This window comes from Neopsephotus bourkii, unplaced genomic scaffold, assembly GCF_033783945.1.
Source record: "Neopsephotus bourkii isolate Nb327-2 ecotype Australia unplaced genomic scaffold, CSIRO-AGI_Nbou_v1 NB_107, whole genome shotgun sequence".
NCBI lineage: Eukaryota > Metazoa > Chordata > Aves > Psittaciformes > Psittacidae > Neopsephotus > Neopsephotus bourkii.
The window spans coordinates 9576534-9648622 of record NW_026900624.1 but is presented as its reverse complement, the minus strand read 5'-3'; the positions used below and the strand labels follow the sequence as shown (position 1 = coordinate 9648622).

Genomic DNA, 72089 nt, shown 5'->3' with positions numbered 1-72089 from the left:
AAGGCAACTGCTTTACAATTAACTCCTTGAGAGTCAAGGTTCAGACCAAAACCAATTCCTTTATAGCAATTATAAAGCAATTCCTTTAATACAGAAGGATTGCACTACTTATGATGATTTGTAAATACAAATAACTTCTCTTTGCAAAATTGAAGTTTATGGCTCTTTCAGAAGAAAGAATAACCTTTTGGTTTAGATGTTTAGTGTCCCATGAAACAACTTTTTGGAAACATGGCAGAAGAAGATGAGTAAAATATTTCTTTAGCAGGCAGTGACTAAGGGTTTGACTAGGGATGAAACAGTCAAAGTTACCTTTCAGAGCCATAACCACTGGTATTTGACTCATTCACTTTTCTGTACATCTGAAGCCAGCTCTTCTTGCTGTTACTAAAGATAAGTTGCGAAATATATTCACTAATGCTGTCTAGATTCAAAATATCCAGCTGTTTATTCTATAAAATAATGTATATTGTACTAGGAAATGTTAATTTCTAGTTAAGCATTAAACAACAAAAAAAAATAGTTGCTTATCTAAAAAAAACCAAAACAAAGCAAAAAAACAACTACCTGTTACTACCTATTAAAAAAGCTAAACCATCATCAAGGGGGGAAAGAAGAGATTAAAAAACAGGGGGAAGGCACTAATGTAAAGACCCTGAAACACTTCCTGGGCCTCCAGATTTTCAAGCCAGCCATGGGGCAGAGCTCCTAGCAGCCTTCAGGGACAAAGCCAAGGCGTGGATGCCATCTAGTGGGTTCTGCTCACTGGGGACAGGGACAAGAGTCCCACATTTCAAGGTGATGCTTTGATTCTGAATGAGCTTATTTTCACTTAGCCCTCCCAGCTGCCATCTGACTTAAAGGCACCGTGTTTCTGTGTGTGCACGGTATTAGTAAAGCTACATCGCGTCTTGGATCTGCCATACCTTTGGAAAAAAATAAAAGCAAACCACCCAACAGTACCTCCTTGAAAGCTTTTGCTAGAATTTAGTAGTATTTGGACTGGTTTATTTACCCTTCCCTTGGGAAGGCTCTGATAAGAGCAGGACAGTGCCTTTTGGTTGCACAAAGTATTCCAGAACAACTGAGGAAACTCACTTTTGGAGCTGCATGGAAATGTTGCAGTCTCCACTGCAGAGAGGGAGATCCCCAAAGTACCTGGAGAAGACAGTAACTGAAGCACTATGACTCATCTGAGTTATGTGGGTGCAGGCAAGAGGGAAAGGGGTAGAGAGGTTTATCTCACCAGCAAAAGATAAATAAAGAATAATTGCAGGAGTTAAATTTCTCCCTCCCTGCACCTTAAGACAGCCCATGCTTAGTGGACCAAGAATCAACTCCTGACCTTTCTTTTGTGTGTGTAGTCAAGTGCAGTGAGTGAAGCTGCTGGTAATATTCCAAGGTACTGATTTTATGTGTCCCTAGGAAGGTTTGGGTCCTAGTTCTTAATCAAGGGGCTCTTAAGCCACTATTACTCCTTTCTTACGAGGAACTTGCATTAATTGCTCAAGAAAGTACTGTTCCTTTCAGAATTTATATCCTTCTTCCAAACCACTTTGGGTCTGTGAAATTCTAGTCAGGCCAGAGGCAAAATGCCAAATTTTGGTTTGGAAGCCAGCCTCTTACCCCAACTTTTGTGTTACTTAAGGGAGACGGTCGACAACCAAGAGGTTAATTCAAAGGGTATAAAGAAATGTCACCCTCTTTACAGAAAACATCTGCCGCCCTCTTCTAAGTGATATCTCTGAAAGGATGATGTTGGCACCTCTAGATTGTCTGAAGAGATGAGGCCAAGAGGCATGTGCATGTCAAAAAACATCCTTGCTAGTGATGTGCCTATCAGTCGCAACCTAAAGATGGGAGCCTGATACTCTCCTCCTGGGAGCAAGAAATAAAAGAATAGAATGAAGCTGTTTGATTTACAAAGAGTGCTGGCATCTGCCAGCGTTTTGATCAGAAACGTTATCTGAAGTGATTTCTTGCTGAAGTGCTAAGTAATTATGTCACTAAGCTGTGATGCCACTAGAGGGCACAGAAGGACTGTTTTGAATAATTTTGAGCTTTGCCAAAAGGAGGAAATGGTATGTCATTAAGGAGCTATAGTATCACGGAATAGTTTCCTTTGGAAGGAACCTTAAAGCTCATCTGGTTTCAGCTCCCTGCCATGAGCAGGGACACCTTCCACTAGATCAAGTTGCTCAAAGCCCTATCTGCCTTTTCAATTCTTTTGGCACAGCAATGATCTCAAAGCATAAATATTGTGCTTTTTTATATCAGGTATGAATAAAAACCCATCAAAGTGAGTTTCACCAAGTGAAAATCCTAGGTCAAACAGGACATTCTGATAACTCCTGAGCCTAGAAAATAGCCCTGCCCAAAGTATAAAGAGCAGAAGACAGCCTCCCAGGATGAAGTATGGGACAAAGATGAGGGAGCAAAGTGTGGAGCCTGCATTTTCATAGATGCAACATCACAACATCATCATAACATCGTGATCATCACAACAGTGTGATCTTTCCCTCAGTTATCTGCAGGTTAGCTTTGTATAGTTTACTCTTTATGCTGCAATAAAATTCAGCAGTGATGGTTGAGCCAAAGAACAAGAATGCTTTTATGGAGATGTATAGGCACACTGCTAGGATCGCTCCTTTTCCTATGCAGCCAGACAAAAAAAATTTCATCAAGTCCTTTGCATGGGAAAACTTGTTTTCCATACTTTTTTGCAAGTCTGTGGGGTTTTTTTAAACTGTTAATTGAAAATCGCTAACCTTAAAAATCTGAGTCGTGTGGGTGTTTGGTTTTATAATGGAAACATTTGCAGAGTCTGTGCTAAATTCAGACCAGGAACTTTGTGTTGGATGACAACAAACTTCAGCCAGCTCTGTCTCATTCCCTAAGCTTGTAATCAAGGGACAGGCCATTCTAGGCATTGGGTTAGAGTTTCTTATGATAGAAAAAACATACAATCATTTTTATCATTTCCCTCTGCTCTTCAGACTGGCCCATACCCAAATTTTAATGGCCTCTGAACTTATTTTCTTATGGGTTAAGATTTTGTTAAGTAGAGGTCATGGGTTCTAACTGCCAAATGTGCACAAGGTTGCTCATTTGCAATCATCTGTGCTGGTTCTCATGCTTTGGCAAAACTTCTTGGCTGGTCTTGGTAATCCTTCACTTGGTTTATGAGTGGGGGAGAAATGAAGTTGACTCTTGTAAATATGACAAAAGAGGTTTCATAGATGTTCTAATGAAAGATTAGGCTGAAACTAATGACTTTTTTATTTATGCTTTTTTTGGTCAGAAGTTATTTGAGCAAAGTTGTGAAAGTTATAAACTTAGACATGGACGTCAATCAGTCCCAATGGCCACCTATGGTCATCTTCAGATTATGTCAACCTTTTATTTCATCTGGGTTTGGATGTATCATTATTCAATACATAGCCTTGCATGGTCAGTTTTTCTCCAAAGAGTTACGATGTTTTTTTCTTAAAATGCTGCCTTTTTTTCTACATAAACTTATATATATAAGCAAAACTTCAATGGTCAGTATGCATCTCCAAGGATTTTAGTGTTCTGTAAAATGGATTCTGTAATGTTGCATGAGTTACTGCAGTTTAAAAAAAAAGAGTTATCTTGTCTGAAGATCTGAATACCAGAAAATGAAGTGTAGTTACATGTTCAAACCCAAATCATGTCTGTAAAGCAGTGCTGACTGGTTGGCATCTGTTATGATAAAGGCAACTACTATGATTAAGAAAGCTGCTTCTAGAAATAGAAGTGTTTTGTGTGAAATAGCTCTTAAAGATGCAGAGAAATCTTGGAACATGCTCACTAATTCTTGGGAAGTCTACATAGAAGTAAGAAAATATAAACTATGTACTGATAGTGGTGGAACACTTGCTGGGAGAGATCCTGGTGCAACCCCAGCACTGCATTAATAGAATACTGGCTTAAAAGTTTCATTGGCTGCAAAGTTTAATTGTTCTTTGCTTGAGATTTGTACCTCTGGTGGGACCTGCTCTGCTCAGCTGCAGGACCCATTGAGAACAGGACTCCCTTGGTTACCCCTAGGGATTTCTCTGGAGTGACTCCTCACTTCAGCTGGATCACTGCAGGAACAGACAAGGACCATCTAAGAAAAAGGTATTCAGATGGTCAATTGGCAGTTCTCCCTAAGTTGCAAGGCAAAATCTTGTGCAGGACAGCATATACCAGGCAGCTGACACCTTAAAGGTATACTTGGTTGTGAACAAACCGGGCTTTGATGGTTGAAATCGCTGGTATACTTGCATGTGTACAAACTGGGGTTTGGTGGTTGGAATCTTCGTGATTCATGTTTATGTGATTGTTCTTTGCATAGTTTTAGGGATCGTAATTGTTCATATGATCATACATTTTTGTTGTTATAAGACTTGGATATCTGTCCTGGTTTGGTGTGAATGATTGAGATGCACCATTGGTACAAAGCGACTGCTGAGTCCAGTTCCAATGTTCTGTTATCCTATGAGGGGAAACAACCAGAGACGGGAGAAGCGAAATAAAAGTACATTAATTATTCTGAGGTTAGGGTTTTTTTGTTTCATCTTGGGAATGAATGAAATGAAGCCACTTTTCATTTTAAGTTGTCTCCTGTGTGCCAAATTACAGCAGGGACTTTAATTGGAGGAGTAGATCTATATATCCCTGCCACAGATCAGGGGTGGGATCCAAATGATGATGGTGACTATCAGTGATTTAAAAGATATCAAGATAGGATTAAATTTGGGTTAGATAATGAAATTCCTAAAGTTGTTAACTGGTCAGCATTGTATTCTGTAAAACAAGGGCAAAAAAAACCCCACAGAATTCATGGCTAGATTAAGTGAAGCAATGCATAAATATACCACCCTGACTCATTGTCCAATGTGGGACAGCAGCAGTTAGTCTCATTATTCCTAGGGCAATCTATGCAGGATATTTGGAAGAAGTTACAGAAACTTAAAGAGACTGAAGTGTGAGACTTATAGAGTTGATTGAGGGAGCTTGGAGCGTATATAGAAAGAGGGGAAATAGTGATATATGGAAATCAGGAAGGACAATAGCAACTTCTACAATTGCAGCTACTCAGCAGGACCAGAGGAGCTTTAAGTCCCCAGGAAGTGGCACAGGAGGAATGTGAGGTCATGGATGACAAGGAGTAGGATTTAGATCTGAACTGAAGGATAACCAATGTGCATATTGCAAAAAATTTGGACATTGGAAGAGAGAATATCCACAGCAAAGATAAGGGTTCGAGGGACCAAATGTCCTAGCAAAACTTGACTGATGAGGACCTGGGGAGTCTACCCTAGTGGACCTGCTGGTTAAAGTGAAGCTAGGGAATAATGGTAAAGAAGTTGAATTCTTAGTAGGCACAGGTGCCTCATACTCTGTTTTAAATCCAGAACTAATACATGTTGATACAAACATTGTAACTGTTGTGGGAGCTGCTGGCCAACAAGGAAAGGCTCATTTCTTGAAACCAATCCAATTTCAACTAGGAAAACAAATGGACTTTTATAAATTTTTGTATTTCCCTGGATCTCTGTCCTGGGTTCAGCAGTAGCAGTTGTTTTTCTCCTTCTTAGTAGCTGGTGCAGTGCTCTGATTTTGACTTTCAGTCTGAGAACAGCACTGATAACACTGATGCTTTTAGTTGCTGCTCAGTTGTGCTTACTCTGACCAAGGACTTTTTAAGTCTCATGCTTTGCCAGGGAGGAGGGGAAGCCAGGAGGAAGCAGAGACAGGACACCTGACCCAAACTAGCCAAATGGGCATTCCATACCACAGCACATCATGCCCAGTATAGAAACGGGGGGCAGTTAACCAAAAGGGCTAGATCACTGCTTGGACTGGGCTGGGTACTGGTTGGTGGATGGTGAGTAGTTGTATTCTCTTCCCTTGTTATTTCCCTTATTATTATTATTGGTGGTAGCAGCAGTGGCTTGTGTTATGCCTTAGTTACTGGACTGTTCTTATCTCAACCCATGGGAATTACATTCTTTTGATTCTTCTCCCCATCCCTCTGGGAGTGGTGGGAGGAAGAAGATGTTGGGGGGGGGGGGAGAGTGAGAGAGCGGCTGTTTAGTTCTGAGTTACCAGCTGGGCTTAAACCATGACAATCTAACAATTAGGAGCAGAAATATCTTTCAGAAAAGGGGAAATGGAATTAAAAGTTAAGGAGAGAGAGTTCATTGGAATATCTAGCCTACCTATGATACAAACTGAGAATAAGAACAAAATAACTCCTGAAATTGAGGAAATCTTCAAGTTTATCCAGGAGTATGGGTATCAGAAATTCCTGGTAAAGCTGAAAATGTAGCTCCCACTAGGACTGAGTTAAAGGTAGGAGCCAGTCCAGTTAGAATTAAACAATACCCTATGAAATTAGAAGATAGAAAAGGAATTAAGGGAATAATAACTTTTTGAAATTTGTATTATTAATAGAATGTGAGTCTGAATATAATACTCCAATCCTGCCAGTGAAAAAGATAGATGGTAAGAGTCACCATCTAGTACAGGACTTGAGAGCCATCAAGAGAATTGTAGAGGATGTACATCCAGTAGTAGCAAATCATATAATCATAGAATAGTTAGGGTTAGAAAGAACCTTAAGATCATCAAGTTCCAACCCCCCTGCCATGGGCAGGGATACCTCACACTAAACCATGTCACCCAAGGCCTCGTCCAACCTGGCCTTGAACACTGCCAGGGATGGAGCATTCACAACCTCCCTGGACAACCTATTCCAGTGCCTCACCACCCTAACAGGAAAGAATTTCCTCCTTATATCCAGTCTAAACTTCCCCTGTTTAAGTTTTAACCTGTTACCCCTTGTCCTATCACTACAGACCCTAATTAAGAGTCCCTCCCCAGGATCCCTATATGCCCCCTTCAGATACTGAAAGGCTGCTATGAGGTTTCCAAGCAGCCTTCTCTTCTCCAGGCTGTATCTTGTTAACAAAATTAAGTAACAATCAAGTATGATTTACTGTTCTGGATTTAAAGAATACTTTTTCTGTTTACCTCTGGCCAAAGAAACCCAAAATTTGTTTGCCTTTGAATGGGAGAATCCAGATGCACGAAGAAAAACTCAGCCTCGACAGTGTTACCTCAAGAATTTTAGATCAGTCCAACCCTTTTTTGAAATCAGTTAATGAAAGAACTCAAGATTTGGTAATCACCACCAGGTAAAGAAACTTTGTTACAATATGCTGATGATTTGTTAATAGCTACTGCAACTGAGGAGGAAGGTATGCAATAGACAATAAACTCGTTAAATTTTCTGGGACTAAGTGGGTATTGAGTCTCCCAACAGAAAGCTCAGCTGATACAGCACCAAGTGATGTACTTGGGATTTGAAATATTCAGAAGACAACGTGAATTTGGGACAGAAAGAAAAGAAGGCATCTGCCGGACACCTGAACCTGCAACAGTAAAAGAACTCTGAACATTCCTTGGAATGACAGGTTGGTGCAGATTATGGATGTATAATTATGGACTGTTGGTAGAACTGTTGTATGAGCTGTTGAAAAACAACTCCTTCCAACTAAACTGAACAGGGAAAGCTAGAAGAGCCTTTGTACAATTGAAGAAAGAATTTACAAAAGCCCCTGCTCTGTGCCTTACTGATGTTTCAGAACTATTTTGGTTATTTTCACATGAAAGATAAGGCGTTGCCTTAGGTGTCCTTCCTCAGCAATTAGGACCCTATAAAAGAACTGTGGCTTACTTCTCCAAGCAATTGGATGAAGTAAGTAAAGGTTGGCCTGGATGCTTAAGAGCTGTGGCAGCTGTTGTCCTAACATACAGGAGGGCTGTAAGTTTACTATGGGTCAGAAAATGACTGTATTAGTGTCTCTCACAGTCACAGCCGTTTTGGAACAAAAGGGTTGTCAACTTCTAGATATCTAAAATACCAAGCTATGTTGGTGAAGCAAGATGACGTGAACATTATAACCACTAATGATGTGAACCCAGCCTCTTTTCTCAGTGGGAAAACCTCAAATCCTGTGGTGTGTGATTGCTTGGAGACCACGGAAGCTATTTATTTAGTAGACCAGATTCAAAAGAAGAGCCACCTTAGATCTGAAACAGGAACATATCAAATATTCTAGGAATAATAATCACCTAGTTGAAGACCTTAAATGTAAGATGCAGATGGATGGATGGGCCTACATACCTGATGGATGTCTAGTAATACCTCCCAGCATGTTATGGAAATTAGCCTTAGAAGAGCACAACTCACTGGGGCATAGATGCTTTTTATGAATACTTAAATAAGAAAATGGTGGGTCACAATTTGTATACCATTATTAAGCAAAATACTCAGAATTTTGTTTAAAGAACAATCCAATTGAAATTTGTTAAAACAATCCAAATACTAGAACTAAGGTAATATTCCTGGACAACAATGGCAGATAAATTTCTTCAAAACTTCCAAGAAAAGGGGGATATCAATACCTACTGGCATTAACAGATACTTTTTTGAGCTGATCAGAAGCCTTTCCATGTAGAACTAACAAGGCAAGAGAAGTGACAAAAGCATTATTGAATGAAACAATACCACAATTTGAAGTACCTGAGGTTATATCTTCAGATAGACACTCACATTTTTGTGCACAAATAGTACAACAAGCTAGAAAAATCTTGGGCATTAACTGTCAGTTACACACTTCATATCGACCTCAAGCAACTGGACAAGTAGAGAAGAACAACCATTTAATAAAACAACAAATAACACTTTGCCAGGAATCTAATCTATATTGGTATCAAGCCACTCCCTCTTGCCTTGTTGAGAATTAGTCAAGCCAAGGTCTAAAGAAAATCTAAGTCCTTTTAAGATATTACATGGCAGGCCATATTTATATCAATACGACGGGGAAGGCTTAAATCAAATTGGCAAAAGCACCCTACAAGAATATGTAATAGCCTTAGGAAAACAGTTAAACAAACTCCACCAAATTGTGTTAAGTACTAGAAAGAGGGTTTTGGACCAGCCAATACATTCCTTTAAACCAGGATATTGGCTATATGTTAGAACTGTTTCAGGACAACCAGTGGAAGAAAAGTGGAATGAACCTCATGAGGTACTTGTCACAACCTCTACTGCAATCAAGACTGGAGAACAACTGACTTGGATACACTGTTCCCGAGTAAAGAAAGCACCTGAAGGACCATGGACAACAAAACCAGTGTGACCAACAAAGATAAAATTCTGCCATTCATAACTTGGAGCTTTTGCACCGCGTGGAGTTGCCTGGGAAATAAATGTATGTGTAACATTGTTCCAAAATATTACTCGTACTTTAAACATTCCAAATTCTTGGATTTTTGCAGAGGCTTGGAAAAGAAATAGTCAAGCATCAAATCAAAACGGGAAAATACTTTAGGAACTGTGCCTTTCAACAGGGAGGGATGTTACATGGTTGCAAAAGGAAACTGCAAGTTTATACAAAAGTTTAATATTTTTCCACTGAAACTGCTAAACTGTGTAAATGTCAAATTAATTTGTTGTTCACATCTCTAATGTAGCCCAAGGAAGGCCTGCAAAATGTAACCACAGGGCTAAAATAGGATGTAACCACACTGCAAAATAGGACTGCAAGGCTCGCAAAATGGAACAGTGTTGCTAAAATAGCATAGATGTAGCCCTATAATAAAATTAACTCTGTGTCCCTATGAAACAACAGCAAGGAATGTTGAAGCTAGTACAGAGAATTTATATAGTAAGAAAGGAATAGTCTCATGCTTAAGCTAAAATGTAATTAAAGAGCGAACCATGAAGACCAAAACATCACCTGAGGAACTAAACCATGAGAGGGACTGAAATTCCAGTAGTAGTGCAGTAGATGGAAGCACAGACTGTGAAATAACGAATATCATGCCTGTATCACCAGTTCCTGGGAAGGACATACTAAATAATTCTCATAAAAATCTAAGTATATGTATGAAGTAAGAAAACATAAACTAAGTACTGACAGGCTTAGTACTGCAGAGCAAATACAAGAATAAAACCTGGTACAACCCATGCACTGCAATCAAAGAACACCTGTTTAACAGCGTCATTGACTGCGAAGGATGACTGACTCTTTGCTTCACTTAGCTTCTGAGATGCGACGAGCTCGGGCCTTCTCAGTGCTGCTGTGGGGGAAGCAGTATGCTCCTAAGTCTGCCTCCCCGCTCCACACTGGCGCTAGAAGCCAAGTGGCCCACAGCACCAGCAGAATTCTGATGCACACACGCCCTGTGGCGATCTCAGCCCCACAGAGCCCCACACAGACATGGCCCCAACAGGGACCGGGACAGCATCCCACTGTTGTTCTTTCTCCTTTCTGCACTGTAGTGGCTCCTTAGAGGGACACCCAGAAGCAACGACAGGATATGGTCAATGGAACACAAGCTTGCTGAGCAATCTGCAACACTGTAAGGTCATGGTCAACAAACATTGAGGACAAAACTAAGATCCCATCAACCCCAACAGTAATGGGTGGCTTCTTCATTGCCTAAACTGGACTCCAGCATCCCATTAAGCCTTCCTGCACAAAGTCCGTTTAGTCCAGGCTTCGGAAGCAACTCTAAGCTCTTAGCTTGTACAGGAACTAAACAATAGTTCAAAACTTGGAATGAACCAAATGACTGCTTGCACTTAATACTTCCTCCCAGCAAGCCTGTTCTTGCTTCAAGATAGTTTCATCCTCTCCTGTCCCTTACCCTTCAGAAAGTCACTTGACAACGGAATCCCCCACCCTGAAGTTCCTCACTAAGAGTCCTGCAGTATCATTCAGCATGCACTCCTACTTGTTTCCTTCTCTCTTCCCTGTGTGGTTAAGAAGTATTCAAAAGAAAATAAGCTTCAGCTCCTAAACCCACCAGCCTCTCAATGTAGAGAGATACTCAGTCTTCAGTTTCTGAATGGTCTGAGTAGGAAAAATAATGAGTTAGTGTACTGTCATTCCATATTAATTCCACATTTAACAATCTATCCACTGGGTTTTCTCCAAAGTTTTGAAACATTTATGATTTCCAGGCCACTCAGAAGTAAAATATAGCAAGCTCACAACAAATGTTTCCTCTTAATTTACAAATCAGATCCCTGAAAGCATGGTACCTGCTAAGGAGAGATGCTAAACCTAAGAACCGACACAGACCACAGTTTACATAGAATCCCAGACTTCTTTGGGTTGGAAGGAACCTTAAAGCTCACACAGTTTCGACCCCCTGCCACAGGCAGGGACACTTTCCACTAGACCAGGTTGCTCCAAACTGCATCCGTGGGAGGGAAAACTCAGATTCCCCACCAGTTTGCTAGGAGCAATGCCTTGCTTTTATGGCTAGGTTAAAAAAAAAAATAAAATAAAAATAAAAAAGCAAACCAAAACACTAAAATTCACCTTTTAGAAGAAGGATATTTATATATTAGAAAGCAAGGTGTACATTCAGTAGGTGATGCTTAAGGAAGTGGATCTCCATTATCTTTTCACTCTTCATTGCAGAAATCACACCACTGTCAGGTCACGAGGAAGTTAAGCTTCCTCTTAAACTTGCACAAAGACAACACAGTTCTTGTCCTTTTAATAGGGAGACTGGCATCACTATTCTATCTAAGGGCGATGAGGCACTGGAATGGGCTGCCCAAGGAAGTTGTGAATGCTCCAACCCTGGCAGTGTTCAAGGCCAGGTTGGACAGAGCCTTGGGTGATATGGTTTAGTATGAGGTGTCCCTGTCCATGGCAGGGGGGTTGGAACTGGATGATCTTAAGGTCCTTTCCAACCCTAACTATTCTATGATTCTATTCTTCACATAAAGGAATGTCATATCTAATCTAGTGGAGCCAAAGGAGGCCTGGTAATCTGCAGTATACAGTAAGGGGAAGCTTCTTAGTCAAATCTCTGTAGAATCCACACAGAAAAATAGACCAGTTGCTCTCTATGCTAAAGTATGTTTGTAAGAGATTAAGATTGAAAAACATGAGTCTTAAGTATTTGAGAGATGTGATGTTTATAAGCATTCTGCCAACTCTTAGAAACTAAACCATCATTCATTGGTCTTTCTAGATTTATAATTGTAATTTAATTCAAAGTATGACCAAAAGACTAATGCAGATAAGTGAGAAAGATCAAAGACAGAAAGCAAATCCTTACTTTAGAAAACTTCTTCTCCTGTGATTATCGGTGGTGAATGACTCAGTTTGGCATCTGGCACACCTCAGCCCTTTTGTATATTTGTAAGAACTAATGCCTGTCCTGCCCTTGACAAGCCTAGTGGCTGTTGGGGAATGTTGTACATGTGTTGTATGTTGTGTTTGTTCTTAAGTGGACCTTCAGGAATGCTTACATCCTACATAAGGAGGTTGAAAACTCTGCAAAGAAATAGAGAAGAGGGCTGTGGGACAGGCATTTGTCAAAAATTTGACTTTGCTCATTATTTGCATGATTCTTACCTTACTTTTCTCCTCAGCAAAGTAGCATTGTGAGTGCAAAGGAATGTTTTTTACTATCAACAAGTGCCTTCCTTGCCTCAAAGTGCCAGAATGTTTAGCAGCAATTCTGGAGTGCATGAGCCCCTGGGCCATCTGGAGGCCAAATCTTGCCATTCATTTGAGCGCGCTAGTTTGCAGTGAAGCAATGGCAAAATTTGGTGCTGCATTAAAACAGTTTGGTCTGGAGGACCTCCAGACTTTTCCTCTTGTCACTGATCTGTTGTCTTTTTTAAAGATCCAATACAGTAAAAGTTAAATTTCTGTTGTTTCACATACATTTTTTTCCAAATTGCTGTTGTCTTCTCAGAACTCTGCAGAGCCATGGTCTTTCACGTGCCTCCAGTACATTTAATTTTTTTATACATTAAATGTCATTTTAAGCACTGATGTAATACCTGTTCTCTATTGATACAGCCATTATTTTTCTTCAGGTCTAATTAGGAAATTCTGAGCATGAAGCCAAGCCAACATCACACACGTATATTTGTAAGTTCTGATTTTGCTGCCTATTGTAGTGGGTGTCATTATAGGTAAGTACAGTAATGTGTTTTCAGGTTCATATTTGCTGATGGCTATAATCGTGACAGATACATATACATACATGCACACTTTTGGGACGGTCACAAACAGTGTGGTGGTTTTCTTCTGTTCCACATAAAAGTGGACAAAGTTCACTGGTCTGGCGATGAATTCCATCTTGTCAGACTACAGGCAAGCCATAGGACTGACATCCTTGTGTCCTGCCTTGGGTTGTTCCAGCTGTCTGAGCTGGGCACTCCTCCTGTCCCCGAGGCAGATGTTCCCTAACAAACAGCTTATACTCAGGCAGTGTTTGTGCTGTTTCTGCTCAGTCTCATTTGGACCACTTGTGAATTCGTAGGTCATTACTAAATTGATGGAGGTAAATAGTTACACCCTCCTCTTCCTGTCACTTCTTATTTCTGAATGTTTTGACCTGGCTGTATATTTGATATATTTCCACTTTTGTAGTAAGTTTTGGGGGGTTTGCTCATTTCAAGTTTGTTGGGTTTTGGGGTGGACGAGGGGTGTATTTTTTAAAAGTGGAACTGCATCTGCTGCCTTTGCTCTCTCAAAATAAGCTTCAGAGAAGTTAACCATTTCTGCTTCAGGTTGCTAGCAGTAGAAATGGTTGTTAGAGTCTGTGTCACACTGTGCAGGTTGTATACACAGCAGGGTGTACTGTACTTTCAAATAAAGCTGTATTGACAATTCTAAGATGTTAGAAGAAATGGTTTTTATTAAACATTAGGGTTTAGATCCAGATAAGCAGAGCTCATGGGTACTTGCACACAGACAACAGTAGAAACTAATCCTCCTGGAGAATGCAAGTGTATGCTAATCATGCTAATCTGTTTTTTAAAACAGTAATAAAAAAAAATCTGTTTCTTTAAAAAAATCTGTTTCTTTTATAGGGCTTGTCTGTTTTGCAATACAAATCCAAAGAGTTAACTCGTAAACAGAGTCAGCAACTGGAACTGCTGGAATATGAGATTGGGAAGGAAATACATGAGGGTAGGTCTAAAGGGCTTTATAGAGCTTAAGTACAGCATAATTTCTCAACTGAAACTGTCAAGAAGCTCACATTATACAAACATTTTAATATTATAGCTGATAGAATATTTTTATCTTGTATCAGAGTTCCCTCTTTAGTATTGGTGCGCACTGCAGTAGCCGATAGCACTGAGCTAATAGGATTGCATGTAACATTTCCTTCAACAAAAGTGAGGAAAAACATCAATCGGTACTTTCCCACTCATAAGAGCTTTAACCAGAAAAACCCTTCTCCCCTTAAAACTATCTTTAAGGTACATCTACTAGGGTCAAGTTATAACTGTGAAGATGACTTTGTGTCAACTCAACTGTCAGTGGGGGAGAGTGCTTTTTCAGGATTTGCTGAACTGCAGATGGATTTATTAGATGTGGTGGATAGCTTTGGAACTGTTCCATTCCTTGACTACAAACACTTTCTCTTAGAACTTTCTTTCCAGAGGTAAATATTTACAAGTTTTTCAGTTGTCAGCCCTGCCTAATAATGAAAAAGCTAGGAAGGTCAGTGTCAAATCATTGAAGTAAATACTACACAGCAATCACACATTGTTTTCACAAGAAACTTTTCTTAAATCAAGAATTACCAACGAACACTTTAAGACGGTACATCTTTATATTTAACCAAGCCTTAAATGTTGTAGATAAAGCACTGCTGTTGAATTTGAAAGGGTTGTGTGTGCATCCATTTCTTTTTTACCCAGCCTCACTAAGCTGCTTGCCTTTCAGGCCACCCTAACTAAGGTATAATTTATCCATTCCTTTTTCTACTCTCATGCTTTCACTTTCCATGCTATAGCTAATTAAAGTAACAGGCTAGCGAACATCATGACACTTCCTAATTAGACTTGTGCAATGAAGAAGTGGCTGTAAGGTTGTGCTGACTTTCTACTCCAAGCTGCTGACAGAAATGGTGAGACCTTGGTTCAAAGGAGCATGGGTCAAATGCTTAAAAATTACCTAAGTATTTAAGTGCAGCCCAGTTTACAGGTGGATATTTTCATTGTTCTTCAGAGCAGTTTGTGCCTCTGTGTCAGAAGATTGAAGACACGATTCTCTTAAATGTTTTACTTTTCTTGTTTGTTTTTTTTTTGCACGTGTGACACATTATAGTGCTGATAAGTGCATCTCCACAGCTTTCAAAATTACTTCATGATGTTAACCAGTGCTTATTGGCATTTGCTAATTGGCAGAAGCTGTGATCTCAGCTGGTGATATTTTTCATCACAGCTGTCCTTCAGTCCTGCAGTCTTATCTGTACACTGCTTCCCTTTATTGCCATATCTCGTTGTGACAAAGTTAAAGACGTGATAGTGCAGAATCAGGGCCTTTTCTTTGTACAAGACCAAATACCAGATACAAAGGCAGAATAATATTTAACAATAGATATATGCGTAATCTTTGTACACTTTGAGTCCAGTTCTCCCACCAAAGGAAACTAGGAATATCTCTTCTGGTCATGCTGTGATGTCCCGTTTAATTTGTATGGGGTCACTAGGAGGTTTGAAGAAAGTGGACTAAGGAAACCTTATTTTCTGCATCTCTTCCCTTTCAGTTCATTTTGTTGCCAGGCATATTTGCTTTTAAATAGTGTGTTTACTTTTAGGAATACATCTTCTTGTAGTGATAGCCCCCTGTCAAAACAGGAACAATTTGTAGAAGTTGTCTGGGTGGAAATGCTTTGCTTTATGCAAAGAAAAAATGTCACGAAGTCTGCCACCATGTTGGATTATGTGAAGTCACAAAGGGAAGGGCTCCTGTTTTGCCTTGACAATTGTCATACCACTGTGCATCCTGAAATGATTCCAATTACATTTTTGTCTCAGTTTGAAATACTGATACCACAAAGGTAAACTTGCCACTATTGGCTCTCTATAGACATGCAGTGTCAGGCAAGTTTTTTAACATATTGTGTACCAATTTTTTCTGCTAAGTACTTACCATTTACATTGCAAGAGCATTCAAACATGCCTAGTGCTGCGTGAATGTGGTAGGAGAGCGGTAGGAGAGCAGTGCTCTGCCAAACAAATATTACAGATGAACGGAAAAGGTGATGGGGTGATAGATTGCAGCCAAGTGTGAAACAGGTTGACAGAAGGGTTGAAGAGAAAAACCACCAGTTTGCTCAATAACCCCATGTGTTTGCATGATGTCCATATTGTACTTTTTCTGCCTTCCAGTGTATTTGCTGGGCTTTGTCTCGTCTAATCCAAGCTGTTTAAACACAAGCATCAAAGGTGTTCACACAGCATCTTCAAGAAAGTGATTCAACCCACTTGCCTGAGACATCTGCCTCAGGATGGGATGAGTTGCTTAAAGAGGGAGTCAAATACTTAAAATTAAGAGTGATGAACCCCATATTTATTTTTAATTTCTTTCTTCCTGCTGCTTTCATTTTCTGGCTTGATAGCTTTTGGTTTGTGCTTAATGCTTGTAGGTGTTAAATGGATAATACATCTATTCTTAAAACAATCCTTTCGTTTGGCCCAATTTTTGCTTACTTGTTAGATTTTGATTATTATTTTTGTTTTCCCTCAGCTTCCTACATTGCTTGCTTTAATGCTACCATGCTTGTTCCCTGTTCACAAGCATTTTTAACCTTTAATGTGGTTCTGGTTGTTTCACTCTATGTGTGTATATGTTTTATTGGTAGGTTGTTTAGGGGCACTGAAGTTCCGGAAAAATGGGAATAGCCAGTGGAGGAAGAGGAGTAGGGGAGAACAGGAGGCATGAGAAAACGAGGGGTGAAAAATCAGATCTGTAGATGAAAAATTAGATGAGAGTCAGAACTGTGTGCTTGCAGCCCAGAAAGCCAGTCATTCCCCAAGACTGCATAAAAAGAAGCCTGGCCAGCAGGTCAAGGGAGGTGGTTCTCCCCCTCTGCTCTTGTGAGACCCAACCTGTAGTACTTCAGCTCTGGGCTCCTCAGCACAAGAAAGACATGGACCTATTGGAGCAGGTCCAGAGGATGGTCAGAGAGCTGGGACACCTCTCCTGTGAAGACAGGCTGAGTGAGTTGGAGTTGTTCAGCCTGGAGAAGAGAAGGCTCCAGGGAGATGTTATTGCAGCCTTTCAGTATAAAGAACGCCTGTAATAAAGACAGGGACAGACTTTTTACCATGGCCTGTAGTGACAGGATGAGGGGCAATGTGTTTAAACTGAAAGAAGATAGATATAGATTGGTCATAAGGAAGAAATTATTTACAGTGAGGATGGTTGCAGAAGGTAGACCAGAACAGGTTGCCCAGAGAAGTTGTAGCTGCCCCATCCCTGGCAGTATTCAAGGCCAGATTGGACAGAGCTTTGAGCAACCTGTGTGGAAGGTATCCCTGCCCATGGCAGGGGGGTTGAACTAGATCATCTTTGAATGTCTTCCAAGCCAAACCATTCTGTGATTCCACGATCCTGTGAGAAAACTTAGGGCTCCCAGCACCACAGATAAAGCAGATGACAGTAAATGTTACTAGTGTAGATTTGTTTCTCAAGGGTGCTACTTTGGGCACATACAGCTGTGTTGGGACCTTACAAGCTGTAAGAGTGAGATAAGAGCCATTGACAAGGTGTTTGAGAACTGGGTGCTTCCTCTTATTGTGAGAGCTCTCATTAGGACTGGATGTGTGGTGGCACCTGTGCCTCTCCAGAGACTGACAGCATGGACATCCTGGGGAGTTCGTTAGTGAACATTCATGAAATGGCTTGAAATGAATGGAGGCAGATGAAGTGTCACTCTGTTACAGAAACCCCATATACCAAAGGCTATCACTGTCGTCCAAGAAGGAAGCAGCCTGCAGCACCCCTTGCACACCAGCACATTTGTAGATGAGGGTAATAAACAGCTTTTCCTGCAGAGCGTTAGTTGACTGCTCTGCTAGTGCAGCTCAGCAGCATGGAGTAGCACACAGTAGCACTGAAGGTTACCTTTCAGAGTTCACTTTTCAGTGAACCTTGGAGCACCTTTGCAGAAGTTATTGTGTAGAGCTGTTACAGTGACGCCACATTAGAGGCCAGCATTTCCATTGTTCTGTTTCAAGTTGTACACCATCAGGAATGTGCTCTGTGTGTTTAACATGTTCATGTTTTAGAAACTTCTGGTAGATGTAAGAATAATAAATATAACCTGTCCTATATTTTAGTCAGGAGGCTTTGCATCTATCTTCAGTGAAGACATGCCATAGGTAAGTTAATGTAATGTTTTATGCCTTAATAAATACTTTTTCAACAGTGATTGTGTCCTTTTGTCTCAGTGTTGTCCGAGAACACATCAGATGATTCAAAAATGACTAGTATTCCATCTACAAAAAGGACTGCTGCTCTCTTTTTATAGTCCTGTCATCCTATAGTGAGTTGAGTGAGGATGGGAGGACTGTCACATGCTAATAACTGAAGAGGCAGCACATTTATGTGTGATCTCTGTGAGCGCATGTGCTGAAAAGGAGATGCAGCAGAAAAAAAAAAGTTTCTCTTGACAGTCTGAAAGGAAGAGGAAATTAAGCAGTTACATGAATATTGCAGTGTAGGAATAATGTTAGAAGGAAAGGATCAACTAAAGGAAGGAATGCTTCCAAGGATGTAAAGACAGTTGAAAGTCAGTTAAAGTGTGAGTAGCTAGAGTAGCTACTCCAGAAAGATCAGTTTGGAGACTAGAAGAGACAAAGGACTTTGATTAAAATAAGTTTTTCAAAGACAAAATACAGTTGGTCCCTGTCCACATTTTTGTCCTAGAGGACCATGACCTCAGGGCAGTCAAAGTCAAGGGCAGGACTGCTGTCTGTTCTGTGGGCCTAGCCAACCATGACTCCCTCATTCCTGTGCAGATATATTTTTTACTAATTTTCCACGTGAAATCCTAACCTGAGGCGTGGCATCCAGTCTGCTTCTCCTTGTGCAGGCACCATTCCCACATTTCTTCTTCTTCTGTTCCATCTGTTCTTTCCATGGACTCATTTTTCCACAATTAAACATCTTGGTGCCCTGATTAAGTTATTTTCTGTTACTTCAGTTACATCCTGTAGTCTTTATTAAATCCAGATCTTCATCATTTTGCAACCCTGTTTTTAATACTCATTTTGCTTCTGTAGAAACAGTAAAGTTAGTTTATGTCCTATTGGACTAATTTTTTTCACCACCAGATAGAGCTACTAGAATGCCTTATTTATAGTTAACTGCTGCTTGTCTTTTCTGCAGTTAGTTTCTGCACAGTGTGTTTATAGAGTATGTGGAAGAGGGTGGAAATGGGAAGATCTTAATGAAGTTTTAAAGAAGGAAGTATTAACATTATTTGATTAGCCCAAATTTTGTCTGCCGCACACCAATGTGCAGGAAGCACACACAGCAAGCTCCTGGCAGCTGTAAGAATACTTGAAAAAGGTCTCAAGTTTGAAACAGTTCCTTTCATATGTATCAGCTGCTCCCTTTTTAGATGCAAAATTATTTGCTGGAGTAACAAGTCCAGAAATCTTACATTCAGAAGTTCTTTAGTACATTGTCCAGAACTCTGGGGGGTCAGAGATACTTCATTTCCCAAGGGTATTTTCCTTTTCTTTGGACCACAGCAGGAAGCATTTGTTCAGGCTCATGCTACCAAGAAATACAGGCTAGAGATTTTTTTTTAGCCTACAAGTATGTATATAAAAATGGACTGATTTAGTGTGTGATCTGAACCAACTGCTCATCTGTTAAATAACAAATCATGTGTGTATTTATCTTACTTTAGGAGTGAAGTATAATAAATTAAAACTAATCCTATCACTTACTGCAAAAGCTGCAGATGAGCATGCTCTGTTAGGTTTGTGCTGAATATCCATTGTGAAGTACTGTTGATACAACAGTTCCCGTTAGCCATTTGTAAAGGGACGCTGAAACCTCATAAAGGTTTGCAATGCAGTAAACATCCTGTGGCCTTTTAGTACTAGAAGGTATTTACTTTCATGATTTTTAGCCTTTTACCTTAAAAGCCTGTAGACACTTAGAAAACAAACATTGAAATCATTTTGTCACATGGTGGAAACAGTAGTGATAAGGTATCACATGGCTGTGTCATCTGTTCCCCAGAATTTAAACTAGAGCAGTGAGAGGAAACTACCAGCCCCAACTTTTACATTCTGAAAACATGGTTTGCAGGTGAGGCTCCAGCTCATATGACGAACATCAGCACTTACTTCCTCAGATGAGCCCAAAGCTAACTGGTAGGTCTGTGCTGACCTGAGCTACTGAAGCCCTGGGGAAAAAAAAAATATCAGTCCCTTTGGCTGTGCATGTCTGGCAGTCAGCTCTCTGTGCTCATGAACCCCTGAGTGAAAGGAGTGGTAGGGACCAAAGAGTTTGAGGTGATCCTCTGCTGTGACAGGATCTAGCACATTACCCTACGGAACTTTCCCCAGCACTGCTGTATCCTGTGTGTAAATTCGGGTGTCAGCTTCAAGCCCTTTGGTTCAGATTTCACAGTTTTTCAGGTCTGAGGAGCAGTGAAGAGGAAGAAAAAATGAAAAATATATCTAAGGGACAAATGTTCATCCCTCCTGATGTCAATAGAAATAACTATATGGCAGCTGTCATGAAACACAATTCCTGAGGTCCTGCATCTGCGGTTCATCTTTATTTCAACCTTGATTCCTTGCATATAACCACTGCAAAGAGAAATGAGTCACACAGAGAACAGACACAATTAGATGCAATTAACTGTGTGGAGGTGGAACTTTAGGAAATCTGTGCTGTGAAAACTGACAAAGCTTCAAATATTTTCTTTTAAGGAAGCACCAACAAATAAGCTTCTCTATGCTGAGGACACTCCACACTACAAGGAAAAGGTAAAAGCATACTATAAAGCCATCAGGGATCTGCCTCCACTGACCACTTCAGAGGTTGAAGAATTTCTAACTCAGGAATCGAAGGTATGGCTGAGAAGCAGCAACTTCATTTGCTTTCATGGTAAGGTTTTTAAAAAGGAGAACTACCTGACCAGAGCTGTTTTCTGTTTTAGAAACATGAAAATGAATTTAATGAGAATGTGGCCTTGAATAAAATCTACAGATACACAGCCAAATACCACAAGGGGGTAAGCATGTATCCTATTCCTACTTGACCCCTTAATGTCAACTTGCTACCTCAGGCTTGAAAGTTGGGCTTAAGAAAGAGCTGGCCTGTGTGAGCAAGCCAGAGCACCACACCAGAGACAGCCCCTTAGTGGTGCAGCTGCGGCTGTTGCTCCTGCTGAGCTGAGCTGTGTGGCCCAGAGCAGCCCCCATAGTGGCTGGAACCCCCACCTCTCGGAGTGGTCACAGGCCAAAGGTTTGTAAATGCACCTTTACTGTCACACTGTGTTTCACAGAGATGGCAGCAGCAAAATTCTCTCCGCAGTTTTGAGAAAGTTCCTATGTAAGCCTAGACTTCCTGTTGCACTGTGTTTGCAGGGTATCCGCTAACGCCTGTCACAGCTCCTGTGCATGCACTCCATTTCCCTAGAGATTCAGAAATCAGACGAGACTGTAGCGAGACTGTAGCATCAGGGATCTAAGTTTACCAGTCAGTACAAACACCCCAGCGAAGCACACTCAGCCTTACAGCAAGACGTGTCTGCTCCTTTCCCATCATAGTCTTCTTATACTCTGCTCTAATAGTCTCTCTTAAAGAAGCTCCAGCGTCCAGTCTCTGCTATTGCTAACAAATCTTTTCTCAACTGAAAGCATTTAGTCACAGGCTACCTCTAAGCAGCTTTGTAAGAAAATCCCTGCCCCCTGCTTTGCATGGTAGGACTCTCCACACCATTCTGCTCAGCATCCTTAACAGAGGCTGCGTGTGCCTCCGCAGTGGGGCAGGTAAGAGCCAGCTGGGGCGTGTTGCCTGAAAGCCTCATTACCACTTCCAGTATCACAGTATCACAGTATGTTAGAGATTGGAAGGGACCTCAAAAGATCATCTAGTCCAATCCCCCTGCCAGAGCAGGAACACCTAGATAAGGTTACACAGGAACGTGTCCAGGCGGGTTTTGAATGTCTCCAGAGAAGGAGACTCCACAACCTCCCTGGGCAGCCTGTTCCAGTGTTCCGTCACCCTCACTGAGAAGAAGTTTCTTCTCAAGTTTAAGTGGATCTGTTCTAGTTTGCACCCATTGCCCCTTGTCCTATCATTGTTTGCCACTGAGAAGAGCCTGGCTCCATCCTCGTGACACTCCCCCTTTATATATTTATATGCACTAATAAGGTCACCCCTCGATCTCCTCTTCTCCAAACTATACAGACCCAGCTCCCTCAGTCTTTCCTCATAAGGGAGATGCTCCACTCCCTTAATCATCTTAGTTGCCCTGCGCTGGACTCTCTCCAGCAGGTCCCTGTCCTTCTTAAACTGAGGGGCCCAGAACTGGACACAATATTCCAGATGAGGTCTCACCAGGGCAGAGTAGAGGGGAAGGAGAGCCTCTCTTGACCTACTAACCACCCCCCTTCTAATACACCCCAGGATGCCATTGGCCTTCTTGGCCACAAGGGCACAGTGTCGGCTCATGGTCACCCTGTCATCCACCAGGACCCCCAGGTCCCTCTCCCCTACACTGCTCTCTAACAGGTCGTTCCCCAACCTATACTGGAACCTGGGGTTGTTCCTGCCCAGATGCAGGACTCTACACTTTCCCTTGTTATATTTCATCAAGTTACTCCCCGCGCAACTCTCCAGCCTGTCCAGGTCTCGCTGGATGGCAGCACAGCCTTCTGGCATGTCAGCCACTCCTCCCAGCTTAGTGTCATCAACAAACTTGCTGATAGTACACTCAGTTCCCTCATCTAAATCATTGATGAATATATTAAATAATACTGGTCCCAGTACCGACCCTTGAGGCACTCCACTAGATACAGGCCTCCAACTAGACTCCGCCCCATAGACTACAACTCTCTGGCTTCTCTCCTTCAGCCAGTTCACAGTCCACCTCACTACCCGATCATCCGGACCACACTTCCTCAATTTGGCTGCGAGGATGCTGTGGGAGACTGTGTCAAACGCTTTGCTGAAGTCAAGGTAGACCACATCCACCGCTCTGCCATCATCCATCCACCATGTTATTTCCTCATAAAAGGCTACGAGATTGGTCAAGCATGACTTCCCCTTGGTGAAGCCATGTTGACTGCCCCTCATAACCCTCTTATCCTTGATATGCCTTAAGATGGCACCAAGGATAAGGTGTTCCATCACTTTCCCAGGAATGGAGGTGAGGCTGACTGGTCTATAGTTACCCGGGTCCTCCTTCTTGCCCTTTTTGAAGACGGGAGTGACATTTGCTTTCCTCCAGTCCTCAGGCACCTCTCCCGTTTCCCAAGACTTGGTAAAGATGATGGAGAGTGGTCTAGCAATGACCTCAGCCAGTTCCCTCAGCACCCGTGGGCGCATCCCATCTGGACCCATGGATTTATGGATATCCAGATTGCTCAACTGGTCTCTAACCCATTCCTCATCAACTAAGGCAGACCGCTCCGTTGACCTGTCTTCATCCGAGGTCTCAGCGGTACAGGGCTCTTCAGGACTGCCTCCAGCAGAGTAGACAGAGACAAAGAAGGCATTCAGTAACTCTGCCATCTCTGTATCTTCTGTCACCAGGGCACCCGTCCCGTTCATCAGCGGGCCTACATTGCCTCTGGTGTTAGTTTTATCTGCCATGTATTTGAAAAAGCTCTTTCTGCTGTCCTTGACCCTTCTTGCCAGCTTTAATTCCAAGGAGGCCTTAGTCATCCTAGCTGCTTTCCTACATCCTCTAGCAGCAGCCTTATATTCTTCCCAAGTGGCCAGCCCTTCCTTCCATGACCTGTAAACTCTTCTCTTCCACTTCAGCATACCCAGCAATTCCCTATTTAGCCACGCAGGTCTCCTGACCCTCTTCCTTGACTTCCTACGTGTCGGGATGCTCTGATCTTGAGCTCGGAAAAAGCAGTCCTTGAACGTCAACCAACTATCTTGGGCCCCTTTCCCTTCAAGCAGCCTAGCCCATGGGATTTCCCCTAGCAATTGCTTGAAGAGGCCAAAGTTTGCCCTGCTAAAGTCCAGGGTTGCAATTCTACTTGCTATTCTACTGGCCCTACCACACAAGATCCTGAATTCCACCATCTCGTGGTCGCTGCAACCAAGGCAGCCCTCAACCTTCACTCCTTCAACCAGACCCTCCTTGTTAGTGAGGATGAGATCGAGCAGCACACCTCTCCTGGTTGGCTCATCCACCATTTGCATGAGGAAGTTATCATCCATACACTGGAGGAACCTCCTGGACTGCGGCTGGGTTGCCGAGTAGTCCTTCCAGCAAACATCAGGGAAGTTAAAATCCCCCACGACGACCACAGCCTGTGACTGTGAGGCCGCTCTCAGCTGCCTGTAGAAGGCCTCGTCAACTTCCTCACCCTGATCCGGTGGCCTGTAACAGACCCCCACAACAGTATCGCCCCTGCCAGCCTGCCCCTTAATTCTCACCCACAGACTCTCGACTCGCTCATCATCTGTCCCTGGACAGAACTCAACGCATTGTAGCTGCTCTCGCACATAAAGAGCAACCCCACCACCCCACCTGGCTGGCCTGTCTTTCCTGAAAAGGACATAGCCCTCCATGACTATATTCCAGTCATGTGAGCTGTCCCACCACGTCTCTGTAATTGCCACCAGGTCACAATCTCCTGACTTAACACAGGTTTCTAGCTCCTCCTGCTTATTTCCCATGCTGTGCGCATTGGCGTACAGACATTTCAGGGAGCGAGCTGAGCACACCGACTTCACCGTAGGATTACAGGAGGCCTCCCAGTCTTCATCAATTCCGGAGCACTGTCCCACTGAGGCAAACCCAGCTACAACCCCATCCCCCTTCGAATCTAGTTTAAGGCTCTCTAAATGAGCCCTGCTAATTCGTGCCCCAGCATCCTTCTGCCTCTGTGCGATAAACCTTTCCCACATGCCATTGGCCAGACTGGTGCCCTATAAAACCAGCTGTTATCAAAGAATCCAAAGCCCTGCCTGAAGCACCAGCCTTGAAGCCAATCGTTTATGGACTGAATTTTCCCATTCAGTCCCACATCATCAATGGAAGATGGAAGGAGTGAAGAGATCACTTGAGCCCCAGAATCTTTCACCATCAGCCCCAAGGCCCTGTAGTCTTTCTTCATCCCCCTCAGACTGCGGGAAGCAGCTTCCCCCTCAGCTGTCTGGAAGACCAGCAGCGGGTAGTAGTCTGTCGGGCGCACCAGGTTGGGGAGCGCTCTGGTGATATCCCTGATCCGGGCTCCAGGCAGACTACACACTTCCCTATGATGAGGGTCAACTCTGCATATCAGGCCCTCTGTTCCTTTCAGAATGGAATCACCTACTAAAATGACCCTTCTTTCTTTCTTACCAGAGGCAGTCTTGAGGTGTGAAGTCGACCGCTTTTTCCTATGTGGCCTTGTAGGTGGGCCTTGCACCACATCCTCACCTACCTCTCCTTCAAGATCCAGGGCCTCAAACCTATTACGGAGGGTCACCTGGGGAAGCGGGGCAGGAAGGGAGGAGGGCTGCCCACGACGCCGAACCGGAACTCGCTTCCAACCCTCATCATCTTTTTGGTCCCCTACCTCTGGGCGACAGCTACATGACAGGGGCTGTCTCAGGCCATCCCCCTCTGTCTGAGAGGGCAGGGGGTGCATCCCCTTTTGGGGGGTATCTCCCTGGAGCCATTCCAACTGGCCAGCCAGGGAGTTACTCCACCAGTCGATCTCCCTTTCACACTCCCTGATGCTCCTCAGCGTCTCAACCTCCTCCTCCAGTTCAGCCACCAAGCTAAGCAGATCTTCCACCTGCTCACACCTCACACAGGTGGAATGCTGTCCTCCCTCCCCCGGCAGTAGCAGGCTCTGGCACTCCCTGCATCCAGAGACCTGAACAGCCACGGTTAGGGCCGGGGTCTCTGTCTGAGTTGCTACAGTCCTCTTACTGTTAGCTCCCTTTCTGGAGACAACCATATTGGTCAGCAAAACGATCTATCTGTTCTTCCCTGCACCTGCACCAGCGACGTGTCGCTGCCCTCTCAAAGGCTCTTTCAAGTCAAGGGGCAGGGGAGTGGTCGCCGTCACCGTGGGAACGTCCCCCGCCACGTCAGCCGCTCTCTCGCAAGGGCTGCTGGGACTTCGGGAATCAGGAAACATCAGGAAATGTCGGGAATCGTGATGCCTCTGCGCTATCCCCTCTGATTTACCTAATCTCGGTAGAAGCTCGCGGTCGCTGTAGCGTGCCGGCTGCGGCTCTAGCTGGGCTAACTCCAATCAGCTGACTGAATGCGGTTGTCTGGGTCTCCCAGCAAGCAGACTTTGCTCTCTTTCATGCCCAGCAACACAGCATCAACACTTACTGTAATCATTCATCTTGTTTGCTACAACAGCTTTAACGATTTCTAGAGATTAAGTATGTGTTGAAGCAGGCCGTGTAGCTTTAGCCTACAGCCTGGAATACAATTACTGCGTTTTATTGAAGCCTCCTCGACAGCGTCACTGTTAGTAAACCATTTAAAGTCATGCTGGGACTTTGTAACCCATCAAGTGGATCTCATCAAGTGATGTGAAGCATAATGAAGAGATTGTGGGTCTTTTTAGTAGGTTTGGGTCAGCACACAAGACATTGGCACACCTTCCATATCCACACCTCGCTCTAACCGTTACACAGACAAAAGAATGACCTCCGAGTAAAGTTGTGTTATGGCAACCTAACAGTTCTAACAGCAGTCTCTGAAATGAAAGCAAACATATGTTCCCATGTTTACAATCAAACTGGTATGGCAAACAGTGTATTTTTTAACACGAGCTTACAGAGCATTACTTTGCAGTCATCTAGTTTAAACTCTTACTAATGTGTACAAAGGATAAGCTACTGACCACTAACAGCACAGAGTTTGCTGCTTTTATTTATAGTCCTCACTCTGGTCATCGCCTTCTCCAGTGACCTTGTTTGTAGCCAAGTTCCTGTGTGCACCCACCAGTACTCGCTCTCTGGATGGTCCAAGATCTTGCAGCTGTTTTCTCTGTGTGGTTTCTAGTTCTTCCAACCGCTTGCGAAGCAGGGAAAGCTCCCTTTGATGCTGTTCCTCCTTGAAATTAACAACAACAAAGTAGCTCTACTACATTTTGCATACTTACAAGGGACCAAAATGAGCAATAATTTTCTTTAATTAATGATTTTGAAATAAAAATTTTGAAGTCCAAAATATCCTTATTTGTTAAATTCAATGTTTTGTGGGCATCTTTCTGATATTCATGATGAATAGCATCAGCCAGAAATGGGTATGCAGGACTTCCTTCTCTCAGAGGAACAGGACACAGACCTGAGGTCTCAGTTACCAAAAGTCTGTACAATCAGCCTGGTCAGCCTCAGCCCCAGTCTGCACCCTCAGAAGCTCTTAAGTAAAACTTTTTTAACCACACAACATGTCAAGAGCAGCAATGTTGCTTTTTAAGAATGAAACTGTGGTGTGAGAACACCATTGTGGTATTTCTTGCTGAGGAGCATCCATTTGAAACCTCTCAGGAGCAGAACCAGGTATGGAGAACCAGGTTAAAACTGCCTGTCTCTTACATTCTGTGACATAACATTCATCTTTAAAAAAGTCCCTCCTACTGTGAGGAAGGGAACGTCGCTAGAAGTGATCCTCAAAGTTTCTTCCTCTGTTCAAAGATCAATTTTCCTTCCTAAAGGCAAAGATCTGAAATAAAGGACTGTTCAAATACCCTCTCTTGTTGTATTATTTTCACAGCTTTAATACATCCCCACCTGAAAAAGAGAGAAGGACACTTCAGGCCCAGGAGGCAAGGCAGACGACAACATTGTACCAACTGGATTCAGAATTAGACTCCGGAATTCATTGTGCCTACGTTGCAAGTCCTTTAGTCTCTTCTGGAGGCGTGCATAGTCTTCAGAGGAAAAATTCTGCCTAGGGAAGAAGAGCTTTCTTAGTGTTCAAAATCTTTATTAGCCCAACAGAGCAACACACCTCTCCACAAGCACTCTGGCTTTTCCCTATCCTATGAAGCAAAATTACACACCAGAACTGGAAGGTGGAAAATCTGTGTATATTCTTCTACCCAAATGTCTATCTAAAAGTCCCCCTACAAATTTTACAGCTATCTGCAGATTACAGATGAGAATTTACATGGAATAAATTAAGCTTTTAATAGCATTCACAGTAGTGAGCCACAGGAGCCACATTACATTAATTACTGAATCAAGCCCTCCACAGGTGATCAACGAAGAGAGAAAAAAAAAAAGAGTTTGTATTTCAACAAGGATGCTAGGTCTGTTTCTCTTGAAGTTCTGAAGTCTTTTTCACTTCCTTCTTTTGCAGGAATTCCTGTAACTGCATCTATCAGATCATTTTCCTCTCCTTCTGAAGAGAAAGTCCTGCAGCTGGCTTACAAACTTGCAGATACCCCATCATAATGGACTCCATTCTAAGAATTCTAGTGCTTAAAATGCCATTAGGCTGTATTCCAGTTACTAAACCAAATGTTATATATCTTCAGAAATACTTTATAACTCAGCCCTTGAGCATATATAATTTTTCAAGCAAAGCAAAAGCAGAGGTTATTACCTATTTAGCACCTGATTTTCTTTTTCTAGTTCTTCTATCTTGGCTTCTAAAAGTTCTAGCTTCTCTCTCATCCTCCTTTGCTTATTATCATTGAGAGTCTTTCTCTGCCAAACAGATATTTCAAACAGTTAAGTAATGCCTTGATACATTGATACAGGTCCTGCAAAAATTACATTTACACTGTACATCATTTCAAGCTGTGACTGTTTTTAGGATTTTCCTCCCTTAAGAAGGGGTGCTGGGCTGTTTGAAAGTTCTGAATCCTGTTATGGGAAATAGAAGAGATGGGAAATGATCCATAGCTGTCAGTCATTCATCGGTCAATGACCAGCTGTACTAACAAGCAGTAACTATATTTGAGAATTATAAAATCCATTCTCTAAATGACCACACATAAATAAGTATAAACATGACGAAAACAATGTATCCTCTTCCTTTTTTCCCTTTTGTTGACCTTAAGTGTTTGCAACCTTAAAAGCCACTGGCAGGTTCCATAACCTGTTTATGTCCAATGTATAAAATAGTCAATTAATCTCAAGCTTTTATAAACAATTAACCAGCTTTTCCTTAAGTAAGCATAGGAGATACAATTTTCATAGTCCATCAAGAAAAAGTAGAACATCATTTGTCTGGTATCAAAATATCATCCTTGCTGTTCAAGGAGTCTACCTTTTAAAAAACCCTACACACACATGCACACAAAAAATAGTGTCACAACATCTTGATGGCATTATAACAAAGTTGTTGGCTGCAATATTCTTTTGCGTATCATTTCAACCAATTTCTATGCTAATCTTGAAGAGTCTGATGTATTTTATTATTATACACAATAGACTACAAGTAAACTCTTAATATTAAAACAATTTTAGCAGGCCAAAGTAAAGTTGAACTTTTCATAAGCTAGAGCATTCATGAAGGGTCAACCTGCCTTTTTCTGAGCAACAGCAGCTCGACATAGCTTGTTCTTCATTTGGTCATATTTATCTTCTTTCTCTGTCATGCGCTGAGTAAGAAGGTGCTTCTCCTCCAGCCATTCCATTCGTTTGTATTCGAAAGTCCTTTGGAAAAATCAAGTTAAAAGATTAAGAGGTTATATAGACAGAGCAGTGCATTTGATTAATGCCTTAAAACTCTTACAATAGATGCATCTTTTCGTACCTTTATATACTTGAAGGATCTCATTTAAATTTGATGGTGGTAACAATGTAATTATGACTACTGCCATTCAAATGGATGCATTAACATCATCTTAGATTTTGTCCAACCATAAGGCAAATTTTGAAAAGCAATTCCAAGAAGCAAGTTAACCATTGGCTGCTTGTTGGTTCTGCATGCTGCCAAACTCACAGCAGAAAATTCCTGAATTTGGATAAAACAATCCCATGGAACATAAGAGCAGACACCTATGCCAAATATCACTTGTCAGAAGTGCTGACAACTACCTTTTCTGTTCGGAAGGCAAGATATAAAAGAATGTGTTGCTGTCCTGTGCAGACTACTATGCCTTTGAAACAGAGAAGTACAGGCTTGACTGTACATGCTCCCAACCAGAACAAACACCAACACAGCAGTAAGCTCACAGCAATATGGTTCTTAGGCAACACTCCAGCTGAAAACACACCACTAGCAGCATATGTTATTTGGTTAGGCCTTTGCATAGTTAAAACATACTAAAATTAGGCTGTGTGCTCTAGCAGTGGATACAAAATGAGCCAGTTTCTCTCTGCTGCCGTGTTTGGATTATCTGCATTGTGGGTCAAAGCAAACTAACAGCATGTTTAAGTATATGATTTAAAAAAAAAGAAAAAAAAAGGTGAGATTCTGTGCAGCAGTTTTTAAGAAATGCAGTCCAAGGTGAATCCTTACTACTTCAATCCTGGGCCAGTGCAGTTTCCCTACAGGGACTGTGAATGAATCTCCATCAATTTCTCAGCAGACAGCCTTTCCCTTCCCCATAGCTAAAAGTATTAAATCATCATCTATTCTCAGGACTTGGATCCTGACCCACCTGGTACCTGTCACAGTTCCTTGAGGAGACCCAGTGTGGTTTGTACCTTGCTGTTGACTGTTAATAACTACTACCCAGGAGCCAAAGAGCTTTGTCAAAAAGCACTGCTTACCAGTAAAAGAATTTCAGTGGAGACAGTGGTTAAATGCCACAAGTTGGGTTGTTCTGTTTTTCTAAATGCTACTATCACTGCTCCTGAAATGTTTCACAAGTGCCTGATTGAGCTAGTCTCTGATCTGTATCAATCTGTTTGCCTTCAGCCCTTTTTCTTATTTCACATTTTCATTTCCAAGCCTAAGACTGACACAGTCAGGCAGCTGTTTTACCTGCTTACAGCCCATCTGGTATTATTTTATTCATATGAAACTTTATCTTAGGCTTTTTTATCTTTTGGTCTTTATTTCACTTCCTTTTTAAGACAAGTTGCTTTGGTGCCACTTAACTCTTGGAGTTCAAGTTTATAAGTATTACTGACCTGAGGAAGGAAGTCCTATCACCACAGAGTCAGAAAAAGAATGGAAATATGTCCCATGGCTCACAGGCTAAAAGCATCAGCCTTGGTGCATCTCCATTATCTGCCTGCTTATACAAGGATCTCTGAGGACTGCCAAGCTCCTTCCACTGCCTTCTTTGGAAAACCTACTCCTGGCTGGTCTACGACACATAAATATCTAAATGATATTGTTAGTCTCACTCAAATAATAGAGGAAAATCTTAAAGTGGGAATACACTTTCCTAAAGTAAGCATCCAAAGTATTTAACATCCTACTGACAACTGAACGTAGCCTGCAGTCCCAATGCAGTAATTTCTTCAAATGTTAAACTGAAAAGCAATACTTAAGCTAAAGACAACAAAGCAATTATAGTACCAACTTGTAGCAAAAAGAGAAGTTAAAACAAAAAATGTCCCATTATATCTTTTGGAAGTTTTCCATTTAACTGGGATGCTGCCTTTTTTAAAAACCCACCACACAATAATCCAATACAAGCTAGACATGTATTTGGCTATATAAATACACACTCATACAGACTGGGTTCCCGAAACCTACCAAAGCATAATACAATGCTTAAATGCATTATTCACCCTTAATGCTTAAACATTCTTAAAAGAACTGTGTGAAACTCTAGATCCACTTAAACTAATGTAAGTTTGACATTCATTTCAGTAGAAATAGGATTTCATTTTATCCAAATAGTGTATTTCACTATTCAATAATTAATTGTATAGACATAAATGGAAACACACTCCTATTTTGTTATTACACCCATGGGGGCTTGCAGAAGTGGATGCCATGGCAGGGGTGTTGGAACTCCATAATCTTAAGGTCCTTTCCAACCATAACCATTCTATGATTCTATGATTTTTGAAGTTACCACAAGCCAAGCTATTACACATACTGCATATCAGAATGTATAGCCATTTATTACAACTGCCTGCTATTTGCTGTTCATTTTTAACTTCTGGCTTTATTAAAAATCTACAATCCACAGCTAGGTAATCCATGTGAAAAGAACACAAGCAGTATGAAAAGTAAAGCCAAAAGGAAGAAAACAAAATACTACTTCTCTGCTTCTAGTTGAGCTTTTTCAGCCTGATTCCTTGCATGTCGACATTCTTGTTTCAATATCTCTATTTTTTCCTGCAGCTTCTGATTAGACTCCAGCAAATTCTTTTCTGATTGAGAAAGTGAGGCAATCTGGAGTTGCATGTCATGAATTTGCTACAAAAAAAGAAGAGAATTTTTTCAGTTTGAGAAGGCATGCAAATAACTAACAATTAATTTTGAGATACTGAGATAAACCAAAACACAGACACCAAATCACTGCATTAGCTTTTCATAAGCCTTTCTTGTTTGTTCCTTATCTCCTTACTCAACAGCTTCTCCAAAAGCATTACAGTATATCACTACTAGACAAAGAAGGTTTTCTCTTGTAGTTAAAATGAGAAGGGGAGGCAGAGTCTTCAGTCATTGATGTGTCCCCCAGAACTTCAGAAATCCAACACTAAGCCCCAGGACTGAACAGAACTAGACACCATACATTTAGTAGCAGTGCTTTGGAGCTATGCAGACTCTTCTATCTCTATGTGTTACAGCCAGTGTTGGCTATTCACAAAAACAAGTATAGAGCCTGAAAAGTTCAACCTCTGCAGTCAGCACGTAGAAAGGGTAATTTTCCTTTCCTTTGTCTCTCCCCACATGGATACTCATATCCTAATTTCTGATTTGTGGAGGAAAAAAATATTGCCTGGAGTTTCAAGTGCACACAGCTTGCAGAATACTTTGATGCACAGTTATGTTCTTACCTATTAAATAAGATCATGAGTGAGCAGGAGTTAAAAGAATTAGGTTTTATTTTCAACACTGCCATCAATTCACTTTGCAATAGAAATATACCTCTTTACACTAGTTTATTCATTTATGAAACATCTGTTAAGCACTTTAAGAACCTCAGATGAGAGATGCAGTGTAAATGCAAAGCATTATCTAGAAACAATTTATAAGTCTCCATGGAAACTGAATCTCCAGTTAAATAGTCCATGACTGTATTCAATATACCAGTCTATAAACATTCAGCTTTGAAATCCTTGGTACCCACAAAACAAATCAAGCAAAAAGCTGTAATTCATTTATAAAGATCTAGGAAAGCATGACTGATTTCTGAACACTTTTAAGTACCTGTTTTATGTGTTTTGTCCCTCAGGAAAAAAAAAAAAAAAGCCTTAAAAATTCAATCTAATCTTCATATGCTGGGCATGGTGACAGCAGAAAAGATTCTTTTTCTCTATCAAACACTACAATGCAGTAAGACCTTACTTGTTTCAGATCAGCGCTTTCTATTTTCATTTCTTCCAACTCCTCTGTCTGAATATCTCGCTGTTGAATTTGTAATCTAAAATTGTACAAGACATCCTTATTTTCATCTAATCAAAATATAGATGTTAGAAGTTAGGACAAATCAGCCTGACAACAGAACGTGTTCCATAATTTGAAAGGCTGTGAAATATGTAACTAAGCAATGATTTAAAATGTATTTTGATTGATTATTAGAATTCATACAGGATTAACAAATACATTTCTTTGTTTGCTTTTTGGAGTATAGCTTTTGCTCATTTTATCATATCGACCTTCATAAAAATACTGTAGTATAATGACTTCACCAAGAACTATAATAACAAACTCAAAGAGGTATCATACTAAGATCCCAATTTGACAATTGCTGATATGGTGCCATTGTGGAAAGATAAATGGTTTACTCTTGGCTGCTGGCATAGCCCCAGCTTTACATGGACCCAATTTAATCAAACATGAATATTGCAAAATTATGTCTTAAAAATGTTCAGTAAATTATAATCATTAAAGGTTTGGATGAAAGCTTGGGGGCTGTTTTTTTTAAACAGAGCTGTTTTTAATTCTGCCCCCTTTTTACACAATGCAAAATATAATGTTGTTTAGTTTAACATAATGAACATTTGTGTATCTATGAATAGCAAACTTTTACACTAACTCCTATAAAGAAATAAGGGGGGAAACTTAAGAAATTTTTGTTAAAAGTCAGAAAAGCCACTCTACCGCAAACACTGAAGTTCCTTCTTGCTAGATTCCTCAATCGTCTGTAAGAAACGTAGTTTCTCTTCATACTGATCCTTTTCAGACTGTCTCAAAGTATCTTGTTCCAGTTTCATCTTCTCTAGATCAGCTAATTTGTTCTCAAGTTCTAACCTGAGACGTCATTCAACACACACACAAGAATCATGACAAAATGACAAAGTGTTCAGTTGCCAAGAACATTTTAAGAAGTTACTCAAAACACTCTTCTGTTAGAAGGTGAGCAGTAAATCAACAAACATACTTTTCACCCTGTAAGACTGCAATTTTTTCAGAAACTTCCTCTTTGGCAGCTTGCACTTTACGAATTAGCTCCCGATCCTTTTCTACTAAAAGCTCCTTATGATGTTCAACAGCTGCCTTGAGAATTTCCACGTCTGACAGCAATCCTGTATTATACATTCAGAAAAGGTTAAAATGTCATTGTGAATATCAACCCGATGAAGTTCAGTATTAAAATAGTTTTATAAATTGATAAAAAGGAGGTAAAAATCACAATTCACATGACAGAATGAAAGAACAGGGGAAAAAAAATCAAAGAAAACAGAAAGAAATAGCCTTTCTTAGTATAACAGCAACATTTTGAAAACTTTTGAGGAGTCGTCAGTGCACTGGAATCTCTGCCTATGAGGGTTTATTATTTTAACACAGTTGGAGTACTATGTACAGTTCTGGTGTCCTCACCATAAAAAGGACATGGAACTGTTGGAACAAGTCCAGAGGAGGGCCACGAGGATGATCAGGGGACTGAGGCACCTCCTGTATGAAGACAGGCTGAAAAAGTTGGGGCTGTTCAGCCTGGAGAAGGCTGCATGGAGACCTCATAGCAGCCTTCCAGTATTTGAAGGGGGCCTACAGGGGTGCTGGAGATGGACTCTTCATCAGGGACTGTAGTGACAGGACAAGGGGTAATGAGTTCAAACTTTAACAGGGGAAGTTTAGGTTAGATATTAGGCAGAAGTTCTTTACTGTAAAGGTAATGCTCCATCCCTGGCAGTCTTCAAGGTCAGGTTGGACGGAGTCTTGGGTGACATGGTTTAGTGTGTGGTGTCCCTGCCCATGGCAGGGGGGTTGGAACTAGATGATCTTAAGGTCCTTTCCAACCCTAACTATTCTATGATTCTCTGAGTATTATAGATTTAAACTCTAAAGCAATTTCTGTTAAGCAGTTGTGTCTGGATAGATTAAAAAAGTGCTCCACAATAGCTACAAAAACATCAAGCAAGCAAGTTTTCATTTTATGGAAAAGTTTATGGGACACAGTAATTGGTTAGCAGTGAAACTGTAGCAACCTCGCTACAACAAATCTCGCATTATATTCCACTCATATTACCAAATGGGGCGGTTCTAAAATGATGACTATATAGGCTGGGGCATAAGATGCAAATTAAAAACTGGTGACCAAGGCATCTGTTTTCACTGGCAAATAAGCCAACGTGCAACAATGACTCCTGGCTATATAGACCAGAAGTAGAAGGCGAAGGTTGCTGGGGAATGTTTGGAAGAAAATAATTGTAGTATTCCACCTGAAAGTTACAAAAGAAATAATTAGAAAATAATTTCATGTTTTACCATCCATTTCACTTTGAATCTTGTTTCTCTCTTTTTCTATTTCACTCTTTGTTCTTGCTGCCTCCAGTTTGACATTTGTTACTTCCAATTTATGTGAATGTGTAAGTTCTTCTACCTGTGAATTATGGGAGGGGAAAAATAACCAAAATAAATATATATACATATTCACAGCTTTACTGTAATCTTTTCAAGAAAATCTCCCAATAATCTTGGACTCAGCTTATTTTAAACATATTTTAATTTTTTTTTTCATCTACTGCTTTCCTAAAGGCAATCCTGAATACCCACTCTCGTAGATAATTTTTAATAGTGAGATTAAGTTTTAATGGTGATGACATAGATACTGTAACACTAAAGCTGTTGACATGATTTGATTCCCCAAATTATAGTAAGGGCTATTACAGGTTTTTATTAAGTCACACACTGAAGATTACTGAACATTAAGTCATTTTGAAATGCTACTTTCTACATTCTCTGATTAAAAAAAATTATAAAGTGCTCAAACACAACATCCATTCCAGGAACCAAGCTGTCCGACTACTGACACGTATTCCATCTTTAACCAGTCAGTTAACTACAAGCTACAGTGTAGAAAAGTTACTGTTTCACAAAGTCTTGGTGATATATGCACAGATGCACAGGATTGCCTGTGAAAACTGAGTTTCTGAGTAAATACTATACACTCTGCAAGCCAGCCTCTGAATATTTGGGTATTTCTGAAAAGACTGCTCATTGGGAATATCTTGATATGACAGTGATCCAAACATAAGACCCTGATGCCTTGCTAACTCAAGCATTAGCATGTCAGTTTACACATTTTTCACTTCTGACTACGGATCCCTCAAACTTACACAAAGTTAAATATAACCTCCCTCAGTAAAACAAAACAGTGATATGCAAAACCATATTATCAATTGCTCCCCCAACTAATTTAAATTGGTAACTACTTATAGTCACTCTGGCCTCCTGGGGTGCCATACTACTTTCTCAAAATCCAGGTCTTTATAGTTTCTTAAAGTGCATTTCAAATCAAATACTTCTCTACAACTGTGACATATATAGAAAATGGCCCCATAAAAGCAGGAGTTTTAAGAATATCAAATCAAAGAAAATTACTGCTTGCATGGAAACTTTCTATAGTTTAGGCATTTGGATACAGTAATTACATGGTCAATGAGAATTAAGTATCTAGAGGAAAGCACTTACAATGAAAATCTACTCACAATGACAAATGTAATTACAACCTGCTAGCATAAACAGTGGCAAAAGGTTAAGAATGACATACTAGGTTATTAAGTAACTACATGGTGGACTTGATTGCTTAAATACTAGGTTGTGAACATTTCAGGTCAACTTGCAAAGATTTAAGGTGGATTTTTTAAGGCACAATGTTTGGAAGACAAATGTACTCAGGAATAATTTTGAGTGGGCGCTGAAGGAGGTGGAGGTGAGTATAGAAATTAGTATCTACTTTCTTCCCTTCAGGAAACACCACTCAACGTTTTACATATCTCTACTTCTTAAAAAATGTTTAGCATAAGTTTTCGCCTCCTATTTATTACTCCTGTGAGAAAAGTATGGCACATTGCATAAGTGGCTTTAAATAATGGCAGAGGCATAGCCTATTCTTATGGTAAATTAAAACTTTTTTGGATTAAAGACCAAAATGAAATCCCCCATACCCATAAATGTGAACTGGAAAGCCTGTTTTGAATTAAATCTGAGATTGTTAAAGAACAACTGTGGTAGAAGTTAAAAGTTTTCTTGCTGTACTGTATCTTTCTGGAGGTATATTATGACAATACTAACTTCTGTACCCACACAAAGCCCAGGGCTTTGTCATTTTGGAATGTACATTCAAAAATGCAAGACAGCTTTAAGTCAACAGAGAGCTTAAAATAAATCTGCATTCAGACACATATACAAGGCCAAAGTGCCTGGCTTTACAGTTACTTCATAACTAACTAAAGCCTCTCCAGGAAGGTAAGAAAAGAGGGGATTAAATTTGTTACCAGGAACTGACAGATGTGATAAAAATTTATCTCCCAGTATTCTCTGGAAAAAGGAAAGTAGAATAAAAGTAAAATAAGTATAAAAGTAAAAAACTACTATTTACCCAAGTAACTATTTCATTAGGACTAATATCCTGACTCAAATTCACATAAAGCAATGTAAGCATTCTGCAACACTTGAAGGAAAAACAGTTCACTAGTGTTTCAATTTTTCTTGTTTATTCAAATAATCACATATGAAATTGCATAAAGGATCTGTCTTTTTTAAGCTGTGTAGCTGAGGAATCACTGCAACTAGGTAACACTCTGAATCTGGCATCCATACTAACCTAATTACGCTGAAATTCTAAACAGCAATATCAAGCTTCTAAAGCACTTTCAGGTTTTCCTTAAACTTGAAGCCTCTGATCCTTTTTTTTTTCCTACAGTATTTGTCTAGAAATTTCTTTAAGATCTCGAAAAACCCCAAAATGAAAAAAAAAACTCCCAAACCAATCAACAAAACACAACTCACAAAAAAAAAAAAAAAGCATAGAATAAAACCTCTAAGATCTGGTGTCAACCCAACAACTAAGATAGAATCATAGAATGGTTTGGTTTTGACGTGACCTTAAAGACACCTCTTCAAGCCCTGTTCTCTTTAGACTGAAACTGGGAAAAAATTCCAACTCTATTTTAGGTCACAGGGGAAAACATTATTACTTTATTTTTAATGTAAAATATAAAAAAAGAAAAACATAACAGGATATGAAAAATTGATTTCAGATACCATAAAAGTACTTACTTTGGTAACTAAGGAATTTACTTCTCGTTCCGATTTATGAAGTTTAGTAGTTAAGAGAAAGTTTTGTTCATGACTCATCTGCAATTCTTTCTCAATTCGATCAATCTGTAGTTCAGCAGACTTCTTTTCTGTCTTGAATAACAGAGGTATTAGTAAGATTTTTTGCCTCTTGATATTCACTTGAATGGTTCAATTGATCTGAGCTTTCAGAAAATACTGACCCTTTATATTATATAATACATAAATATTTATCTTTGCTTAAAATATGCTCCAATACAAGGATCCTGAATTTTACTCAAAAGGCACAATTGGTTTTACTAACACGTCCTAGGCAGAATCACACACATTTTCAGTCCTATTTCACAAGAATCACAGAATCATAGAATAGTTAGGGTTGGAAAGGACCTTAAGATCATCAAGTTCCAACCCCCCTGCCGTGGGCAGGGACACCTCGCTCTGAACCATATTACCCAAGTCCTCGTCCAACCTGGCCTTGAACACTGCCAGGGATGAAGCATTCACAACCTCCCTGTGCAACCTATTCCAGTGCCTCACCACCCTAACAGGAAAGAATTTCCTCCTTATATCCAATCTAAACTTCCCCTGTTTAAGTTTTAACCCATTACCCCTTGTCCTATCACTACAGTCCCACGCAGCCTTCTCTTCTCCAGGCTGAACAGTCCCAACTTTCTCAGCCTATTTTCATATGGGAGGTGCTCCAGTCCCCTGATCATTCTCGTGGCCCTCCTCTGGACTTGTTCCAACAGATCCATGTCCTTTATATGTTGAGGACACCAGAACTGCACACAGTACTCCAAGTGAGGTCTCACGAGAACAGAATAAAGAGGCAGGATCACCTCCTTTGACCTGCTGGTCACACTCCTTTTGATGCAGCCCAGGATACGGTTGGCTTTCTGGGCTGCAAGCGCACACTGCCGGCTCATGCTCATTTTCTCATCTACTAGCACCCCCAAGTCCTTCTCTGCAGGGCTGCTCTGCATCTCTTCTCTGCCCAATCTGTAGCTGTGTCTGGGATTGCTCCGACCCAGGTGTAGGACCTTGCACTTGGCATGGTTAAACTTCATGAGGTTGGCATCAGCCCACCTCACAAGCGTGTCAAGGTCCCTCTGGATGGCATTCCTTCCCTCCAGCGTATCAACCGAACCACACAGCTTGGTGTCATCAGCAGAAGTAATCTGACTTGTTGAGGAGGCAGCAGGTATTCCTACTAATAAATCACTGGGCTGTAAACATCAGTATTACTTTAAGTGGTGCTCAAAAAGATTTCATATGTTGGCCTATGCACTTAGACTAACTGAAGAATTTATTTCCTCCTAGATAGGAAATAAAATGCAGTTACTGTATTAGAGACTTAAGGCCCTGAGTGTTTCTAAGTATCAAAAAGGTAATCTAATCTACAATTTCACCTTCCTTTTTCCAAACTGGCCTATTTATAGCAGACCTTTTTAAGTTCTCTAACTTAAGAATATTATAGCACTTTTTAAGTCATGATCAGAGTATTCTGTAACAAAGGTATATAGCAGTGAAAAGAGTAAAAGGAAAATAGACCATCTATCTGTATGCTGCAACTGCGCAAGAAATCCACATGGAAAGACTCACTATTTAGAGAGACTGTAAGAATTGACAGGATGACTGAAGACGACAGATGAGGAATAAAGTGAAACTCTAGGAAACATACAACAGGCTAGAAGTAACATCAGTTTTTTTAAAGGAAAGAAACAGCCAAGAACTAAACAACTGTAGTAATGTGTTGCCAAAAGGAAAGACAAAGGTAGACAAAAAAGATGACACATGAGGAAAGGATTGAATAAGTAGGGGAGAACCATATAACATTTTCAAAAAGAATAAAAAAATTACTGTAGCAGATTGTTAACATATTGTCATCAGTTTCTAACTCTTGCCAAGTGCTGACATGACCATCTTACTGACTGTAAATATTGATATCACTTGCATGTTTAGAAAGGAGATATTCAATGGAATCCCTCAGTTGAGCTCTCCACCCTTCCAAAGTTGAATTGGCAGCACAGGACTCCCAGTGTACTTACAGACTGTTTTTAAATCTGAAATGTACAATTTCAAACAGTGAACTCAATGGCAAAATTATCATGACTTCAGTGACAGCTCTATCAGACCAAGTGTTACTGTCACCATACTCTGCAAGAAGGCAAAACCTAAAAAAGAAACACCCACAAAACCCACTTACCTCCAAAGATCTTGCCATAGCCTGCATCTCAGCTAACTGCCGGACTTGTACTCTTTGAACACTTTCTGCTTGCACCCTACAATTGTCTTTTTCTGCTCTTAGTTCTTCTAATTCTGCTTCTAAGCCTTTTATTTTCTGAATCAGTTGTGCCTTTTCTCTAGAGAGTGCCTCCATGCGTTTACTGTCCCTCGTGGGATCAACACTATGCAGCTGTTTATAGAGTTCTTCTTTATCTTTATCCAACTTTGCCACCTGATAGTTGTTAATCAGAAAAAGAAAAGCTTTTACATTGGTTAGATATCAGGCAGTAACAAATACAGCAGTTGACAACTGAATAAAGCAGCAGTGTGCTTTTAAAATATTAAGAAATTACATTCACATTTCACTCTTAAGAGTAGGAAAATCAACAGATGACTTTTTTGCTTCAGTTTGCACTGATAAGGCTTGTCCTGAGGCCTCAGATGTCCCTGAGCCCCCTAGCAGTTTGTGCTAGTAAAGCAGTACCCAGCGTAAAGGACGAAAATGTTTGGGATCATTTAATCCACTGGACACACACAAATGGATTCAAGCAATTTGAAGGAGCTCACTGGTCTCATCGCAAGGCTGATTTTTTAAAAGACACAGCCACCAGAGAAGATTTCTGGTGACTGGAAAGAGGCAAACAGCACACCCATCATCAAGAAGAGCAAAAAGATCAAGAAGGACCCAGACAACTATAGGCCAGTCAGCTTCATATCAGTCTCTGTGAAAGGGCAAAACCTCTTAAAAGCCATTTCTAAACACATGAAAGACAAGGTGATGAAAAGCAGGGTTTACCAAGGGCAAATCATGCTTGACCTACTACTCTGCTTTCTAGAAAGAGGTGAATGGCACTGCAGACAAAGCAGGGAGAAGTGGATCTGATATATCTTGATTTTAACAAGGCCTTTGATACAGTCTCACATACCCTTCTCTCTCACCAGCTGATGTATGTGCTGGAAAAGTGAATGAAAAAGTGGGTGGAAAAAAAACTGGGCTGCCAGGCTCAAAGAATGATGATCAGTGGTGCAAAGCCCAGCTGACTGCCTGTAACTAGTGGGGTCTTTCTGGGATCAACACAGGGTCTAATACTGACTGTTGTCCTCATTAGTGACCTGGATGACAGGATGGAGTACACTTTCAGCAAGGCTGTGGGTGACACCAAATTGGAGGGAAATGGTCAACGTCCTGGGAAGCAGAACTGCTATTCCAAGCTCAGAGAAGAGAAGTAGATGCATTGTGATGGGAAGAGAGGCAACAGATACAAGCTGGAACATGTGAAATGCCCATTAGATATTAGGAAAAACATTTACTATGAAAATGGTTAAACAGCTTTTCTATTAAAAATGTTTGACTTTCTGGGATAGTTTTCCCAGAAAGGTCGTGGAATCTCCATCCTTGCAAATATTCAAGACCCAACTGGACATGACCCTGGGCAACCCAATCTCGTTACACTTCAGTATTTTAAACAGCATACTGGACTAGAAAGAGGTCTTTTCTGACTCAGACTATGATTCCACAATTCTGTAGCCACAATGGAACTCATATCTGCTAGTAACTCAAGACAGCCAAACTCATGATTGGGCCCTGCCAGACAAAGATAAGTAAATAAGTAGATAGTCTTTCTGATATAAGGTAGCATAAGGTACAAACTCATCTTGAGACTGTAGCTAACATAGTATAAATATATTCCAGTGGTTCAAAATGAGTTATGTGAACTAAATGCAATACTGGGGGCAAAAGAGCAAGAAAAGTAAGGTATGAAAAGAGTTCTCTTCATATTTGGAGACTAGTCCAAACTCTGATCTGCAGTAGTGCTTTTAGAAGTCAACACACTGGAGAGAATGGATGTCATCAGAGGAATCTTGACAGGATTGAGATGTAAGCCAGCACAAACCTCATGAACGTCAACAAGACCAAGTGCAAGGTACTGCATTTGGGTTGGGGCAAACCCAAGTGCAAACACAGTCTGGGCAGAGAATGAATTGAGAGCAGCCCTGAGGAGAAGGACTTGGGGGTGTTGGTAGACGAGAGTCACAGAATCATAGAATAGTTAGTGTTGGAAAGGACCTTAAGATCATCTAGTTCTAACCCCCCTGCCAATGGCAGGGACACCACACACTAGACCATGTCACCCAAGACTCCGTCCAATCTGGCCTTGAACACTGCCAGGGATGGTGCATTCACAACTTCTTTGGACAACCTGTGCCAGTGCCTCACCACCCTCATAGTAAAGAATTTCTTCCTTATATCTGACCTGAACTTCCCGTGTTCAAGTTTGAACCCTTATTCATGTTGAGAAGCTTAACATGAGCCTGCAGTGTGAGCTCACAGCCCAAAAAGACAACTATGTCCTGGGGTGCATCAAAAGAAGTGTGACCAGCAGGTTGAAGGAGGTGATCCTGGCCCTCTATTCCACTCTCTTGAGACCCCAACTGCGGTATTGTGTTCAGCTCTGTGGCTCCCAACATAAGAAGGATAGGGACCTGTTGGAGTGAGTCCAGAGAAGGGTCACAAAGATGATCCAGTGACTGGTGCACATCCCATATAAAGACAGGCTGAGAGAATTGAGCTTGTTCAGCCTGGAGAAGAAAAGGTTCTGGGGAGACCTTGTAGCAGCCTTCCAGTACCTAAGGCAGCCTACAAGAAATCTGGAGAGGGACTTTTTACAAGGGCATGAAGTGATGGAACTAGGGGGAATGGCTTTAAACAGAAAGAAGGTAAATTTAGACTAGATATTGGTAATACATTCTTCACTGTGAGGGTGGCAAGACACTGGAACAGGTTGTCCAGAGAAGTTTTGTAGCCTCCTTGTGCTAAATGGCATGGAAGGTTTAAAAGGGTCTTAGAGAGAAAACTCGGTCATATTTTGCCCTGGGCTCAGGTAGTTTCATTCCCTTTAAGTGTGCTAATCAGCTGCAGGACTAGAACGAGCACACAGGAGAGGCAGGCAGCATGTGGGTTTAGATCCAGGAAGGCAGGCAGCATGTGGGTTTAGATCCAGGAAGGACAACTGTTTTTAATGCACTGCATTTGCAAATTTGGATTCATTTTAAAAGTGATGATTGCTTTGATTTGTGTGTCATGTTTGGACTAATACATTCAAATCTGGTATCTTAGGATACGTGCTCCCAGACAAATACTTAAATCGATATGCTAATGACATATGCAGCATCATATACACTGCTGCAAATATTTAAAACATAAATAAGCTGTCAATTTAGCTACACTTTTGAAAGTCCAATCCTGAAACAGAAAATTCATTAACTGCTTATTCAAGAGTTAACATAACTGAAATAAAGTCATCAAATTTTTCAATATCCTTTTTGACTACCACTGTCATGATCCAGCTCAGTTGCAAAATGTATCCTTGTCTGCTATTAACAGTATCTTCTAGTGCCTCCTTCCTGGATTAATTGCCACATAAGTAATTTAAAATCTAAACTTCCATCAGTTCCATCAGTTGTCCAGATAATTTATTAATTTCAGATTAGCATGATGTCTCAAATTCTATCACAAATGCAATTAAAAAACCCCATTAAGCAAGGCTACTGACTGTCATTTATCAGAAGGCAAGTCTATTCCTACTTACTACATCACGAATGATATTGCGGCACATCACTGAACAAACCCACAGAGACAGCTTTAGGCTAAGTCATTAAAGTGTTTTGAGAAATGAGAGAACAGAAATAAACACTACATTATGAAATGGCATCATACTGACAACCCATCAAGTATCAATATTTTCACAGTGTTCAAGCAGCTTTGTCATCAGATATATTTCAAGCTATGGAAACTTTCTGTGTACCTCAGCCTCATATCGTATTTTCTTCTCTTCTAAAATCCGTGAATGCTCTTCCTGTTGATGTTCAAATTCTGACTTCAGAAAAGCATGTTCATAGCGAAGTTTGTTATATTCTGTTCTGTATTTTTCCACTTCCTAAATTAGACAGAAAAAAACACAAAAATATCAATCAATGATGTTTTCAGCTTTATTTTCTTCAAATGCCATTCAGTGTTCCTATAATTTCAAAAGTTATAGTTGATGAACTGAATCCCTCCCTCTCCCTCTTCCAGGGTTTCAACAGTCACTGCCTGGGGCAATAATACCAGAAAAAGAATGTTATACTTTGCTCCCCTTTCAGTTTTGATTTCCTAAGGTTTGAGGAACAACTATAAACTGGTGATCCCTACTCTGAAAGAAATAGAATTTCAATACATACTACTTACATTTTCTAGCTTCTGATGAAGTTCTGCCATAGAAGATTCTAGTTCCTCCTGTATTTGTGCTTTTAACAGTTCTAATTTTTGAGGAGTTATCACCTTAAGACAGAAAAGTATCATAAATAACTCGTCATAGTTATTTATTTGCACTGTCATAGGACAAATAGCCAGGAATAAAGTATTTCAAATATGATTTTAGGAATCCTGCTTAATACTCTATGTTTTTCTAAAGACTTTTCACTAATAGTTACAGAAGAAAAAAAAAGATGTATTAGTAAACTACAAATATTCTGGGAAGATAACAGAAGCATTTAAAACATCAGTATTTACTGGTAGAAGCAATGCAAATGTCAAGATGAATCGCCAAGAGATTTATGTCCTGGAGGGGTGGAGGGATAAAGAATTAGAGCTTGGGAAAACTTAAAACAGTAAGGGAACCAACCCCAAAGAATCAAAATGAGCAATACCAACCCAATTATTTGTAAAACACATTAGATACAATGTATCTGTTGGAGCTTATGTATTAGACTGAAATGAAACTAAGATCAGGAAAGATTCCCTGCTTTAAGCTCCATGCTACATAGTAATTTGTTAACTTTTCTTGGGTATGGCTAATACAGCAAACTATCTACCAAGAAAAAGTATTAAAAAGAAAAAACAACAAAAACCAATCTCATCCACAACCTGTGACATACTCCATTTATTCTGCTTTGCTTCCACTTGTACCCTGAAGTCCCTGAAAATTACTTCTAGTTATAGTACCAGGGCATATATCCTCCAGTCAGAGTCTGGGATCCTTTGTTAGATGCTGAATTTGTTTTGTAAGAACATTAGGGGTCTTAGGAACATTAGGAATGCTCTTAGAACTGTTTGTGTATTAGTTTAAGGAAAAAAGCAGTCATACAAAGTGTCACCCAAGTTACCTTAAAGATTCAGGGGTTTTTGCTTGTTTCCGTGTTTCTCAGTTTCTTGGCATTTTTTTTAAGATAAAGAAAGCAATGATTCTCCCCATAACAGGGGAGCATAAACAAAGACTGAAAAGTCTTGCTGTTAACATAGGACATAACAAGAGAATTTGGAAGATTCAGTTAAACTAGCAAACAATAATTTCAACCCATAGTCAGTCACCCTAAAGAAGAAACATTACTCTGGTTGGGTGGATTTCAAGGCAGTGTGAACTATATTCAAGCTAGGTATATACATGTCACATAAACATAAATACACACATTACATAAACATAAATATACACATGGCCCTATTATAGGACCTGATACCATATTAGGTCCTGAAAGTAAATTATCTCACCTGCATCTTCAGGTTTTCCAGCTCTCGTGTTTTACCCAGCAACTCCTCTTGATATTCAGAAAAAAGCTGCTGAATTTTCTCGTGTACAGTCTGCTTTTCAGCTAACAGTCGCTTCAGTTCATCTTGTGATTTTGTATATTCCTCCTGTAATCTGCAAGATAAAAACAATTTATTTTACATTTACTCTTTAAAATTAGAGCTCAAAAAACTCACAAGCAGAATCAAACATAGCAAGTTAGAACTAAACTATTAATACCCTCTTCCTGTAACATACTGAAAAGGTATCCCGTATTTACAAGCGTAACAACTATTGCAGAAACATAATATGCAATGTCCTGAGGTATTCTGAATTGTTTATTCTCTAATATGAACAACATTCTGTCCTTAAATACAGAAATAGCTAACACAACCCCTCCCACATATTAACAGTTGAGATTAAGAAACCTGTTTAAATTACCTTAGATTTTCTGCCTTCACATTTTGATAATTTACTTTATAGGATTCACATCGCATTCTTTCGTCAATCAGAAGTTTCTGCAAGTTTTGTGTATCAGCGGTATCCTCAATTCCAGCCATGGGAGGAAGAAGAGTACCCAACGCCTCCATTTTATGATTGACTGTTCACTATGAGTATGGAGAAGACAAAATTGAAATTAACTTGTAACTAATCTACAATGCCATCCGCTTTTTCTGCTGTTATCCCAGAACATCAAGTCACCTGATGAAATTACAAGGACACGTAATTAGCAGTCAAGTACATTCACTGTTCAAAGATTTCACATGCCACTTCTGCTTTCAAGTACAGGAGACTCCTGGCCCTGCTGTAACTCAGGTTAGAGACCTTTACTGAAAGGTCAACTCTGCTCATTCTGCCTAGTCCCTACCAGGGACATGAATAAATGGATATTATTGAAGCTAATACAAAATAAGCACAAGCACTTCTATCTTAACAGATTACATGGAATGTTATTTTTCCTTATGCTGTACACTGAGAATCAAACTGTGATGCTAGTAATGCCCTAATTATGCCTTGTTAATCAGAGCTCAAGCAAAGGCCAGGCATCAGACACATAGTGCTTTTACTACTACTGATTACAAGTCACAGTCTGTCACACTATCCTAACAAGTTGTACTACTCAGTACATTCATTTGCACATACAATACATTCATCTTCCAACTGAAATGATGGTATTGAGTAGTACCATCATTTCAGTTGGAAGAAGAGATCATTCCCACTCTTGAATTCTTATCAAACCCTCCCTGGAGAAGAGTTAAGGTTTCACAGTCTGGAAGACACCAGCCCAAAATTCAGCCCTGAAACATGCCATTAATACATGTCACTTCCTTGTTTTCTTGTGGTTTCTTGTGACCTTTCCAGAAAGAGTTTTGCTAAATGTGATTATCAGATTGGTGTGAGAAAGCTGCAAATTGACAGATGCCAAGAAATGAGGAAGTATAGAATCATAGAATAGTTAGGGTTGGAAGGAACCTTAAGATCATCAAGTTCCAAGCCTCAATAGTTCTTTCCAGTATTAGAAGCAAGATACATTAATCTGATCATTACTGACCCTTCTAAAGTACCTAGGAGAGTGAGGACTGTAACTGAGTTTTAGGGAAATTAGAAAGCTTTGAAACTAACTCCACTGCCATTTTAGCTTTTGGCATAGCAGGACTAATGCCTAAGAACACCATGGTTACAGTGTACAAAGTGTAATTCAAAGTTACAAAGTGCAATTCTGTACAAAGCAAAACTGAGGAAAATCGTTTGATCTCCACCATCACTGCAAATACATCATCTTCTTCACATATATGCTTGAATATAAAATGTTTTCTTCCATTCCACTTTTTGTATCTTGTGAGACACTCACAAGCAGCACAGGCTCATGAAAGCAAGCTCTTCAAACACTACCCCTTCTCATCCCTGCTTAAGAGTCTACAATAAGACTTAGATAATGCACTAATGAAAGTGTAATCCAATACAAGAGCTCACTGCCACCTCAAAGGGGAGGTTCCACTCCTCCCTTCTTCCTTCCCACTCCGAGATTTATTATTCATCAGACCCTTCCACGAAGTTTTTTAACTCTAAGAAGCCAACATACTTAAATAGAAAACACTCAATGGTTTTTCTGTGAGGTCAGCGAGTCACACTAGCTCATGGAAGCATCCAACAAGATACATCATCAGTGAAAGCAGGCAGCTGGTACTGGGTAGAAGAAAAGAACAAAGAGCCAAGCAAATAGGCAGAAGGAGGAACAAAGCTTTCTCCTTTAGGGAGCAGAGAGTTGTCCCATCATGAGCTCACAAAAACACAGCCTTGAACTAGACACCTAGCTTTTAGACAGTCAAAGTTAAGTGAAACAAATCCTACCTTAAAAAACTATGCAAGACACTCATGAGAGGTCAGACTTCCCATGAACATTAAGTGAATAAAAGCCAAAACAAAACTATATCATTTGAGAAATATGACAGCATACCTCTCATTTCTTTAACAGTCCATATTCTACTAATCCACCATCAGCAACTTGCAACAGCCAAAGTAATCAAATAAAAAAATATATAGGTGAAAAATATCACAGAGAACCATGAAAACCTTTATTATAGGAAGTTCCATAATCTGGATACTGCTCAGATATTGCTGAAGAGAATCCAGTGAAAATAAACACTTAATACCTTTAAGTGCCCAAGTGCAGAAATTTTGAAGAACATCTGTATGACTTCTGTATTACAGAAGACATAAATCTTATTCAAACTACCACTTTCTCCACAACACTGTTCAAAGTACACATTCTGACAATAATTAAGCATACGCTATTTAAGTGTCCATCCCTACACATGGCACGCAGCATTAATCACCCTTTCAATTTCTGTCTTACACTAAGAGATACAGTTAATTATTAGGAGAAAAGCAACAAACAAGGTTGTATCTTAGCTCAGGATTAGGATTTTTGCTTTAGCCACATACACTATTAAGTCAAACTGACAGCTGTTACTGAAGAAGCTGAAATGTTACAAGGGAGCAGCACTTGGTAAATCTAGCTGTACTCAAGAACAGCTACTCTACATATGTCATGCACGTTTTTCGCTGTTTTTTCCTGACAAGGGACCTTCAAACACATGAGAAACCTTTGCTTGCTAGAATCTCACTCAAAGTTTTACTTGGGCCTACAGATGACTGCTTGATACAAACTGTTCTATAGTCCACAACCAAAAAGCTCTTCTGAAAAATCACTTCCCTTTCATATTGTGTTAAAAAGAGAGATGCTCAGACACAGCAGAGATCTCCTGTTAGCATATGTATTCTACACCTCCTGGATATATGACTATATGTATCTTATGGTATGTGGGCAAAGAGCATGTGAGAGGCCACACGAGCTGTATGTCACTATGACATTTTTATTATTGATTTTCCTATGAGTTATGGATGTAGGCGCTTGGTCAGAGGAACAACACTGCTAACGGGTGCCCCATCTCCAGAAGTGCAGAAAAATAATCATTCTCCTCAAACTGCACACGGCTGAAGTTCGCTGGTGGAAAAGCAAGCATACAAATGTAAACATCTGGAAGCCTGGCAGCGAGCGGCCGCTTCCTACCCCTTACCTTGTGCCAGGCGACTCCCAAACCCACCACCCCACGCCCAGCCAACAGAGGCGGCAGCACGCCGTTACCACCAGACGGAACACAAGACAAAGACGATCGCTCCCTGCGATCTCTATCTATCTCTGCAGCCTTCTACTCTGCAACTAACGGTCGAGAAGGAGAGAGAGAGCAAGGGCCGGTGCGCCTCCCAGGTCGTAGGCCACGAAATGAAGCCCCAGTCAGTCAGTCAGTCAGTCAGTCAGTCAGTCCGGCCGGCCGGCCGCCCTCCCTCCCTGCCGCCCTCCCCTCACGCCGCGCCCGCTCAGTCCGCAGCAGCAGCCGCCACCACACCAGACTCTAAAAATGACCCTCACCTTCCGCCGGTCCCTCCACCCGCCAGGGTCCCGCGGGGCGCGGAGCATCCTGGGAGCCGGCGGAGGGCGGGGCAGTGTTGCCGGGGAAACGGCACCCGCGGGTTGGCCCCGCCCCGAGCCCGCGAGCTCAAGGCTGTGCCTGGCGCCAGGGGTCGCTGCAGTGGTGCGATGCGGGGGGGTGTTGGGGAGCCGGTGTACAGGAACGGCACCCTTCTGCTCAGTGGTTGCTGTTTTCTGACAGAAATCAGCTAGTGGGAGCAGTTAGGATGCCATAAACGTGATCTTCTCGTACATGTCTTCAATTTCTTCTTAAAGTCTCTGGCTAAAGTGGGAGATTGATCCAGATGAGTATTGGACACCCTCCTAGTAAGATCAACAATCCTTTAATAAGGATTCCCTTCCAACCCAAACTACTCTATGATTCTATTATTAAAATTGTCTTCAAGTAGTATATTAGAAGGTGGGTATTACTGATGACACACACACATCCTCAAGGAAAATGAAAAAAGCCGTGTTAAGTTTGACCAGTAGCTTCATTGAGGTCTGGAGATGACAATTGCCGTTGGCTCCCCTAGAGGTGGCTGTAAGCTCAGTTTATAAGAAGGTGTCTAAAACACACTACAGTCACTTCCACGGCTACAATGAATGACGGGGGTTTAGTATTTACTTCACTGAGGTCTGACTGTGCAGTCTGATGTTGCTGTACAGTTACACAGGCATGTTGTGCTCGTGGTCAATACCTTTACAATACTGGAAGTGAAATAACAGTATTCAGTCTATATCAATGTAAACCTATACTAAAGCAGGTAACATTACAATAACTTAAAAGCTCGCTTTCCAAAATGAACTAAAATTTAATTTTGATGCAAAATGGATTTGGTTAAAAAAAAAGAAGCAGCTGTAGTACTACATGGCTTTATAATGAAAAACTTCTTTTAAAAAGAATGATGAAGCTGCATGCCTGATTCTTGGTTCTGTATCAAATTTGCTTAATTTGGTATCAACCTTAATTCTGCATCAAATTTGCTCATTTCAAAATAATTTTTTCAACTATCAGCTCTAACAATATTAATGGTAACTAAGGTCAAACAGAAGTCTTCCTCCCTTTTACAGCTTCGTTAAGAGGAACGGTAGCGTGGCCAGACTCTTCGGTTCTATTAGTGTCTGTTCACATCAGGGTTATACAGCTATAACAGATTGGAAAACTATTGATATCCATGAGAAACACAACATCAGGAATCTAGGTCACTCAGGATGAGCTGTAGGGGACACATAGCAAAAGAATTGCAAAATTTAAAATTATTTAACTAAAATCAACAGACAGCTGTCTCTTGCCAGCTGATTTGGTGAATAAGGGTGCAGTTTCTATGTAATCATTTCCAGTGTGTAATCTTATTCTAAAAGGATGACTCAAGATGGTGGAAATCATGTTACTTTATTTTTGCCTCCATGTTTTTCACACTGATTGAAAAAGGACACTTCTTTCCCTCCGAGGCCCAATTGAGTCAGGTAATTCCAGTTAATCACCTGGTAGCTTGCAGTTTTTAAGTACAGGTGGTAATGACGCTGCTCTTGGTCACAGTGGCAGTCTCCCTCCATGTCTCACGGCAATGTAAGAAACAGTGCTAAAAACCTGCTCCTATCTCACTTGCTTTAAAAATAGAGCTGCTGTAGTGACTCGGATAGACTTGACCTGGGAATCTTGTAGAGTATGGAGAGAGAGAAAAAGCAAGAGACAAGATGGAGTCCAAGGGCATGAGGAGGAGAGGGCTGGAGGAAGAAGGAATTTAAAGCAGGTGTGTGGGGCTTATGGACACAGCAGAGAGAAGAGGGTCGAGTAAGAGGGAGAAATAGCTGGAAAATTAAGACTATAAATATTACAGGACAACTGGGGGGAGAGTAAAAAGGTAAATATGATGTAAAGTTTTCCTGTTGAGGAGAGAGGGGAAATACATATTGGGGTTGGTTTGCTTGCTTTTTGTTTATGTCAGCCTTACTCTTCTAATTACGTCAGTACCTAAAGAAAGCAGGTATAGTACTCTTATAATATGTTATTTTCCCAAGAGTGGCAAATTCCCCTTTTTGAAACATCTCCTACAACAGAGAGTTTTTCCTAGAAATAGAAATATGTGCAGCTATAGATGTCAGTAGTTTACAGAAAGTGAAGTCTTTTTAAGGTACACTGTTTCAATTCACTGTGGAGCTTAAGTAAAAGTAGATAAATCCTCAAGATCCTATAGCCCAGTGGCGTATCTTTAGAGAAGGGTTTTGCTGTTATGCAGACTTGCTGTTGGTCATACCTGTAGTTTAATCCCTGCTTAGTTTATGTCACCTCGACCTGAATCCAATGCAGCAGGATAGAGGCCATGCGGGGAATTAGTGTTGGGAATACAAGCTCTGTTCAGCCTCTGGGTCAGCAGAGCCTTAAAGCATTCAAATAATTTCATTGTTCAATACAATTGCAGCAGAGGTGTCTGTGACCAAGTAGTGTGTTCTTTGTGGTGGAGAGTTAAAACCATATATTGCTGTGTGTGGATTGCTTGAAAAAAATAGTATATTTGCCATTACAAAATCAGAAGATGAAATTGCTTTTAAGTGCCATAGTGTTGTGATAAGGGTCTTCGCTGGTTAAACTCGAAGGAGGTTTCAGCATTGAACTCAGTAGGGCTGGAACGTAATTTTTAACACATAGAAAATCAGTAGATATAAAATATGAGGTAGTTTATGAAGCCATTACTCAGGCAACTATGTTATATGGGACTGCTGATCACATAGGTGTTGTGTTCTCTATCTTTCTGTTCAGCATGTGTGTAGAGTATCTTGTGCTTATAAATACTGATCTTTGTGCTTCTACTTCAACCGTGTGTCTGTGACTGTGGGGAAAAACAACGTTTCACAGACCAATTTATTCCTGTGTCCTACCTGTGAATATGATGAAACAGCAAAACCGGATAGTGACAGTTTCAGGACTGACATACATAATTTCTGTTTGAATTTTGGAAAGCTTTCATCCATTCTTTGTGAAAACATGAATTCTCCCCTTTTCTTCCTCCCCAGCCCACCTCTCACCCCCTGGCTATACAATTGAAAAGTGTATTAGGCTATGTTAGGCTAATCCTAAATCTTTCTCTATTGAAAACTAGTTAAGGACTGACTCATTACATTTCAGCCTGTTTATAGTACAGTCTATTAATAGTATGGTTCATTTAAATCATGCAGGCAAAACTGAACATCTCATTCAAGAATAATTACAACATGACTTTTTAATCCTCCAGCACCTTCACAGCTTGCTGAAATACTCCACAGTGCTGCTAAACTTTTCAAGAATCAGCAGGCCAGCCCAGGAAGTCTTAGATGAATCATTTGACATCCCCTTGGTGCAAAGTGAAGCACCAGATAACAGTGAATGTGCCAAATGCCAAACCACGACGCTTGACAAATGGCTGACAGACTTCACCTCCTCCATGACTGCAGCTGAAAGTCCATCAGTTCTGAACCTCTTTCTGGTGCCTCCTGTGCTTCCAAGACATGGAAATAGAAGCACTTTGAGCTAATGCTGGGAGAGACCCAGGCTCCAGATTGGGAAAAAAGCTTCCAGCAAATAAAGATAATAAGGGGGCAATTGCCCATTATGAATAAAAGTATAATGCATATAGCTGAAAGAGGGAATTATTAGAGGGTGTTGGGTTTTAAATTTGGTCAATGTAAAGGAAGTTTGTGAGACAATCACTATTTAAACTATCTTTGACCTAAAACCCATTTGTAGGTCCCACCTCAAGTTTAGATGAGGATATGAAAGCTAAGCCTCTAACCACAACTTCCTCATGCAGTATGCATAGCAGAGGCATTAGAAAAAGATACTTGCTTTTAGGAATTATTTCATGTCTTTTTTGTATGACAACCTTGGCTGCCTGTGCTTCAGGCAACTATGTTTGTTAATTATATAAGGGCATACAAACCCCAAAGAGAGAGTTTTTTACATGCATTAAACCCAGCAATTGTTGTTGAAGCCCTGATACCTGAAAACTTTTCTTCTTTCCCCCAAGTAATTTAATAGAAGAGAGTAGCACTCACTACAAGCCTGGTATGCAAAGTGGTACTCCACAGAGTAATATACGAGAGGCCTCCCATGGTATGCAGTGGGTTCCTTTCAATTCATTTGCACTACTTTTGTGTTGAATACTTCCAAGTTATGAATACGTTAATCAAGAGGAAAGAAAAAGTTGATGTAAACTTGCCGTGTAAGTGCAATGCTCGTTTACTGTTTCATTTTTGCCTTTCACACATGACTTTCTTTCTTGCTGAAGTTCCTCAATGGCCTGAGTCCCCCTTACAGGAAGCATGTGTGTTTATAGGTTGGCAACATGGGAGAAGCTGACATCAGAGGGAAAAAGTGATTATGAATTGGCACTGTGCAGACCTCAGATGCCTGGCTAGGCAAAAAAGATACTTCAAAACCCTGGAGATCAGCACTGATCAGCACTGAACTGGCAGAAGCCACTATGCTGCCAGCTGTCTGAGTACATCTCCATACGATCTTCCTGCTCTGGCTTTACTCTTAGAGGACCTTTCCACAAATGAATTGTCTTACCAGTTTTATTTTCTAAATCCTGGCCCACTTGGGAACACTAAAGGAAGATCAGATTGGCCTAGAGACCTTGCAGCCTGCAAACGTTTGCAATATGCAAACCAGTAAAAAGTCAAAGTATTGACTTTTTTCTGTGAATAAGCCAACAAAACAGCCTTGCTGTGCTTGCTTTTCTGAGTTGTTGATACACCCACATACATATGAAGACATCCATACATAGAGCCACAGATCCCAGTTTGAAAACCATTTTTCTGAAAGGCAGTCGTTACCAAACATTTCAGAAGTATACAAAAGGTGACTTTTAAGACACGTGTCAATCAAAGAAGCTTCTTACTAAACTGAGACCGTTAGAAAATGACTCATTTTTACAGTTAAGAATATATATTTCTCACTACCCTTTAGCTGGTGTAGGTATCAGTCAAGTATGCCAAGTCCTTTTCAACCTCCTCTTGCATCCTGACCTTGTTTAAACACTGTAGTATAAAAAAGTAGCACCCCACAGGCTGGCTGCGCTCAGACCACACAGTAGTCCTTTCTGTGAATTTTTGTTGTCCTGCTTCTTCATTTGAGCACCCAACTTGGAGATACCTTGGAAATGCTATTTTTAGAAGTAAGAAAGTAAATCTGTTAAACTGTGAACGGAATACATAGAGATAAGAAATAAGAGTGCACTTGCAATTCTCATACTGCAAGCTCTCTGCAGAGCTGTGCTGTCAGTGTTCCAGACAAATCTCCTGCCTATTTTTAAAAACTAGCCTCTCTAAAACTTCTTATCTTCATTTCTAACTATAGCATAGACCAATAAGGTGGAGCATTTTTGAGTCAAACTTTTATACCATTGCCTTTTTTTTCTAACTACTTGGTTTGTGGGAATTCTTCCTTTTTAAAGGGATTTCTGCTAATGACACCCAAATTTAAACAGCAGCCTCGCAGAACCACAGGCAGCTGAGTCATCCCAGAGGACACATAGGCTTGTTATAAAAGGTAGTTTTGGCTTAAGGAAAATAAGGATGGTGAGTGTTTTCAGTAGGGTTATGGAAAAACTGGTGTATGAGCAGGGAATGTGCTGTAAGTTGGGGTATAACAACCCAGCAGGATTTTTTAAATCTTCTTGTAAGTGTGAGCAGCTCCTGGTGTTTGAAGACATTAAGCAATCTTCTGTTCCTGAAATAGTGCAATTTTGCTAAAGCTGTTTCTGTTGTCTCCCTTGGTTTGACTCTTGATAAGATTTATCTGGGTATTTGTTAGGTTTGTTTCCTTACCCTAGCAGTGGGAAGGAGTGACTGACGCTAGAAACTGCCTCTTCAGAATGAAAGTTCCAGCTGAGTGTATTTGGATAATTCATGAGAAACTCAAAAAGGGCGGGTTTCTACAAAAGTCCTTAACCCCTTGTGTGGATTGGCAATGGCTTCATCTTAAGTGGATTGCCTTTTTCTCTTCCTTCTCTGTCATTTTATAACTCCAGGACAGTAACCTGACTTTCATGTCAGTTGTATATTTTTTGAGGGGCTGGAGAGGGCACAAGACAAGAGGATTGCTTACTGTTGGCTGTTTAAAACTACAGGATAGAATTACTGCTGTGCTTCCCCCTCAGAATATTACATGATCACTTGAAGTGTTTAGAGAGCAATTTCTTGTTACTGTTTCTGAGTAAGTCTTAGGCAACTGAGGGTGCAGAAAAGAGGACAAAACAGGAAAGCAAACAAAAATAGAACCAGAAACCTTGTCTGGAAACTGCTTATTCTACTACTATATACTTTCTGCCTCTCTTAAGTATCTTTTGCAGATATTCATATCGATTGCATACTGCTAAACAGGAGATACATAAGGGATCAGGATCTTTGCTGTTAGTAAGTAGACCGATAAAAATTGAAAGGCATGTCTTCCCCCTCCAAAACTATATGACTCCTGCAGTGCTTTACCTTTATGACTAAGACTGCATTTGCCTGATGCAAATAGCAGCAGCAATTATCCAAAGCTTTTGTCCTTAACTCTGTAAACAAACTAACTTTGTAAGCATTTCTATGCTGATAGTACCATACCAACGATATACATACGTCAGCATTTTTTTACATCTGCCCTTTGCTATTTATGCTGTGCAATCAACTGTGTGGGTAATGAATTCTGTTTCTTTCTACACATGGGTGATTGAATTGTTATAAAGCATGTGCCTTCCTCAGGCCTGAGCATCTAAATTTGTTGTGATCGCTCCAGTCCATTCGTGATTATGGTATTCAGACCAACTAGAGCCATGCCCCTTGTTCGCAGGAACTATTACCTAGTTGTGCAAAGGACTGAGGGACTGAACAACTCAAAGAGGTTTAGAAATACTGTGTTAACTTCTGTGGTGTTTTGTTGGGGTTTTCTCCCCACTAAAAAAAAATGCAAAATGAGCAGACAGAGAAAAAAACTTCAGCTCATCTTTTTTTTTTAGAAGGTAAATATCCTACCATCTGGGAGACAGATAAGTTGTGACAGTGAGAAGAAGGATTCTTTGCCAAATCCTCATCTGAATATTGTGTTGCACAGCCTTATGCCTTCTTCCAGAATGACCACCGTTGAAGTCAGAGTTGGTAGCAGTTCAACTGATGGCTGCCTCTGGGCTACACTTTTCTTCTGTTCACTACAAATGAAATAGGGCTGCAAACAGTTAGACTTGTGCTTATCTAGCCTACCTCTTCACACGCAGGACATCTCCGGGAACCTCAGTTGTAAGCTGCAAGCCTCTAGGGTACTGTGTGAGGCAAAACTGGTCTAACACATTGCTTAAGACATTTGCTGAACCCTCCTTGCAATGTGTGCGCAGCTCTAGGAAGAAAGGGATGACTCACTAGGGTATGGAAAGGAGGCTGCTGAAAGGACAGGAGCCTCTGTCATGACCACAAGTGAAGTTGCACTTCCTGAGGAAGCAAGTTGTCTGCTCCATCCAGGTGTGCAGAACCTGCCCTAAACAAGACCTTCCAGACACTAACTCAGTCACAAAATGGCACCAAGGTAAAATGACCCTGCTGGAGCCCAGGTAGATGGAAATATCAGATCCTGCTGTAAACATCATGAGAGGAAGGTTGTCCAGCTTTGGTTTACATATCATTCTCCACATAACTGTGGGAATAACCTTATTTGCACTCACTTCATTGTTCATACCAATTTTCAGACAAGCTTTCAGGCCATGACCTTTCTCATCTGAGCCTTTCCTTATCTATTGCTGTCACCTGAAATCTTAACAAAAAAAAAAATCCTGTAAAAGAATGTATGTTATAGATATATTAGTCTCGTTTAGCAGTCATCCTTAAAGTTTAAGAGAGAGAGATGGGTTTTTCCTTTTTCATGCTGGAAATCACCCTAGCTTTGCTGCTACAGAAATAAACTGTAATGGATGTCTCAGCACCCACATGGACCTACCAGAACATCACATCAGGCACAGTGCATAAGCTTTGTGAAGGCTGGGAGCTGAGCAAGGGCTTTGGGCTTTTCGTTCAGTGAGTAATTACTTTAGGTAGAACAAGGCAAGACCCTACCTCTTGCAGAAACAGCTGCTCATTTGTGGTGCTTCTGCTTGGGGACACTGTAGATGTGGTGTGCAGCCCCAATCAAACAAAGTCAGCACAGCAGTGAAAACCAGACTTTTCCTGCTCTGAATTGGACAGCTAATAGCACCAGCTATTTTATTTATTTTCCCTGCATGTGTCATCGCTTATCTGGCAATAGGTAATATGAAGCGCCTCAGGAGGTGCTGTGAGGCATGAGTAATCTCTGTAAAGCATTCCAAGGCACTTGACTGAAAGCTGATAGGAAAGTGTCACCCCTGGCTACCAGCAGAGCTGGGATCTACACAAAAGCTTGGTTCTGGAGGCAGTAATTTCTGTATAATGACATGCCAATAGCCACTTATATCTCAGATCAGCTAGCTCTATAACGCACATGCCTTCGTCAGAGTGGCAATCCAACATGTGTTTGTGCATGGAGGCTTTATCAGCCATACCATCTCATACTGAAGCTGCAGGGCATAACACATGGTTGGTCTTCAGAGTGAATGAAACTACAAGCCCCGGAGAGGGGATATTCCATACCATGGAATGTCATGCTCAGTATATCAACTGAAGGGATTGGCTGGGAGCTGCTGATCACCACTTAGGAACAGGCTGGGCATCAGTCAGCAGGAGGTGAGCATTGTTTCTCTTGGGGTTTATTCCTCTCACTTTTTATCTCCCTTCTAATGTTTATTTTTATTGTTGTTATTATATTTTGCTTTATTTCAAACATTAAACTGTTCTTGTCTCAAACTGCAGGTTTTACTTTTTTTGTTCCAATTCTCTTCCCCATCCAATCGAGGTGGGACGGAGAGGGGAAAGTGGGCGAGAAGCTGCAGGGTACTTAGTTGATGGCTGGGGTTAAACCACTACGTAAGAAAAGGCACAGTGCCCTGGCAGAATGCCTGGATTGGGTTAGCTTTGACAGGTCGCTAGAGTTACTTCCTTGCAATTTATACCATCAAGACCAACCTGTCACAGAGGAGGAAATGCAAAGACAAGCTTCCAAGGAAAAGGTCACTATACTTGCCAGCAACAAAATCAGAAATAGGAAGAACACTCCCTTCTGTCACAACACCATTATTATTCTGAACAAAATTATATTATGAGCGTCATTAGGACACTGGTGGGCAAAATTACAACACTTGAAGGCAACAACTACTGGAATATAAAGTGGAAAAGTTATGGAACAAAGTTTTCAGAGTGACAAGGACATTACAAGTTTAAACGTGGGTGAAAGAGGAACCTGAGCAGGAACTGATCATACTTCTGAGAGCAGCAACAATATGAAAGAAAAATCTGCAAGAAAGGAAATTTTAGATGCATGATTCATTTGGTACTTATTTCAGGCAGGGGAAATGACAGTCTGCAGTGAGAACTGGTCGGTCACCTCTCCAGCAGCTCAAGATGTGAACGCTGTAACTGCAGCTCATCAGGAGAGCCCAGGCCTCTGAAGAGATGTGGTTGTCCTGAGGCCCAAGAGGTGTAGATCCTGCATTTGATGGACTCTGAATGAAAGATTTCCTGCTACTACCCCATCTGGAATTGAGCCCAAAATGCTCCGCATAACCTATGGTATGTGTCAGTATCATCAATTGAAAGTCAAGGGTGATTAGTATATGCAGCCAGGAATCCACAACTGGAATAAGCCAAGCAGTGGCAGTAAATCTGTGGTAAATAAAAAAAGCAGAGCCAAAATACAGAGAAAAGGGGTACCCCTCTCCTTCCCTCTCCTCAGAAGGAGTCCAAAGGCTGGTACAATTTTCTGTGAGGTTAACAGGAACAGCTGGGTGTTAGTAAGCCCCTCTGATTCCTTTATTTCTAACTCAGCTCTTAATAGCACGGTTTTAAGAGAGAAGAAAAGGCACAGAAGAGAACCAAAGGAGGGTTTTACAGGGGCTTTTTTGGTTTGTTTTGGTTTTAGGTCATCCAAGGTGTTTCAGATCATTCATATGAGAAAGTAGCAGAAAGGCTGCCAGTCACAGAATGAAAAAGCTAAAGGCAGCCGCAAACACTGTTAATGAATGCAAAGTGTCCATGTGACAGAAAAGCCCTTAAATGTAAAGGGTTAATAATCACCTACAAATAAGTAATAAGAGAAAAAAATCTGTGGTCTGGAGTATTGAGTCCTCTCCTTTCATCCATCCTTCATGTACTTAAAACTAAATTGAATGATAGCTGTTTTCTCTGTTAAGAAACTGGGAGTAAGGGAAGCAGAAGAACAGGGCATAACCCTTCAAGTCAGTGGAAAATGAACCAGGTCAGGTAAGAGACAACTGTTCTTCATCCCATGCCATGTTGATAATTGTGCAATTCAAATTCCTATAGCACATGCTATGAAATATTTGCACATTTGTTCTGTAATTAAGGGCCTCTCAGGCCACCCCTCTTCCAGAGTGCACCAGCAGTCTCACCATCTCAGAGCAGCTCAGACTTTCCCATGGTTTCTTCCCTTCATGCTAGCCAAAGCGACAGTGGGGTGAAACTGTCACCAGAATTTTCCTTGGCTGGCTGGGGAGAGAGGGAAGTTTCAATGGGAACAAGAGTTTGGACCACGGGTTCCTGGTCTAGACAGTCACTCTTTGCTATCTGTAGTTTAGCTAATATTCTACCACTGAACAAACAAAGCCATGCGACTGGTACGGAATTTTATCAGATGAGGAAATCATTAGCAAATGAATGTCTTTCCAAGGCCTCTCTTACCTGCTAAACTACTTTGAGCTTCTGAGGAGGATGCATTTGTGTATCTTGCTTAATAAAGCATCTCCCACACCTGGTCAGGAGTACTGAACAGCCCCCATGTTAGTGGTGCTTAATTATCTGCTCTTGAAGGGCAAAACAATCTGCCACTAGCAGGTACAAGAGGATCTGAGAAACAGCCTGTTTCTCTTTCTTCTAACCTTTGCAGGAGGATGCTAGATTTCTGTTTGGTGCTTTGGTAAAAAAACAGTCTGGTTTTGTAAAAGCTTCATTTGCTGATCTGCTCCCTATTGCTTTGCTTCGAAAGACAGGAAAGTGAGCTTCCCCATCAGTATTTTAAAAAGAGCTGGGGTTAACAACAGGCATTACTGCAAGTAATGATCAATTTCTGGATTGCTTTGTGTGGCATCAGACAGCTTATACAAGCTAGAACTCTACTTTCTTTAAAATAAAATACATATTGTTTCACACATGCATGAAATATGATTTAATTTCCAGTTTGTAATTAACATACAAAGCCCTTCTTAGACTAAAACCAAATATGAAACTAATGGAGAACATCGTCCAACTGAATAAAGGACTCCTGGGGTTCTTTGCCCTTGCAGTTCTTACTGCTCTCCTTTCTTATTGCTTCTTCTCTTTCCAAAGTCAACATTTTCATATGTCCATTGCCTCTATCTGCCTCAACTGGAGTGTGCAGCTCACAGCAAAGGAAAGGGTTAAGGATGCTGTCTCTCAAAGCAGCACTGCCACCCATCCCCATCTACTGAGAACACAGGATTGGGGATTGATGCTGCAAGAGATAAAGCAGATGCCTGCCTGGGGACCCCCACCTTGAAGAAGCAGAGGACAGCAAGTGGCTGTTGGAGGGGCTGAGAAGCTGACAGCATTTCTGGGCAGGACTACACAACCCTGACACTGGACCAAATTTGCAGCACTATGGCCCTGGGCTTGAAGAGCCTCAGAATCAGTCTTTATGACACAGCGGCCACATTCCTGCTTCTGAAATGACTTGCGCCTTTCTTTCTTCCCCCTGAAGCTTGGCCTACCTCCTGCTGCTCTCCAGCAGCCTGCTTTCCTACTCCAGAGTCTGATTTTTTTTACCAGCTCCTTAAACTGAAATTTCCTTTCTTGCAGTTTTCTTGTCTTTGTATGTGGAAGTCAGCAACTAACCATGCTTTGTCTTAACTAAGGTACAAAAGTTCCCAGTAACAGGACATTTTGCAACTTGCAAAGGCCTTCCAGGAATACCAAGTTAAACACAGGGATGTGTTTATCACTCTCTAATAGCGTATAAACTGTTTAAAGTGACATAATGCTTTATAGAAGTCAGCTAATATACTGGATGCTTTAATCAGGAGAACCCTGTGGATTTTCTCCCAACTAAGAGTTTCTCTTAGTTTCACCCAACAATATCAATTATTAAAACCACCGAAGCAACAACTTGGTCTACATTGCACTTTGAGCAAAGGTAGTCCATGAACAAAGTAAACTTCATCTTCTATAAAATACTTACGGCCACAAGCAGAATTTTCAGGAAGATTTTCTGAGATATATTCTATGGTGAGTAAAACATGTGGCCACTCTATCAGTAAACTATTAATTTATGATGGCATAATTAGAAAGTTGCAGCAATAGTTATCAACATGGTTTGAATAAGGATGACAGAGTTAAATCTTATAAGGAGGCTACAGAAATGCAGGTCTTCATTAAGGCTAAAGGGAAAAAAAGATAAAGAAAAATAGGATCTTTGTTTTGGAACTTGAAAGTTTTAAAATACTCCAAAAAGCATAAAAACATATGGAAAATATTAGCACTTTATACCATGCTTTAACATGTTTTTTTTTTAATGAAAGAGCAAAGTAAATTGAGTGTTGTCAGTAAAGAGTAAGAACCATTCATGTTCTCCTACAATTCCTTTTTGTACTATCTGTGCTTCCAGCCTTTTTGTAATGAATGAATAGGAGATTGAAGAGCTTCACAAAGCAGCATCTTAGCCTAAACAAGGCTCTTTTCCTATTTAACATACATTCCAATTATCTGCACAATAGGACTTTCACTCTGTTAATTACATGTGCAATGACAATTCAGGTTATTGGCATGACAAAGCATATAATAATTGTGCAGCAAACTCCAGTGGGTGCTTTCCAACCTTCTCCATAAAAAGTTACAGATTTCTAAGCATCATACATGTCTATGTGAAAGTTATAAACTTTCATTATGAAAACACGCCTGTGTTTTTTTCCTTTCATTTTACTCTCCTGGTTTGTGCACTTTAGTATGGAAATCTTTTACATTTCTTGTAGAAATTTGCAAAACACAAGCACTGCTTTCACTTCTCAGAACAGCCTGCTTTTGTTCCCAGATAACAGTACCACACTTCTTTAGCTCAGATACTAGATACTGGAGGGGGAGAGAAGAAATCTTCAGGCATCCTACCAAAGACTCTGATGTACTCGGATTCCACACAGCACTGGAGCACAAAACCACGTACTAGATTGAGCATCCATATCTGCGTCAGTGCCTGAGGTGAAACATTTTGTAAAAGCCAGAAATATAACTTCTGAAGCTATTGTCATTTTAGTTTCTGATGTACTGTTGCACACCACAGCAAAGCAGAATTAAAATGTGAGGTTTGTCTCCCAGGTTCAACCTGCAGTTAATTCCGTGGTTTGAAATAGTCACAACTCCCACAGCAACAATGCTGAAGTGGAAGCTGCCAAAGGTAAATCTTTCCTATGGGATTATCTACCCCAGTTTTCCTCAGCCAGGAATTGCCCTTTAGCTGAGTGCAAGCAGAACAATGCGACTATTGAACAGTTCGGCTTTGTTTTGCACACGACGGAAACCCTAACTCCCTCCTGGGAGAGGAAGTCTGTAAGAGGAGAAGTTGCTATTAGGATCCGTAATCAAGCAGTACAGCCAGAGAAACCAGGAGAAACCAGCAGCCTCTCCAAGCAAGATCCCTCCATCCTGTGTAATACACCGCTCAGCCCAGCCAGCTCCTGCCTGTGAGGCCCCCATGTTGCCCCTGATAATGCTGGAGAAGCTGGAGTCCTTAGATTAAGTTTGGTTGAGTTAAAATGAACAAAACCTGCTCTGTTTGCACCAAAAATATTTTACCTACTAACAGAACCAGTTGTACTTTCCATATTCTCTTTTTATCCTTCCTGCCCTCACTGTGTTAAATCTAACAAAAATTGTCATGAAATACGTTTTAAGTGACAAGTGAATCAAGTAGGTTAGAAGATGAAAAACACACCCTGAGAAGCACTGACTCAGGCTTAGCAGCCAAATGTAAACAAGCTCCTGGCATGGATCTATGCCCAGTGTTGCTCCCTCTGGCATTCAAATCCCACACTGTCCCCAGCCCAGCTCTGACTTCAGGCAGAGTACCCATCTGCTGCCTGCCAGGCACTAACAAAAAATACTCCTTTAGAAAATGTCTGGCTTCAGTAATACTGGGTATTGTTTTTTTTTTTTTTGCTGGGGTTTTGTTTGGTTTTTGTTTGGGTTTTTTTTTTTTTTTTTTTTACTCTGTAACATCATATATTGTCTGCTAAGGAATGCAAAATGACAGCCTGGCTGGAATAATGTGATTTAAAGGGTCAAGTCCTTCTGCGGAATTAGGGAAGGATTGCTGCACTTTTGCATGAGCACCCAAAAGCCCACAGGGAACAACAGAGAGGCTGCAAAGGGGGATGCAGCCCACAGATAATACACAGATAAACCACCATAACAGGCCACCAATAACTGCCACTGGATTACAGAGCTTTTCATTCATCTCCATGTGTTACTGCATCTCTGGGGCTTGTATCTTGTTTACAGTCCCCTTATTTGGCCAAAAGCTGGCAGCAGACCCTGACCTCCTTCTGCTATGTTAAAGGCCAATTTCACACAGCTGACAGCTCATACCAGGAGATTTTCTGGCCCTGACTCAGCAGCCACTCTGCATGTGGGCCTGATCACAGGCAAAGGCTGTGCCCTGGGGCACAGATGGTTTGAGAAGCTGAGTGCAAGAGTTCATCTTCCTTATTTCCAGGCTTTGTCAGATAAACAGCCTTGCCCTACCTGGCCCCTCCTCTCAGATCTAGCCAAAATTATAACCACAGAGCTAACCACCTTCAGAGGGTGATGCTGCAAAGAGGGAACCAAGGGAGGACATCAATCAAATGTGTCATCAGTCCACAGACCAAAGCAAATCTGCCTTACTAGTTGGGAAGCCTAGATGTACACCTCCCTCAGTACCCTGCATCTGAACTTACAGCTTTGCCATTCACATACACATCTGCCTCTGAAATAGGTTCTCACCCATTTTTCCTGCCACAGGTGCTGGTACCAGCCTAGCGTCTAAAATAATTTCCTGTAGTGGAAGACAGGACTTTATACAACTTAAAATCAGCAGGGTTTGCATTGGGTTTTTTTACCAGTATTATTATGTGCATCACAGCATAAACAACAAAGACCACTGCAAGATAAACACCTAAAATGTTAAGTGCATTGTCCAGCTTTAAATCCCACTGCTTTTCGGCTGTTTCTTCAGGAAAAGAAGGTTAGGGAGCATCAAGCTGCCTATCCCATCCTGTCTTCATCTTTTCCTTCCTCCTTCTTCCATAAATGTTGGACTGCTTGGCCAATTTCAACCACCTTGACAGAAGACAGAGAGATGAGGTTCCCTGAAGCTTCATGAGACAGGGACTGGGTACAGGAGAGAGACCTTGTAATGTCCTGAGTGATGGAAAGGCTGATTAATGCACCCAGTACTAGATCTCAGAGAATCTGCAGATGACAGAGCCGTTAGAAGTGAAACCTGTTACTTCTCCCACTCACGGAACAACTTGGCTTCTCTTGAAGCACAGTCCTCAACGTGAATCTTGATAAATGCCTTTATTAACATATATTAAGAGCTGTCAAGTGGCTGCAGACTTCTAAGCTGTCCATCCATGTGCAGTGTAGCCATCTCAGTATAAAGTAGTCTACTCTGATCCCAGGAGTAACTTTAAAATTATTTTTCTAGGCCAGTAGCACTACTTAAGTGAAGCACACGTGGTGTGATGTTACTGAGTAGTGGAATTAATTCTGTCTCTTGTTACTTAGATTTTATTCTGCTTTCCCATACCAGCTTCTTTATCATCTCTGTGCACTGCACAAATCAGAACAATCCCCTGACAGCTGAACGGTGATCTCTGGTTTAGTAACATGGGCAGGGACCACCTATTCTTATTGAAAAAGACAGCTGTAGGTTTTGGGGTGGTAACTAACTGAATTTGTCCGCTTGCAAACAAAGCAGGAGTTCAGCTTATTTAAAGATAAAAGTCTCTGTATCTCATCTACCAGCCTCTCCAGGCCATCTGGCTTTCTGGTCAGGAACTGAGACACAGAAATGAACAGGTAAATGTTAAAATGCACTCTCTCACTATTAGCTCTTTATTTCATCTGCATTAAGATAAAAACCTGTAGAAGTCCTGCTCCTTATCCATTTGTTTTAAATGTCTTCTGTGGAAAACTTTCAACTGATGGCTTGTTTTGGAGTTGCACATTTTCCTAAATGCTTTTCTCAGGTTGTATATTCTCTGCTTTGCAGCTGCTGGAGTATGAGTACCACTCCTCCCAGTTTCTCCAAAATCACATCTCCCAGCCCAAGCGCTGAATGAGATGGTGACAAGGTCCTCCCACTGGAACTGGGTCAGCTCTAGGCTCCTAAAGCTCCCAGCAAGCACAAGATGCTTGGGTGGGTGTGAATTAGGTGTCTATATCCAATGCCATTCAAATGTTGTTATGCTCCATATCTAGTGAAAATCTTTCATCTCCTGTGTAACCTGGCTGGGCACATCCTGGTGGGAGTGTAAGGCACTTAGAGATATTATCTTCCGCCACTTCCTGGACCTTCCTCCCATGTGCCATTTAGGTATTTCCCCCAGCCACAAGCAATCACGGATGTGACTTCACCTCACTAAACCTTAACATGTCCAAAGGGAGAAGCTATATTTTTCTATTTCACTTCTGGAAGCCAATCCGTCTTAGAGCTGAATGAGGCATAGCAAATCTGATAATCAACTGCATGCAGACAGATCACATACCAGTGTGAAAACATGAAGCAAAGGTTAGGATTAGGTGGTCTAAACATTAAAAAGCTCCACCTGCTCTTTTCTATACAGTAAACCACAGTGCACTGCAAGCACTAGCTCCCCATACGAGGTTTTCTCTCACGGGCCAGTGTCACAGCCTATATACCTCTATGTGACGTGATCACCTGCCTCCATCCACACATGTACATACACAGTCTGCGTGGAAAAGACTAGCTGCTCTGGCACAGGAAACCACATGCTGATAGAAAAGTGGACATTGCTGCTGTTGCTGGGATCATGCAGCAAGGGACTCACTTGGTCCTGGATCCCTTAGACAAGGCCAGGAGCCAGATGTGCAACCCAGTACACCCCCCCCCCCCAGCAGAGCACTCTGCGCATGCTGGGAGAAGATGCTTGAAAGGGCTCAGTGAAATGCAAATGCAGCTGGTTCAAAAAGAAAATGACAGTCAGAGGGTTTGCACAGGAAACAGTCTGGGTGCAGGGAAAGCAGACTGAATGCCTTTCATTGAAATGCAAAGAGGAAATTTTCCTTCCCAGGGAGAAAAAAATCCCCCTCAGGGTGATAATTTTTTTAAGGGAGCATGACAGTAACTGGTAGCTAAACCTATGCTAGGTTTGCCCTGAGAAACAACTGGAGTTAAATCTTTGTGTATTTTCCCAAATGCAGCCTGCTGCATGATACTTTCTGGTTTTGTGATCACTGCTGGGCTTGAATACAGGAGGATGGAAAAAGCTTATAGAGATTTAAGGAGAGTAGAAAAGATGCAGACAGGACTCCATCCAAACTGGTACCAGCATGTCTCAAGTACATCTAGTGACTGCCATCTGCCCATTTTTCCTGTTAGCTTTAGTCATTATCTCTTCAGATGCCTGTGCTGTGCTGCTTCTTAGTGGCTGAACCTCTCACATACAAAACCAAAAAATGCAGACGCTTTTGCTGCAGAACACGAATGTGCTGGTGGCTGCCTCCCAGGTGACCATTTTGCCATCCTTAGAAGCTTTTTCAGCTTTGTTAGACTGTGTCAGAATGTATTCATTTTATCCAGCAGATGAGAAAAAAATGGGAATGGGTCTGACAGGCAGAACCATAAGACGGTTTGTCTTAGTCTGAAAAAAAGACGTGCTGGTTAAACCAGCAGAGAGTATTAGCTGGCAGAAGGAGCAGCTAAGAGGAAGGTGTCTTGGAGGGGGCACTGAATTCAGCAGAACCCATCCCAGTGAGCAATGGTCTGTATCCACACATGTGCCAGCAATGGAGGCACAGCTCCTACTGCCAGCACTTTCAGTGTCATTTCTCACAGAACACTGTACTTCTCTTTCAGACTCACTTGGTCTCCAGCCACTGTGGCTGCTACACTAATTGGTGATATGTCTTCATAAATCAGCCTCACGTCCTGGCTCTTGGCCTCAAAGTTTTGTTTTACCATTGCCCTAGCCACCCTTCTGTGCAGCGCTGACGTTATACAATTGCCTGTACTGTTTCATCAGGGTCCTGCCCAGGCTAACAAACAAAGAAAACAAGCTCTGCGGGCAATGCTTTTTGACTAATTAACAAACTACGGTTTGGGCTTTTCTTTAAAGCCTTCTTTGTATTTTCCAGCCAGCCAGTCTCTGGTTCCACTGCATGCTTTTGCCTGTGTGTGCATACCAGACCACACCTACTCTTTGTCCCATTCCTGTGATGGCATCATCGCTGTCATGCAGTGACAGAAGTGACAAAATCTGATTCTTTCAGTCCAGCTTATTCTGATCACCCTGCATGTTAAACAATGCTACAGGCTGCAGAAGGAATGAAATCTGGTTTCCAAAATGTCTCTGTCGTATGCATTCTTTAACGGCTATGAAAAAAGCAAGCTCATTGAATTTCTGTGTAGGAAGAAAGCATGAAAAATTCTTTCCTCTTCTGCCCTGAGAAAGTTGGGGGTTTGAGAACCCAACTCCTCATGGTACTGAAATGGTCCAGGAGTTACTCTGTACCTCTCAGGAGAGAACAGAGCAGCAGTCACACATAGGCAGAGCCCATAAGAATAAATCAAGCATCCTTGAAGAGAAGGAATAAAGTCCTGGAACTTTGTGTCTTCCCAACTCTGGTTCAGAGGACTGAGCAAGAGGTTGGTACCTTGCTCCATTTGCTGGAGGACAGTTTCAGCACTGGTTTTGTCTTGACTCCAATAACCATAGCAGTTACAGCCATCCTCTTAAGTGCTGGAGATAAAGATTATTTGGAGTTTAACCGACAATAAAAAGTGCTGAAGTTTCTGGGTTGCCCTTACTCACAAAGCAGAGAGGAATAGCTAAGCAAATTCACTACAGATTTTAGAGAAACACAAAGGCACTTCAGGTTTTGTGTGCTCAGTTAAGACTTCTGGTAAAATTTTAAACTAACCTTTCTCCAGCTGTTTGCTTTCACAGAAAAATCTGTGTGCATCTATGCAAAGAGAAACAGAAATTTCAAGAAGAGAATTTAAGATATATCAATATACATGTATTTCCCCTCCCTCCCCTAATTCTCACATTCTACAGGGGAAGAAAGCAATCCAACTCTAGCTGGTCTAACTGGGAGATGGCTCCCATTAAGTGATGAAACTCCATGCTCTTACATTTTTGCCTCTGCTACTGTCTTTCACATGTATTTTAAGCTCTTATTCTGCTTTGAAAAACATGCAGTTACGCAAGATTAAGTCTATATAGGGCTCCTATGTGTGTGGCTATGTATGTTGAACAACCTATTGAAAAGAAATGTCAATTGTAAGCATTTAATACTTGGAGTTACGCATTTCTGGATTATTAATACTTTTTGGATAATCTATGTTACTAACACAATACATAAATGGACATTGCTTTCTTCTAAACACTGTGTATAATTTCTATTCCTTCTTGGGATGCTGCTTTGAAATCCTTTCACTGGATTCAGCGAATCCAGACTCTGAGAGGAAGCACAACCCAAATTACAGTTTGATTGAAAGCCCTCTCTATCATGTGACCTGGAAGAGGAATGATTTTAAATGGGGCCCTGAGCAACAACAAGCCTTTGAACAAATTAAACAAGAGATAGTTCATGCAGTTACCTGGAAGGGCTAGATCACTGCTCAGGTCAGGCTGGGTATCAGTCGGCAGGTGGTGAGCAGCTGTATTCTCTTCCCTTGTTATTTCCCTTATCATTATTATCACTGGTGGTAGCAGCAGTGGTTTGTGTTATACCTTAATTACTGGGCTGTTCTTTTCTCAACCCGTGAGAGTTACATTCTTCCGAATCTCCTATCCATCCCTCCGGGAGTGGGGGGAGGAAGCGTGGGAGGGGAGTGAGCAAGCAGCTGTGTGGTTCCGAGTTACCGGCTGGGCTTAAACCATGACAGTTCTTTGTGCAGTTAGTTTTTTCTTTGAAATTGTCTTGCTTAAATGCCTCAGAGCTTAATTCTGCTCAACTGGCAGAATATCTAAATGAATGGCCCTTGGCAAAATGTAAATACCTGACATTCTGCTCAGGGACAAGCTATTTTAGCAGTGAAAACAAGGAAATACCTGCCTGAACAATACTGTAAACTGCTTTAAACACTGCTTTAAAGAAGTGAATATAAGTGTAACCAGATATGAAATATTTTTATCTGTTGAAGAGATTTTTTTTGTATTCATTTTAAGGAAAAATCAATAATAAGCTTTGCCAACATTACTATTTCCTCTCCGTATTGTCAGCTTCCACAAGGGCTAAACAGACTCTTGTTTCAGCCAGCTTATGATACCCATATCAGCCCTGATTACTTTGCAAGCAATCCCACTGAGGTAAGTGGAACTAAATAAGGGAAGATGTTATCTAAGGTAAAGAAGTTTACAAGCCCCTGAGACAAGAAGGCTGCAGAAACAGGACCTTTGTCCTCACAAGGGGTCATGTGAGCTGAGGAAGATGGACTTACTTTCCAGAAGGGCTATGTTACACAGCCAGTGGCATCACATGCTTCTGTTAGTGATCAGTTTAAAATGCCTAAAATGATCAGCTCCCTCCATTCACAGTACCAGAGTGGGATGTTTGGTTTTCCCCTCTAAGTTACTTCTAAAAATATACTCCTGGAGATGCCTTTTTAATAAAGTTAAAACAAACAGGTTTTATACAACTCCCTTTACTTGTAATGTAAAATTACTAGAAGCAAACATAGCCATAAGCTGAAAATTTTTCTACCAAGGAATAAGATTGGATTGAATGTCCCAGGTGCCGTCCATCCTGTGACTCCAGAACTGAAGTGCTCTGAACATGGATGATTTAGATTTGGGTTGTTGTACCAGAGCTCACTCTGAAACAGCTATGGCCAGATTTCCCCAAGGTTTAACCACTGTCCCCTCCTACTGCTGGTGTTGCTTTGGGGACTCCTTGCTCAGGTGCTATTAGGACTTTGCCATTGTGATTTCCAATTAATGACAGATTCAAGAAGCAAACTCCATCAGTTAGGAGGACATACCAGACGTAACTTCTCTCAGTATTTGTCGTGCTGCTTGTATTCCTTTTTCACTACAACAGGCATCAGGGCACTGGATTAAATGACCCATTGCTCTGACCCAGTACATAGGTTGTTAAAAATCCATTCAATGCAGCAACCTCAAAGCGCTTTACAGGGAGTGCAGATGCAGAAGTGTGTCTCGGAGAAGTGAAGGGACTTGCCAGCAATCTCTGAGCAGACTCCTAGCACTCAGGAGAAGCGCACAGATCTCCCTAGTTAATTTGCTGTGTTTTCTTCTCTTTCTCTTCTGTAGCTACTAATTTACCTCTCATAAAGCTCCTAGTTTATGATTTGGTGGTGGTGTTCAGAAGATTCTGTCCAAGTTGTTCTGGTAAGTTTGACATCCCTA

At 41.1% G+C, this 72089-nt stretch overlaps 1 protein-coding gene and 1 long non-coding RNA gene across 6 annotated transcripts; one reads left to right on the top strand and one right to left on the bottom strand.

Annotated features, from left to right (window-relative positions):
* Window positions 1-26925: 26925 nt before the first annotated feature.
* LOC133215860 (centrosomal protein of 83 kDa-like) lies at window positions 26926-50488 on the bottom strand. 5 transcript variants are annotated; one of them, XM_061360166.1, is made up of 16 exons: window positions 50344-50488; window positions 46851-47111; window positions 46394-46544; window positions 45095-45187; window positions 44673-44804; window positions 40847-41098; window positions 38623-38754; window positions 35827-35941; window positions 34499-34643; window positions 34219-34368; window positions 33463-33538; window positions 32210-32367; window positions 29567-29696; window positions 28639-28742; window positions 27822-27981; window positions 26926-27141 (listed from the first exon to the last, which is right to left on the bottom strand). In XM_061360166.1, the coding sequence occupies exons 2-16, from the start codon at window positions 46997-46999 to the stop codon at window positions 26956-26958; spliced, it is 2133 nt and encodes a 710-aa protein (XP_061216150.1). In that variant the 5' UTR covers window positions 47000-47111; window positions 50344-50488; the 3' UTR covers window positions 26926-26955. The 5 variants fall into 5 exon arrangements, with proteins under 5 accessions (XP_061216150.1, XP_061216160.1, XP_061216170.1 ...); XM_061360176.1 differs by having other exon boundaries at window positions 46851-47010; window positions 50344-50485; XM_061360186.1 differs by lacking the exon at window positions 40847-41098.
* A 9208-nt stretch (window positions 50489-59696) lies between these two features.
* On the top strand, window positions 59697-62568 carry LOC133214118 (uncharacterized). The gene is made up of 3 exons (XR_009726000.1): window positions 59697-60036; window positions 60657-60726; window positions 61810-62568. It is a non-coding gene; the product is annotated as an uncharacterized LOC133214118 (long non-coding RNA).
* The last annotated feature ends 9521 nt before the right edge of the window (window positions 62569-72089 follow it).

Coding starts and splice junctions, on each gene's coding strand:
- LOC133215860 (XM_061360166.1), bottom strand. CDS start 46,999: ATGGAGGCGTTGGGTACTCTTCTTCCTCCCATGGCTGGAATTGAGGAT. Junction 32,368..33,462: donor AAAGCGCTGATCTGAAACAA/GTAAGGTCTTAC, acceptor CTTTTTTTGTAG/CAAATTCATGACATGCAACT. Junction 29,697..32,209: donor GCTCAACTAGAAGCAGAGAA/GTAGTATTTTGT, acceptor ATTTTTCCAAAG/GACTTTCGAATACAAACGAA.